This window comes from Neopsephotus bourkii, unplaced genomic scaffold (assembly GCF_033783945.1).
Source record: "Neopsephotus bourkii isolate Nb327-2 ecotype Australia unplaced genomic scaffold, CSIRO-AGI_Nbou_v1 NB_1765, whole genome shotgun sequence".
Taxonomy (NCBI): Eukaryota; Metazoa; Chordata; class Aves; order Psittaciformes; family Psittacidae; genus Neopsephotus; species Neopsephotus bourkii.
This window is the reverse complement of record NW_026902239.1, coordinates 6,228,314-6,281,960: the sequence shown is the minus strand read 5'-3', so window position 1 is coordinate 6,281,960 and position 53,647 is coordinate 6,228,314. Positions and strand designations below refer to the sequence as shown.

The 53,647-nt window shown below is 39.7% G+C and overlaps 2 protein-coding genes across 3 annotated transcripts; both read right to left on the bottom strand.

The window, feature by feature from the left end:
• Positions 1–11,737: 11,737 nt before the first annotated feature.
• STX7 (syntaxin 7) lies at positions 11,738–36,557 on the bottom strand. Of its 2 annotated transcripts, none has more exons than XM_061378388.1 (9): positions 35,482–36,557; positions 22,321–22,390; positions 20,577–20,667; positions 18,768–18,905; positions 18,025–18,077; positions 17,212–17,302; positions 15,841–15,913; positions 14,870–14,952; positions 11,738–13,145 (listed from the first exon to the last, which is right to left on the bottom strand). In XM_061378388.1, exons 1-9 carry the CDS (start codon positions 35,561–35,563, stop codon positions 12,984–12,986), a joined length of 843 nt encoding a protein of 280 aa, XP_061234372.1. In that variant the 5' UTR covers positions 35,564–36,557; the 3' UTR covers positions 11,738–12,983. The 2 variants fall into 2 exon arrangements, with proteins under 2 accessions (XP_061234372.1, XP_061234374.1); XM_061378390.1 differs by having other exon boundaries at positions 11,738–13,150; positions 35,482–36,551.
• A 12,328-nt stretch (positions 36,558–48,885) lies between these two features.
• LOC133225585 (trace amine-associated receptor 5-like) lies at positions 48,886–50,519 on the bottom strand. The gene is given in 3 exon segments (XM_061378107.1): positions 48,886–49,509; positions 49,511–49,637; positions 49,639–50,519. Coding segments are annotated over 3 exon segments (1,023 nt in total). The 5' UTR covers positions 50,367–50,519; the 3' UTR covers positions 48,886–49,341.
• Positions 50,520–53,647: the final 3,128 nt, after the last annotated feature.

The window sequence follows — 53,647 nt, the reverse complement described above, 5'->3', positions numbered from 1 at the left end:
GATTTTATTGGTTACTTAAATATTGTCTGTTGCTGTCTCCACATAATACTAAATTTCTGAGACAGTGAGTATATGCTCATGGGTTAATAATTATTTAATACTAACATCTCTTTTACTAAAACAAATAAATAAATAAATAATGCAGGTTATCAAATAATTGTCAGATTGAAAATAGACCTGGTGGTTGTTGGTTTTGTTTGGTGTTTTCTTTTTCCTTAAAACAGACTGGCTAAAATCAAAATAGAAGTCTTTATCAAAGTAATGCACTTCCCAGGTGAGAATTAACTTCCTGAGACCACCTAAGATAAACCCTGACTCTGAGGCAGGATCACCTTTCACCTGTGTCAGACCTGAGAGGTATCTGTCTACTCCCCCCTTTATGTTGTCCATCAGTGCAGACTTTTCTCTTTTCTCCTCTCTCTGTCTCCCTTTGCATAGATTCAACTCCAGTCCACCTCCATTCCTCATCCGCTAGAAGGATGTCAGGTGGTTAATTTTGGAAACAGCAGTTTAAGCCCATAACCACTGTTCTGCACCTTACAAATTTATTTGACTGTGTGGAAGCCAAATGACAAAATAACAGCGGCTCTTGCAGGGGAGGGACCCCTCACTGCCTTGTTCTCTGTCTTGATACAGTTCAGAAACCAACTGGTGGATATAGGTTTGCAACCTGTATGACTTTTGTAAGAAGCTGAAGATATCCCTCCTGTGCAGCCTTCACAAAGCCTCCAGGTTTCTAAATCTAAACAAATAATCTCTACTTTTATCCTAATTGGACAGATGGATTCAGAGGGCATAGCTTACTTCTGGGTTTAATCTCCCTCTCATAATGCAAAATTAGCAGAACAAATGAAAAACAGACGGAGAGCAGGAGGTGGGACTTGGTGCCTTTGGGGGAGTGTGTTATTCTGCAGAAGTGGAGAGCGTCCCTGTGCCCTACCCTCTGTTCAAACAGCGTGCATAGCCAGTCAAAGATATAAATACACACAAGAAACAAAAACATAGCAGAAAGAGGGTGCCAAATGCACTGCATCCTTTGAACAAGAACAGTAGCATCTGTCTTCCCAACAAATTATGAAGATTAGCTTGCAGTTACTTCATCACATCAAAGTTTCCAGACTTTTCCAACACAGCAAACTATTGAACTCAATCCCTGTTTCACTGAACTCGGTGGTAAATTCCCAACGCAAACAGGAAAAGTAACCTTGCTTTTGAGAAGGAAAACATTCCTTGGTGGAAAAAAAAATACTCATCTTTGAATCTTTCAAGCACTTGGCTGAGGTTTTTTGCTTAGAACTGATGCAAAGCAACACTTTGCTCCTGTATATATAACAGCCCCTTCCCCCCGCCCCCCGCAAACACACAAGATGGTTTGTATTGAGGCCAAGAAGAAAGTTTTATTGGAATGTGGAGTTTATAAATACAGTGTAAGCATATAAAGAGTACAGAGGTTCAAGAATGAAATTCTTGCCTGCGGATCTGAAGGTAGGCTTACTGTAAGATTTGGAAAAGAGGGTGTTCAACATGGTCATCGTTAAAATGTCTGGATTTTCCTCCTGGATTCGCTGAGTTGCTTGTCATGGTCATAAATGCTTTTAACAACTTTCAAACCTAAAATGACAAGCACTGTTAAAGTAAAAGGAATATGACAATAAGTAATGAAAATAAAATCCTTACAATTAACAAATGCTATTACATCCTGACATTAGTGATTAGCCTGGAGCTCTGGTGCAGGAATTTCTGGGTGCAGAAATTTCAGGGCGACATTTGATGGTGATCAGACATCAGAGCCACATCACAGTAGCTGTTCTGGCTTTTACATCAGCAGTAGATAGCAGGATATAGATTTTAACTAAAAATTTTCAAAAAGAAAGAAAAGCTAAAATCTGATGCTTAATTACAAGTTATCTTTGTAAGAGATTTTCATTGATTTAATACACTCTGCAACACATTTGGGCTGCCACACATATCCTGTTCTTACTGCATCTGAGTTGGGTAAAAACATTGCTCTTCAAATCCCAAATATTCGCCAGCAGTGTTGGGGAATCACTCTGGGAACAGAGAAGTCATCCTTCTTCAGGGACCATTCCCAGCAGCTCTGCCTGGGGAACTTGCACTTCTGACACTGCTTTGCCACATCTTCCTTTCCCAGCTGACACACTACTAGCACTTACCAGCATAGCTTACCAACAGCTTTTGCTTTCTGATGGCCCCTTGCCCTGTTAGTGTTTTACACATCCTCTTTAAAATACCAATAGCACTGCTGCCAGCAGATAGTTATTTGTTCTGCCAGCATAATGCTCTGGAGCTCACATATCCCATAATAGTTCTGCTTTTGAAGCAGAGCTCCGAAGGAGGCAATGAATTCAGCGCTCTTCCCCAAACCCTCTGTGCAACCTGGACAAGGCAGTCACAGTACACATCCATCTGTGGTCACAACCTCAGAAGACTCATGTGATACCAATGTTGTTGTTGACTGCTTCTTTCCAACCCAGTCTCACAATGTGTCATTTTCAGTGAGTAGCAGCATTTCATGGACTTTAAGTCATGTCTTTTTTATTTAGCTTCATTCATCTCTCTCTGTTCTTATAAGCCTGATTTTGCAACAGGCAAACTCTCAGTTTTCCATTAAATAGATGGTCTACGAGTAATAAACTTTTGTTGGTTGGTGCTGTACTGTAATTTGGCAGTGCTAAGTGCAGCTTAAATCTGACTTGGAATTTTTCAGGAGAGACTGTATTATAACACCATATTCTTGTTATCCTGTTAGGATAAGAGGTTACGGTCCAAACCCAAACTTCCCTGAAAATTGCTAGTTTACATGCTCACAGCCTCTTGTCAGAGGTTTCTCTTTGAAGTACATCACCAGTAGTTCAAGAGACACCCACAGTCACCTGTTTTTCTTCCAGCAAATATTCACCTGGACTAATGACCTAAGAAACACCCTTTTTTTTCCAGACAGCAGCTGCAGATCTTGGGTTGCTTATCACCAAACTGTGATTTGGTGATAATCAGCTGTGCTCTTTCAGCTGGTGGAAAAATGTCACCAAGAGGTTGACTGGCGTGCAGGTTGTCCAGGTTGCTCTGGTGCTCTTTGAGGGAAAAGACAGACTAAGTAGGAATGGTAAAACCTCTCAGTCTTCTGACTCTGCCACTAGGCTGTTGCCTGAGTTTCAAGCAGATTGTTAGGTTTTGTTGGTTTCTTTTTTTGTTTGGTTGGTTTGTTCTTTTTAATAAACGGTTTCCGTATCACTGCCTCAGAAGCAGCATTGTTCTGAGGTGCAGTTGTCCCCTACGTACCTATTCTCATCCAATATGACATGTAGACACAAGCCCAGAGTAGCCCCAGTCTTGTACCATCCTGTTAAATCTATTTCACCTCCTTCCCACAGCATCTTCAACAAAGTAAACACTCAAGGTACTTTGGAACCCATTAAAAGCGAATCAGTACTGTTAGCACCATAATAACTATTAGTCATTAAGCACCACTCAGCACAGTGGGAAGTATTCTGTAATGCATACCTTGGAAAATTTTACAACCCTGGATAAGTAGAAAAGACACCAAAACAACAAACAGGTCTTAAAAATAGCTTGCATTAGAGGCTGGCTTAAACCAACGTAAATCTGCATTCTCCTTTCTCACTTTGATTTATAAATTCCATTTTTTTTCATTCGTGATCAGGGTTTCCCAATAAAGCATTTGATAATGTTGTATTTTTTGCCTTTCTTAAATGCTTCTGGGCTGATTTTGTTAAGGACCTCATCAAAAGATCCTCTGTATCTACATTGAAAAGCCTAATCAGGAAAGACTGAGGACAGAGATGAGGAAAAAACCTCCCTTCTCCCTTTAGGAAAAACAACTGAAGGCCAGCCCAAATTTAGGGCTCCAAAAAAAGGGTTGATTGCCAGATGAAAATATTTAAGGTGTTCGTGGCACCAAAGAGCAGCATGTCAGATAAACAGAAGGTTTTACTGCATCTTCAGTACATGCCATGGTATTTTGAACACACCTTTCAGCAAATCCGTCTTGATCAGTCTTGCCCTTGCGTTCCTTTGGGGATCAGAGTTGCAACATCCAAGTGGAGAATGCAGCTTGGGGCAGGGTTCTTGCTAGAAACATCCCAATAAAATAGCACAGGAGTGTTGTACATATAATTTTGGTGAAAAGGTATCATGGTGAAAAGCACAAATGTACAAACATGAATCGAGAACAGCCCATTTCCTTCACCAGCACCTTCCAAACAGAGCAGCAGAGACGAGGAGGCACAAAAGTAATTAAGAACCAAAAGTAATTAAAATACCAACACTCTTGAACTCTTTGCAACATTAGGGACGCTGTCAAGACAAATATATTTATGCCTTCCTGAAATTTTTAATATGATTTAATAAAATATTTGACTTGCCAAGTGTCCAAGTTTTTTGAGACTATTATATATTTTGTCTTGTAACAACTCACGCATAGCCAAGCTGAATTATGCCTTGGTATTACTCTGATGCCATTGCTTTGCTTTTAATCCTTTCACAAGCCTTCCTAGCATATCATGTCTCTGCTACAGTCTTCCTTACATTTTCAATCCAAGCACACTTCTCTCAGAAAACAAGAACATAACCGTGAATTCAAGAAAAGCTCAGGGATCTGAGCACTTCCCTAGACTCCTAATAAAAATTAGTTCACCAGACTACTCAGGACACAAATGAAACACAACCTGCAGAAAATCTCCTGCTTTTTTCCTACCAAAGCTGTAAAACAACAACAGCATATATGGATTTTCTGGCTGTAGAGAAGGCCAGCTTTAGGAGACTATTCATAGAAGAGCAATTTCCAAAATTTGAGTCATCCATACTGCGTGACAGTCAGCCACCATTTATTGCCCAGAACAATGTTGCATAGTGTTATGCAGTACAGCCTTCTGCAGTCATGTCCAGTTTCTCAGACCTACAGTTGTTTCTCCCCTTCTCTATAGCACAAGCTACAGAAAGATCCTTTTCTTTCTCCCCCTACCTCATCCTGTCCCTTCAGATGTTTTTCTTAATTTCATTTAGTCTCGTGGTCTTCATGTAATATTTCTGGGTTTTCAGAGCTCTTCTAGTCTATGTGCATGGTTTACAAAATAACCCTTTAGCCTTTTCATGCAGAGCTGTGTTTGCAAATGGATGAATCACAAACTTCATGCTTCTTTTATTATTTTTTTTTCTTTTTAGAAGTAATTTCTACTGGAAGTCCAGAGTTGCAGTTTAGCCACAGAGTTTATGGATATTTTGTGTCTGGGGGAAATGAGAAACTTGAGGTCTAACTTCTACTGTCCTGGCAAATGCTTGGCTCGCAGGGCACTTGCGTGTTTTCAGGTGCCATTCCATCATAAAATTAGAACTGTAGGGGTTAAAAATAAAAATAATCTCACTCCAGTGTCTGCCAGAAGAAACAAACTAGATTTTCCACTTTACTGGGAAGAGCCACACTGAGATCAAGGCTACAACTGGTTGAGAAGTTCATGGAAGTTACTGAATTGATGATGTCAAATTGCTCCATCACAGAATGCCTTTGACACCAAGTGAATAAAACGTTTGTTCCCAGCCTAGAACTACTGACTTGCATAGCAATCATGTAGCCAACCTAAATGACCTTATTTGCAGAATGAAAGCCGACACAATGGGGTAGGCAGAACTTAAAGCAGAGCTGGTTCTGCCTGTACGGACTGCCAGTGAGCGCTGGAGCAGGGGAAAAGGCGCCAGTAGGAAAAGCAAGACCTGAATAAACTGTGCAAAGAGCTGCTTTGAAAAACCCTGCCTCCTCTCTGGGTGAGTTCATGTGGGGAAGGCAGGGAAGATGCGGAAGGGGGCGAGCCTGAGTCCTGGAAAGGGACCTGGGTTTCTTTGCCACTCCGAGGGTAGCAACACCTGAGAGGTGGATTGTGTTGCTGGTTGCCTTCTCTGTGCTGGTTTGTGCACTTCCCACACCTGTGGATCAGATACACACCCCCTTGCAAAAACACTGTTTGCCTCTCCTGTTAACTTTCTGCAAAGAAAAACTGTAAGCAGTGCTTTCCAGACACGGCATCAAAGGGACAGGGATACTATGTGGTTAAACAGAACCACCCAGCAGCAGCTGACAGGGACTCAGTCTTTACAGACAGTCTGCTCCAAACAAAGCTTATGGAAATCCTATTGAAACAGCCGATCTTCCCAGGTACCTGCTCATTTTAGTTTAGCGTAATGAGCATCCATGAAAATATCTTACACATCCTACAGAATCAGAACAATATTTTTCCCGAATAAATCCCAAATAGCATATAATTCACTGCCCTTGGTTCATACAGCACTGAAAGCATATCCATCTATTTCAAAATATATTTTATATTTCAAATATCTTTAATAAAATCTATACTCCCTAAAGCAAGCTAGAAGAAGGTGTTTTCTACCCTTAATTGAAACATCCAGATACCAAAACCGTAGGAGAAGCTTCCACAAAAGGCATGCCAAAGAAATTCTTCACTCATCTCAAGGCATCAAAGAATTTAACAAGAGCCAGTGTAATACTCATCTACAAAACAGCTATGAAGAGATACCCAAATGGCTCTCTCCAATAATCCAGCTGTATTTTCTCAATGTAGTTTCAGATTGTTCAGGTGTTCACACACTTGACTCTATTCCTACTTCCAACCAGATAAGCTTAAACAGCTACCACATCCCACCCCAGGATGCGATAGCTGACCAGGCTGCCAAAGAGCTCTTTCCCTGACTCAAACACAGCCATCAAAGAGAGAGGCATGCAATAGATTGTATTTAAGAGTATAATCTTTTAATGCTTCTGCCATTAAGACTTGAAAGTTAATGATGTCTAATGCTTCTGTCTGCTGAGGTGCAGGGACTGCAGTAGAAGGAGGGCGGCTTATTGCTGCAGACCTCTTCCCTTACAGCTTCGAGGCTTCCAGTTCCCTGCTTGGGAATTTACTAACTAGTTTATAAAGTAACTGAAACAATGCAGATCAGGGACAAATTCTTCATGTTGCTTCCTTATTTGAAGTCCTCTTTTTATTATATTAAATAATGATTAGCTGAAGACATCAAAACTTGGTTTTGTCATCTTACAAAAACAGTTTAAAACTACTTTTTAATAAGCATTTATAATCCTCCAAGCTTCTTCAGCCTAATTCTCCTTGACAACACAGTGGCTAGTCTCCAAGATTATATTTGTTCTTTTGTCTGTTTGAAGAAGAGCTGTCAGGAACAGCATGTCAGACAATGATGCTTCTCCTTATTTCAGTGATACTCTCTGGCAGAGAGGTACTTGAAGAGCATGAGATATGAAGGTCCAACTCCTCCCTTGTGCTGAGCTATGAGAACCCAATTTTGGGTTTTCAGTTCTCTCTACAGAGAGAGCGTCTGGGCGTTATGTGAAGGAGTTGAGGGTGGGTGGGAGGGAGGAAACATGGCAAGGATGGCAGAGAATATTTTTATCTACCCTCCCTGCAAGTTTCTGGCTGATGTTCTCCTTCAGAGCAGAAAAGAACCTCTCCCTGTTCCTGCTTACCTCCTCCAGACGAAGGTCCATCCAGTGGGCAGGGCTCGGGAGCAGCTGAAGCTCAGTCGCTATGGAACTTGTTGTGCATCTTCAGCATAGTTGAGCCCTCCCTCCGAAGCTGCAAGCTTGGCAGTTACTGTCATAGCTTCAGTAGCTATCTCCCTTTTTGAGTAAAGGTGGGAAGGTTTTATTATCATTTATACCATATTTGTCTGGATTATGCAGTGTGCCTGTTCCTTTCACCCTTCCTACCTCCTTACTACCTTTTAATCTAGGTCATGTTTTGTCTTATACCAGAAAATCTATTTTATCAGCTATAGCAAGGAAGTGCTGTGGTCATGGACAGAAATACAATTATTAAAGGGCAGATACTTATTGTGAATATTTCTTCCTTAGAATATTCCTGCACATATAAAATTATAGAATAATTTGGGTTGGAAGGGGCCTCTAAAGTCATCCAGTCCAACCTCCCTGTAATGAGCAGAGGGACATCTTCAACTACACCAGGTTACTGAGAGCCCTATCCAACCTGACCTTGAATGCTTCCAGGGGCATCTACCACCTTTCCAGGCAACATATCCCAGTGTTTCACCACCCTCACCGTACAAAATTTCTTCCTTATATCTGGTATAAATCTATCCTCTTTTAGTTTAAAACTTGCCCCTTGTCCTACCACAACAGGCCCTGCTAAAAAACTTGTCCCCACCTTTCCCATAGGCCCCCTTTAGGTACTAGAAGGCTGCTCTAAGGTCTCACCAGAGCCTTCTCTTCAACAACTCCAACTCTCTCAGCCTGTCGCATCGAAGAGGTGCTCCAGCCCTTTATCATTGTGGCCCTCCTCTGGATGTGCTCCATATCAAGAAGCGTGACACATTCCCTTACCCCAGGTACCTTTTGGAATAGTTTCTGATATTTGGAATAGGAGCAAACCAGATCACTGCAGCTGTGCTCAAGCCTAGACTTTCAAAATAACCAACGGGAAAAGGAAAAAATAAGTAGTATAAATAACAAATTATTACATGTTTGGTGCTTTTGTGATATGCTACTTGAGGGAATATAGCATCCCTTTTGAAAATGAACATTTTGTTATTTTTTCTGGTTATTTATGAGTTCCTTACTGCTGTGCAAAACACTTCGCTTCCCTTATCATTGAGTATGTTCAGGACTTACAAAGAACTAAATAAATGTCTTGTTATCTGCATTGTTAAAGCTACAGAAACATCTGCAGATTCAGGGGCACCACTGAAGACACGTACAAGGACAAAGATGTCTGAAAGCTGATTGCTTTCAGGTATTTATTCTCGCAATTCTTGTTGCAACAGCATACAGGTTGCAAAGCATAACAGCTCTGCAGGTGGGCACCTCATCAGAGAGTAATTACTCCTCACTCCACAACAGCTTTGGGTGAGAGATTTGGACTTAATTGCAAATTGAAAAGGAAAGCTGCATGGTATGTACTTGAGCACCACTTTGATCCGTAGGCATCATAAGAAAGTCATCAACTGTTGATATCCAGCAGCAAAGAGATCCGTGTTGTTTCCTGCATCACTAACCTTCTGCTCCTGAAAGCATCAAATGGGTTCAACCAAAACTAAACAAAAGCAGAGCAAGTAATCTCTTCCAAATGTGATACCCGGCAACACAAACAGTCATCGAAACATCCCAAACCAGTCATCACCTATAGTGGCAACTTGATCTTTCAAACTTTGCTAACAGATTATGACATTATCTCCCTCCCCTCAGCTTTTGACCCCTTACTTCCCAAGATTAGTATTTTTTCAGGGTTTCAAAATGCTTTTGATGGCCCGAATCTAGCCCATACCTCTGACATCAAACGTATTTGCCGACTATATGCACACAATGTGTGTGTATGACTTCAGGCAGCTCTTGGGTATGAGGTTAGTTTGGGGATATTGTACACCCTGCTGATTATCAAGAGCAATTTCCAAAGAGGGGAGATGCAAGGAGGGGGAGGATGAGGGGAGACTTTAAAAAGCTGTCTGCCCCTGTGATTTTCAGCTCTTTGAAAAAGCAGGAAAGAATAGAAAAGCACCCCTGATGTGTGGTTAACTACAAAGGAACTATTCTTACCAGGTTCCTTCAGTAAAATGAAGGGTGCTTTGACTGCATTTTTTGGCCTTGCTAATCTGACAGACATTGATGGATAATTTGGAACAGCCAAAATCTTTGCTCCAAAAGCACTGACTCATACATGTTACATCCAGATGTTTCACTTGGTTCTTAACAGGTATCAAAGCTTTCTTTAAATACTTCAAAATTGTATTTTATATGTTCAAGAATGTATGCATGCAGGGGAGGGAAAAGATAAGAGAGGAACTCCATAAAAGCAGCTTAAAAAGAATTACTTATGCCCTCCAACACGGACACTTTAAATACTCCACCCATCCCCCTACCCCCAAAACAACTTGTTTCTGCCTAATCAAGTTAGAAAATTAATAGCACCATGATTCTTAATAAGCAATTAGGGCATTGAAGTCTACAGGTAGAGGAGCTTGTATGTGTCAACACTGCTATGCTGACTGCCCTCACCCCTGCCTCACAGGAGCAGCCCAACCTGCTGGACCCAGCCAGTCCCCCACTGGTTGCCCAAGAAGGGATCTCCCCAGGAGTTTAACAGCTGGCCCATCATCTCTTCCAGAGGAAAAGGGCTCCAAAAATCCTCCCCTGGGATTCAAGAAAGGAAGAAATCTTTCATCTGAGAGCACACGGGGGAGGCACCCCTATGCCATAAGCAGTAGATCATGAACGAAAGTGAGCAATGCATGCACCATGGCTCTTGGCAGTGCTCTTCTCCCCAGCAGTGCCTAAGCCACTACCATCAGAGAGTAGCTGAACAGGCACATGACTCTGAAAATATAGAGCCAACTCACGTGGGAAGTAAAGACAAGCAGAGAAATCAGACACAGAAGAAGAAGAACAGAAGGCAGCAGGTTTCATCAGGATTTGGGAAATGCAGTGCTGTGCAACTTGCAGAATTTCTGAGTTATTCAAAACAGTTGCCTCAGCCTCATTCTCACCAGCCAGCTCCTGATGGAGGGAGCTTTATGTACTGGCTATTCTGCTTTGCAGTCACTGCAGGATAAACTCAGTAAGGCAGGTATTCATCCCTTTTTAAGGTAAATAAGCAATCAGTAAATACACCATTTCATCCCAAGATGAGCAGTATTCTTCAAATCGGTAAGCCTTCTAGTAGGGAACCCTCCCAGTAGAAAACCAACCAAGCAGACACATTGCAATGCATACAAAATGTGACAAGTATCAAGCCTAGCCAGAATTTCCAATCTGCCAGGAGTCAAAGCTGAAGACCTGCTGTTGAAGTGCTGCTTTTCCTTCTCCAGCAGGTCAGTGTAATCAGTCAGACAGAAGCAGGTATGAGATATTGCAACAGTTAAGTTATCACCTGAGCAAATAGGACCAGGCCATTCCCTTGTGCCTGTTGACAATATTGTGAAGAGCTTGTTAAACATTAAAGCTGGGAAACTTCCAAAGACAGTTTTAGACAGTTCACTGGTGAGAAAGCTACTCAGCCAAAATACTGACTGCTCTTCTAGATTAGACTAGTGTAATCTGGAAACAAAAAAAGGCATTAGCATCAGTAGTGCTAGCCTTACTATGGCTGGCAGTGGCCCAAAGCATATCTGATGGTTATTCATCAACTAAGGGTATAAAGAGTCCCAGCCTCACTCTCAGCACAAAGGCAGACACAGGAACAGCAGTCGCTGGGATCTCAACACACAAGAGTCCATACGGCAACTTCAATTCCCCTTTTAATCTCAGAGACTTTTTCCACATTACATAGAACATGATAATGCAGCTTCACAGGACTTATTTTCTTCCACTGCTTTTGGAATCCAAATACAGCACAAGCCTCCTTCCTGCACCATGGATTCCCACCCCTCAAAAGTTTCATGCTATGCCAAAGAAGAGCTAGAAACAATCTATCCTCAGCACCCATGCAGAGCAGAGCAGTCTTTCCTCCTGACACTGGGCTCAGGTGAGAATGCAAGAACCAGGAGCATTTCCATTAACCATGAGAAGTGCAGCAGAGGGACAGAGGTTCCTCTGGACTGATCAGCCAGCAGAACTGAAGTTCTCTGGAGTTGTCTGGAGAAGTTTCAGTCATTTACATAAAGGCAAAGACAACAGCTGTGCTTGTAAAGACAGATGCCAAAAAAAAGGAACGACTAGAAAACATACTCTTTAAAAGACCTTTATTTTGGCTTCATGGTTACAATTCTGAAGTCCATTTATGCTTACAGTTAGATTGCTCCCAAATAATATTTTATATCTCACCATGTAAACAGTGCATTTGCTATCAGTCTGGTGCACAAGAACTTTATAAAATACAGATTAAGTAACTTTTTCTTCTGTACACTTTTCAGATTAGTTCATCAAGATCACTTAAAAAGGCAAATAGATTAATTGGCAAAAAAGTTTTGTTACATTTTTTAATATATTAGTACAAAATGTCACAAAAGGAAAAAGGTCATTTCAAAGGCTATACACATCAAATGTCTTAAACAGTTTGATTCAGTTCAATTGATTTCAACTTCATTTCAAATACCACTCTTGAACTTGTAATTGAACTTGTAATCTTCTTTTCTTCAGCTGTATGAAAGACCTCACATAGTACTTTGGATCTGTTCACAGAAACCGAATCACAGCAGTTTCAGAACAGTGACATTCAAGTGCAGTTAGGAAGTTGGGAACTTCTGTTCTTCCCAGTAAGCCTAAGAATTCACAGAGCTTATTTTCATGTAGCCAAGCTCATTGATGCACACTTCAGATGCAAAGATACCAAACGTGTGCACATAAAACACAGTATTTCTTAATGCAAGAACTGAAACAAAAAATCCACATAATTACATCATCTACCCTACCTACCTTTGCAGGAGGCTTCCAGGCATAAACATGCTCAATGCCAGGTACAGAGATAAATGAAGCATCTAAAAGATTTCAGGCAAACTGAATGCTTAATTCAAAGGCTTCAGTTATAAAACAAGTATCACACCAACTTCAGCAACCTGTATCTTATTTTTGAATGACCCATATCAAATGGGCAGATGAGTGGGATGAAAAGTGAGCTAGAAAGAAACTTCTAACTTAAAAATAAATTCTGAGATGTGAATTCGTTGCCTCAAGCAACAGTTCTGGAGTTTGTTTTGGCAGCAACATTTAGCAATATCCCAAAAGATAATTGCCTGACCCATCAAAGCAAAGTATCAGGATTTTGATTAGCCCCCTAAACCTTAAGAGGCTTTTACATTTAAGTTAATAGAACAGTTTATGACTTTTTTTTTTCTGGTAAGACAGCACCCACGTCCAAGAGGGCAGGCAGTTATACTGATGGTAGTACTGAGAATGTTACTCCTCCGGTTAAAACAAAAACTCATAAAAAAAGTAAGCATGATGAAGTACAGGACTATTATTTTATTCAGCTTCATGGTGAACAAACCATGACTAGGAATTTCCTTTCATAATTTAAATACCAATTACAACACTTTCTCCAGAAGCTTATCTTGTAGTGAACCACAGGATGATTCCGAGAAGCAATACTCCAACAGCAAGTACAATGATGAGGATGCACATCTTCTTTCGGGATCTTTGCTGCCAATAGAGCAAAAAAACCCAACAGGTCCAAGTTGATTGAAAACTGCACCACCACATCAGAAGACTATTCAAATGCTTTTAAGCTCCTACTGCTCGTGCGACTTAACTAAATTGTGTCCTTACTAACGAGTCATATAAAGCTGCTCAAGAAAAGAAGAGCAAAGTTATCCACAACTTACTTTTATGGCTGTATCATTCAGGAGAATGATTTCAGTGATATTTTCTGGCATATATCATAAACTAATGAAAGAGAATGTAAGTAACATAAGAAATGGATATAACTAGAACACTGATGGAAAGAAAAAAATGAGAGAGCAGGGGACCACATATAGAGGAAAACAGACAATCTGCACAGTAGAGGAGGCAGAAATGGTCTGTTAGAAAAAAAGAAAAGACTATTAATGTATATGCAGAAGGGGACAACAGACTGCAATTTTAGACTTGTGGAAGACTGGCTTTGCATCTACTGACAGGGTTATCTTAAAGTTGGTTTTGTCAAGTTTAAGTATAACATGCTCTTAAAAAAAAGCCAACACACACACACACACACACACACACACAAAAGGAAGAGAGAGAGAGAGAGAGAGAGAGAGAAACCTGACTGGAGACTCAGAATTTTCATATCTTCCATACAGGTCTGTAATTTGAGATATCAGAGCATCCAAGACTTACAGCAGTCTGTCATGATTTATCTAAAGGTTATGGAATCGAAAGGTTTCCTTCACAGCAGGAAAGGAATTACAAGTGGGTTTCACAAGCTTGTGCTGATAGCCAAGTGGTAACAATACTCGGATCTTGGGATTCCAGGCCACAGCTGCAGAAGCAAAGCAAGGCTTTGCTCTACTTGGCCGAGGTTCTTCTGCCTGGGTGTTTTTTCCTGAACTTTGTTAGTATCATGATAGGAGCCAACCACCATACTTAATGTGCCAGTTACTGCCACTTAGAATACAGTTCAAGGATGCATTCACTCCTTTCCCTCTCTCACTTCTGAAATCAGCAGGCAATCCTTCAGACATTTTGTCATTGATTTACTGTGCTGTACTAATATATTAGAGGATTAAACAAAATAAAAAAATAAAAAATTCCCAGGACTAACTCAGACTTAAGAGGGAAGATTTATTACTAATAAGATTATTTCTAACAAGTTTCAAAAATGTTCAACAGAAATGGCATTTAAGGGTATTTAAAAGGCTTTAAAAAAAATTGGAGATTTTGAAATAGGTTTTTAGCATCAGGGTAGCAATTAACAGAAGCTGGATATATACAGCTTTGAGAAGATTTTAGACAGCAAAAATCAGTGCTAATTGGCGGCATCTTCAGGGGAATTCCCTGACTATCTTCCCTAGTCCTCCAGTTATCTTCAGAGGCTTGCTCTCCATGTATAGGAACTTTTTACTTCTTGAACTGTAAAAGGAGAGGTTGGTTTGTTTGGGGGTTCTGTTTGTTTAGGTGGTTTTGATTTGTTTTTTAAACAAAGCTCCAGGTGCTCTGAAACAGCCTGGCTAATTTTAAAGTAAACCCACAGCTTTCAGAGGTCACTGTCTTTTGTTTTACAGTAACCCAGAAGTACCACGGTAGTCTAACATAATACCATGGTAGTCTAACATAAACCTTTAAGGAAGTCTCCAAGCCTTGAGGAAATTTAAACTGCAGAAGAAAGTGGAAGTCAAGACTACTGAGAAAGGACACACAACTGGCAGTCAACAGTGACATTACCTGGTAGTCTGCTGCTCTTGACAGCTGCTGGTTTGCTTGCTGCACATGTACATCTGCATTCTCCACATTGGCTTCTATGCTGTCTTTATTTTAAATGGGAAGAGTTAAAAATTTTGGTCAGTCATAACCTAGCCAAAGGTTTGGAATGCTGTAATACACTTCAGAGCATACATAATAGTTGCCCCCCAACTGCTTTGCCTTCTCTTCATCAGTACAAAGTTTTGTACCTTGATCTATGGAAGTTTGGTCCATGCTATACTGATGAGGTAGAAACTTTCAGTATTCCTACTTTTTCTTTTTAACACCCCCCCCATTTTTACTTGTCCTCCAACTTCCTACTGACTACCCTCTGCTCAGATTAAAAAAGTCCTAATGTGTATGAAATCAGAGGAAACGGACACACAGAACAGCCCAAGAGCCATGACTAATTTGGTATTCTATAATGCTGACGCAGATATTTTATTTTTTATTTTTCCCTGGAAAAATATGAACAGGTTATGGGCTAAAGTGATAGAAAAGATCTGAAAATGTATGCTGGACATAGACAACAAAATGGCTTAGCAGCAGACTCAGAAAATATATTTTCCAATCACATTTCTTTAAAAGAATAAACCTGCCTGCATCCGGGGCAAAGTAGGAACCTTTGCTGAATCTACACACTTCCATCGTTAGTTAATACAGTAAAATTGCCCACATGAACTCCTATTTTAGGTACAAACAGTACAAAAATCCGCTCTTAAGGACATTTTATACAGATGAAAAACTACATAATTATTTAAACAACATTTTAAACACACCTTCTTAGCATATTCCTGCTCACCTCAGTCTACCCATTATTAGGTTGTACCTGATTTGCTTTAGCATTGATATTTTCATTAGACGAAATTTTCCAGCAAAAGGAAGTTTTACACTGCTGCTTTCCAGAAAAACATAATAAAAAAATTTTCAGAGAATGTTTCAGTTGGACTTACCTATCACATCACCTTGCTCATGGATCATCATTCCTAGATCTTTAAAAATTTCATTGATGTCCATAATATCTGCCTGCATAGAAACAATCATTGCAGTAATTGACATAACATATTCTAATATCGCTGTACATTTAGATACAAATACAGCTCCTCCTCCTGAGTATATATCCATGACTTTCTACAGTAAAGGATAAAAAGAAGTTTACTTGGAAGTCTTTTGGTACTACGAGATCAGGTTTACCATAATCACACTACCTGAGGATAAGTATGCGCACAAAGTACACTTCACATCTAAAATGGGACCTCTCATTGCTGACGGCTTGGCTACACTTGTATTAGTTTAACTGAAGGGAAAGGCTCATGACAACTTTGCTTAAAAGCTACTCACTTAAAACTAATAAAGGCATGTGCAGAAAGTATTTTGTGTTAGTTTTAGTGCACCTATTGAACTAAACACAAATTTCATAAGCACCGCAATTCACAGAAATTATATGGCCAGGCTCTTGCACCTTTACTACACTATCCTATTACCATCTGGTTATAATGAATTGATAGATGCCAGGTTACCATCCATATGATCTCTTCTTAACTAATGACTGATAGACATTTAGTTCAATTTACTGCAAATTAACATATGGGTGGCAAGGAAGAGATTACTGAAAAAATTATAGATAGAATGGATTTTGTTACATGCATGAACAAGACTTCCTGACAAACTCTAATTCTAGCATCTTTCTTATTGATGGCAGAGATGTGTTTTTCCAGAATGGCTGGAAAAATTCATTTTGCCTTCAGAGAAGCCTCTTGCTGTCAATATTTCATCACATGTCAGGTTTTTTGTGTAGCTTACGTCTCATTTTTAAATGTTTTTTAACTTTTTCACAAGCCCTAAATAACAGAAGTTTGAATGAAACAGAGTATCTCTATATTTCCAGGAATGTTCCAAAAAGCTGCTTACAAAATTAAGATGTTGAACAATACATTGAGAATGCCTGAGAAGAAAGGTATAATTTTGCTACATTTATATTCACTGTTTAAAAAGGTTGTGTGATAGCACCACTATGGTGAAAAAAAAAATGATGTGGTTTTTTTGGGGTTTGTTTTTTTTTTGCAATCACATAAGCACTCCCTTATTCCACTGAACCACTGAAGTTAAACAGTATTGAAACACAGCTTTCATATAGAAGAGTTCTAATGCACATTTCACATCTAAAGGCAATTATTTGTAGTTTTGAAGGAAAAACACACATCCACAAATAAATACTAACTCCACAAGATTTATGTCTGTAATTAATGTTCATGCCACTTTAAGATGTTTTTTGCTCTGAAAACACTAAAAGCATATTCTGCTGTAAAAGGACTTGTACTTACTTCAAGCTGCCTAATGGAAGATTCCCTCTCCTGAATAAGACGGAGATCATCTTCTGTAATTTCTTCATCTTGCACTTGTGCCTGTGGTTGACTATCAAACAAAAAAATCCCCACCCAGAAGAGAACAGGCATGGTGAAAAACCACTCGGAAGAATAAAATGCCAGGTAAGTACATAGCACCTACTTTACATTATCGGTTAACAAAATGTACATTTTTACCCTTGCCTGTCTAGCTAACAAAGGAAAAAAAGGGTCTAAGTCACCCCTTTGGTACAGGAAGCTGCCGCTGCAGTAATGATGTACATAGCATTCAGCTAGCTATCTGGAAATTCCAAGTATAAATACAAAGGCAAAGTTCACATCCATGTGAGGCAAAAGGAAACTAGCCAACAAAAAAGAATCTGAGATTCAGAAGCAGTTCTCAGAGACTATGAAAGCAATGAGAGTTCCCAGTTAACACTGAACCCTTACCACAACAGTTTTGCTCTGTTTGCAGGGTGGACTCTGCTTACCTAAGCTTGGGTCTCAGAAAGCCCAAATACAGTCTTAGGGCATCTTAAGGAGATGACTAAAGCTGAAACATGGGGAGAAAAGGGGAGATGTGAACCATTCCTTTTCTTCCCACCTGTCCCACAGAAGTCTCTTCTCTACACTTGCCCTATGGAAGAAAGCCTAACTGAACAACCTATCCCAGCTCCCTCAAGAAAAAAGCAATTGATCAGAAGAATTAAAAAAATAAATTGGCAGCTGGCTCCTCTGAAAGCCATTTATTATTCTGAACTAGGTTAAGACTTATTAACAACTTCAGCCTACCTGTCCCAAGAGACAAGTGTTCGTTCCTTGTAGGTATCTTCAGGAGCACCACCCTACATGATCAGTGTTTAAAAGTATAAATAAAACATTATGGTCCTTAAAAAAGCACTGTCAGCATTTCTATAATGAGTCAATATTACAAGGTTTATATTAAGTCAACTTCTTACTGAAACATGATCTAACATGTTCTCATCCTGATTTTGCTATATAGCATATATAGCATTTGCATAAAGCTGAAATACAAGCAAAACCATTCAGCTCAGTAACTGCCTGCTGAAATTTACAAGTACAGCAATGCCTATTTGGCACAGAGTGAAAAGGCAAAATAGATATGCTAACAAGGAAAAGCTCAACATCTCAAGCTCCTCAGCATTTCTCCACTGTTACTGCACAGAAATCTGGCAAGTGATCTTTCCCTGCAGGAAAAACCTATTGATATTAAAAGGTCTAGCAAAAGCATTTTAAAATCTAATAAAACCTGCTTTCTCAAGATTATGGCGTGAACCTGGGGGCAGTTCATGCCTTTGTGTAACAAAGGCAAGGAAAAAATAACAATTATTGGGGAAGCTGGGGGTATTATTACAGCTTATTTCAGCCTTTATTGTAAAGTCACATACAGCACACATTTTGCTGTATTTGGAGTCAGATATGAACTTTTGTAAGCAGTGTTGTGGATGCCAGTTTAATGTAGAACACCAACACCACTGCGAACAGAGAACAATGGCACATTTTTTGATACTTACAGATACCCTTGAGCTGGCTCTTACTCTGGCTACAAAGTCTTTTTCTTTCTCAGCAGCTTGCCTTTGGAGTCTTTGGAAATTTGTTAGTGCTGTGGTGAACTCCCCAACAAGACGGTCTTTCTGTATTTTTCTTTGACGCTATAGGAGAAAAAGTTTTAACAAGTCAAATGAGCTCAGGCTTTTCAAGGCTCTGCATTTAAAGGCTGCTCAATGCTAAGCCATATATTCTTGTTCGTTTGCTTGGTTTTCTAAATAGGTGTAAGGGAAAGCTGTCTACAAAACCATTTGCACCTGCATGGACAAGCCTTTCCTCTGGGATGACAATTCAAGGCATTTAAAGAGGAAACCAATGTTTTTATTTTAACAGCTGGAAATGACCAATAGGCAGGAACAAGAAAGCTTCTACCTTCCTTATTATCTGCTGATTATAAAACCTACTCTTTACGTGTGAAACGTTTTGAACCTTTGGATGCTAAAATGTGCAAAGGTGACTGAATGGGGAGAAGGGTGCAGAAAAGAAAGAACACGGCGCTTCACATGTATTTTGCATAAATACTGGAAATACATATTGAGCTGCATCCAGAAGTGGGTTCATGTGCCCCCAAGGTGCTTAAGAACTGGTACAAAAATACCTGTTCTAATCTTTCGGGCTTTTCTATTATTATTATTATTTTCTAAGAATGTAGGGAAGGAAAGAGAAATACTGGGCACTGAGGAAAGCCTCCGCCATATTTCCCTAAAGACAAACATTACATCAACCCTTCCTTCCACATTTCTGAGAGGCTATAATTTGCCATTCAGCAATCTGTTATTCATGCATTTCATCAGGGGTAGCTTTGATGAAGATGCTCATGATAAAAGAAGTAAAATTAAGCAGTAAACATCTCATCACCAGTTTTCCAGCTCCAAGATAGAAAAACCATAAAACAAAGAAAAAAATTAACCAACCCAAACATGCTTTGCCTGCACTAGAGGTTATACACCAAGACCAAGTTTTAGCACCTCTGTTTGAAGGTTACAGTTTGACAGGATGGGCACACATGGATCATGGCCTGCCATTTGAATTCAGCATTTCAAGACAATTCGTTTTCCTAAAGGCTCCTTGCTAACCAGCCACTGACCAGGCAAGTTGTCTGAATGACAATAACCTGAACACATTTTCAGGGATGCTGTTGCTCTTCCCTTATTTAAGAGACAGATTTTGCAAGGATATGAAACCATACAGTGGCAGACAGGAGTATGATAACGACAACAGCCATGTTAACTCCTGACAAGATTTTACACAGACCTGGGCAAGAAGCCATTTAAAGACTTTACATGTTGTTTCAGCAACAACTCCTGCCCACCCCTCTTAAAAAAAGGAAAAGCCTGTGCACAAGACATAGCACATATGCTGACCAGAGTGACATACGTACTGTGCATAATCACGTTATTTGGACAGTGGGTGAACAGGACTGGCTGCCTGCCCTGATTCCTTGACCCTGGAAGCAGTCAGAGTGGTTGCAGAGCCAGCATCACTACAACAGATTACAAAGTGCCCAATTACCTGAAATCACAGGCACAATGACAGGCACAGGCACAGGCCTTGACTCCTACCATTTCAAGCAGACTACCTCATTCTTGATACACAAAAAAAAAACTTTGGAACAAGTACAGGCTGCAACAGTGTCCCTGTTGTGCAAATATGTCGACTAACTAAGCAGTGCTTTGAAAGCCTGGTGAGAAGCACAAAAACAGGCATGCAAAACTGAAGTCACTCAAATACTCTACATGAGCCAACATGACAGTCAATGCTCTTTGGTTTTATACCTGTTCACTTGTTGCAGGCAAAGATCCAAATTCTTTAATGTGTTTGTCAGTTTCTTTGGCAAGCTGGTTGGTGTATTGCTGCTTCTGTTGCCTAAAACCAAAAGCAAAGTTTCATTAGAGACCATTGGGTTACTCTGAATTTCACTGATTCTCAGAAACGCAGCAGTAACAAACACTTCTCTTAAAGTGCAGGAAGCCATCTTTACTCTGTTCTTCACTGTAAAGGTGTGACATCAGGGATTCCAGTTGGGGCAGATGCTGAAGAAGGTGTGTTCCTCAATGTGACAGCACCATTACTCACTTTTCAAAACAAGCTTTCATGGTTCTTTTGAGGCTATCGATAGTTGGAAACACCTGATCATTTCCAAATTAGACTAATTACAGGAAACACCATGAAAGCTTAACAAGAGAGATCTATATTCTGCCATGATACAATACCTGTGAACTTAGCTGAAAACTTCACTATTTACTAACAGCTTTAACAGTGGTTAAAAAGAAGGCTGTCTTCAACAACATTGCCTTTTTGGGTTTTTTTTGTTCCTGGAGCAACTCAAATTCTTTATCTGCTTTTGCATCCTCCTCCCCAGCGTACATAAAAAGGTTTTATCTGAAAAGCTACTAGCAAACAATCAATATAAATATTAAAATAACCAAGTAACTCTTCAGATAACTGCCAACATGAAAGGCCAAATATTCAGGCAAGTGAAAAATGGACAGATAAAAACATCAAGAAAGCTTACTATAAATGTTACTTCCATAAAAAGACAGGAATATGTCCTTCACAATAGTTTCTGTCCTGTTCAGTTGTGAATTTATGCCTAGATTCTATCTGGTTATTGCATAAACTGTGCATGTTGATATTCACCTATTCACTGTCTTCAGTAGGATACCCATGGTGGATTGTACCTGACTTATGTGCCCTGAACTTAGGCTATTGCAAAGCAATATGGCTGTTCTCACAAAATGAATGGGATGCCTTTGGTTCAATACACACCTCCTCCTACTATTCAATGGCCACAGTTCAGCATTAACCATGCTGAAAACTGCTGACTGTCTCACCCATAGGGTTAGCACAATAAGTCGCTTACGCGCATTTATGATCCTGAGATTAATGTGGTAAAGGAGTTTAATGGAAAAAATTGTACCAGTTCATTAGACCATGAAAGGAAGGGGAGAGCTGTCTCTGTTAGTGGCATACTAATGAAAGTCCACCTTCAGGTGACTGAACTACAGCACAGCATCTGCCTTGGAGCCTTATTTCACTTCTGCTATTTTAGTATTTATGGTACATGTTTATTTTATAGTATTATCCCTTACTGTAGCTTTCATCACTAAAAAGACATTCCCTTTTCTCCCCAGCTCTTAGATCTCACAAAAGGGCCACAATATATTAATTACCTTGCGAAACTTAGACAGATTCGAAGAGTTGACTGGAGTGAAGTGTATGGATGTTTAAACAGCGATGTTGTCCTGCCACTCTCCCTTGGCTGACATACAGAATAGGTTTTACACATGTATTGATACTGCAGGCAATCTACATGGGCAAAACAGCTGACTCTAGTTTACAGACTATTCAAGATTAATTTTAAAAGGCCCATCTCAACATTTAAGTTTCAAGTATTTCTCTATCCTTGCCTTTCTCGGCAAGATCAAGCACTCTGCTTAACAAAAAGCCCACCTCAACACCTACCAGGAGACTGTTTACAATGCAATGAAATTAAACCTTTTCATGTGAAGTACTCACAGCTGTTGCCTCAACTCAGGCGAGTCTTGTGGTGTTCCAAGCTGATGTAGTATTCTTTGTATTTCAGCAGCTGTTTATGAAGAGGAAGAGAAATCTTAATGGGGCATGGACAATTCCCCACTTAATTTTATGCATTTTTGCTTGACAAGTCTAAAGACAAAAAAGTTGACAGAAACTGATACTCGAGAGTTTTTCAACCTACTACAAAGACTCCACTCAAGAAATCCCAGAAAAACTAATGAATGGTTTTTGACCAATCAAAAGCCCAGAGCTTCTTAGAAAGGATAGGAATGTATTCAAGTGTCTAGGCAGAAACAGACAATTTAAAAATCGGTTAAAAATGTTATTATAATAAGTATAAATCCAGCCTTTTAATATTAATTGTTAAAATAAGCAGAACAATTCTGATGCTGGTTTAATCATGTTTTGCACATGTAATTTTGAAAAGCCACATTAAAGACCGCCATGAGATTATCATATGCAAATTTTTCAGAACCAGTGCACTGATGAAGAGACAACGACAAAGAATTTAGGGGCTTACAGGACACTAAAAAATATAAATAAATAATTGGGTGCCAAGGTTTAAACTGTAATTTTGAAACCCTTAGTTTTAAATGTGCAATACAAATCACCAATGATTTTTCAGTGTATTTCATAAAATATATTACTTTTTAACTGCAAGAAGTAGCACATCATCTGAGTCTTATTTCCAGCTTAATATATATAACTGACATACGAGAAAGCAAGGAAAAAAGCCAAGATGCTTCAAGAATATGCAGTTTATCACACTGCAAAACTAGCATCCTCTATGCGCTTTTATTTAACACCTTCACATGTTCTAAAACAAAATAATACATATGCAAAACAACTTTGCTTGACCTCAGCTAGGAGTAGACTTGTCTTCCCTGTATTTCTGTGGCCCTCTCCAGGTAGACTGGTATACCACAGTCAGTAGAAAATATGGTATTATGTGGGATCCTCAGTTGATATATCTTTTTCCTAAATACAGTTAAATTTCAGTAAAAGGCATCTCTAAGCAATGAAGAAAACCTTAAAACAATCAAACAAAAAACCCCAGACAAAATAACTAAGTAGTTTTCCATTCACTGTGGAAGAGATCTGTAACAGACAATTTCAATTATAAGGAAGTTATCTGTCACCTGTGTTAATTAGATAATATTGGCTTTTCTACACTGTTTTACACAACATCCCAATGTTGACAACTGTTACAGCAAATTCCTTCTGAACACACCCAGGTCATGAAGATATCAAAAAAAGGGAAAAGTTTGTACCGAAGCTTTTCATGAGATAAAAATCAAATACTACAAATTTCTTTGGGGGAATTGAGTGGACACAAGCTAATAAAAGAATTACTGAAGGGAACAGCACTGTCAGATGGGTTTCACACAGAGTGTATTTTAATTAAGTTGAAAAGCAGCAAATCATCAGTGAAAACTTTGGAATTTTGCCTACAGTTGCCCCTTTCCACAAGCACCAGCCCTTTCCTGAGTGGTGGAGGCCTCCTGCCTGCTGGGACCTGGGAACTGTCCAGCCCAGCACACTTCTTGGCACCTGGTGCTGGTTACAAGTACTGATAAACACAGACACTGGGCAATTCAGCCTTCTTTTTATGTTCAGTGTAATGCATTGTTTTTAAAAAACAAAAAAACAAAAAACAAAACAACTGGCTGGCATTACTTTTGGCAGAGATAGCTGGGTTTATTCAGCCTAGAGAAGTCTCAGGCTTCTTATCACCATGTTCCAGTATTTAAAGGGTGGCTAAAAAGAAGATAGAGACTCTCTTTTTTACAAGGAGTCACACAGAAAAAGATGAGGGGTGGTGGGCACAAGTTAGTCCCAAGAAGATTCCAACTGGACAAAAGAGGAAAGTTTTTCACCATGAGAACAATCCACCACTGGAATAATCTCCCCGGGGAAGTGCTGGATTCCCCAACACTAGACACTTTTAAGATTCAGCTGGACAGGGTGATGGGACATCTAGTCTAGGTCATGCTTTGCTTAGAAAGATTGGGCCAGATGATCCTTGAAGTCCCTTCCAACCTGGTGTTCTATGAATCTAATATCTGTAAAACTGAACATAAAATATCCTTTGTTTGTTCCAAAGCACTGTCCCCTCCAATTCAAGAGCCAAAGAGCTGTGATTCTGTATGTACTTTTACAGGAAGAATTCAAAAGAACCAACCAAACAACACCCCAAAACCAGCAACGACATCAACAACCAAAAAACAACCCCCCCCCAAAAAAAACCACAAAAAACCCAACGCAAAACAAACTGCAAGCAGTCTGTTAAACAGCCGCTTTTCAAAGTATCAGTGTGTCCTATCGCCACCTAGAGCTGTATTAATTAAGTGCAAATAAAGAAAATGCAGGGTTTTGTTTTAAACAAAGGCTCTCACTCGAATAAGTCTCTGAAACAAAGCTTATACTTACAATATTTGCATTACCAGTTAGGTACACATCCCTCATCTAAAACTGAACACAAGCAGATAATTGAGGGAAAATTAAAAGCCAGCAGCACATAGCTGTTCAGCAACACAATTCCAGGCAGACAGAAGTTCATCCCAGCTCAGGTCAGGATTCAAGAATGCAGGGCAAAATTCAAATACATTTTACGAAGAAGTCTATTAAGTCTGTGTCAACACCACAAAATATTAACAGGTAAAAAAAAAAACCTAAACAAGGCACCAATTTTTCTGGGCTTCCTGTAAAGTTAGCATTTTCCACCTTAACCTTTCACAATAAGGATATTATTCAGAAAAAAATAGCATTTCTCTCCTTATTTTGTTTTGTTCATACGAAGTACACTGCACTGACAAGTGAAATACTGCTTATTCAAGTAAGCAAATGAAAAAAAGGTGGAGCAGTGTAAGTAAATTTGGGCCAACAACCTTCAGCAGCACTCCTGAGGCTGTCTTCATAAAAAGACAAAAGCAAGCTGAAAGGACGAGTATGACACAGAAGAATTAAGAGAAGCTGAGCTTCCCAAAATCTTGATTTATGGTACACACCTGCAGATTGACGAGTTAAAGAAATCCATCCTTTGTACTCCTTCATATTAATATAAACATGATGGAGTGTATACAGGATAGAAAAAAGTATACCTTTATAGTTTTCCAGGTTTTTTTTGTTTGGCTTGTTTTTTTTTTTTTTTGTTTGTTTTAACAGATTTCTTACTATAGCTACTACTTTTTCAGACATTTTATGCAACACTATACATATGATGAGAAAACCACCTAAACCACAGATATTTGCTCAGACTCATGAACTCATGTATCTTTGCTGATAAAAACAAAACTAGAGATAGTCAATAAGACACTATCACCTGGATCACAGATGTAAGGTGTTTTGTTCCCTCATATGTATGCACAGCCATCTTGCAGAATTTGATTCAAAGTTTTGAAACTTCTTAGATAAAAGCGAATATCGATTCCTTTCCTCAAGGGAAAAGCAGAGTAGCTTTAGCCTCTTCTCCTGAAGGTTAAACTGCAGGAGCACCTCTGCTGGCTCCCTCTACAGACCCATCTGGGAAACAAGCAGGGAGAGAATCTTGGCAGTGAAGGAGAAGAGCAAAACTGCTGGAAACCTGGGATTTTTTTTCATTAAGCAAAGACTCCTTATTTACCAGCTTCACTGCTGATGGTGGCATTTATAAGGGTACTGCCTCCCTCGTTTAACCAGCTTTTTGCCCCTGCACAAGGAATTTGTATTGGCATGTCAAGGCACCTGGCACTGCTTTGGTGCCTCTCAATCCATCAGTAATGTTCAAGTTTCCCAGAGAGCCAAAGGCTTAGGCCCAACTCAAAATCCTAGTTCTACGCTATAAACATACTGGTAACAATAAGGGACCTAAGATCAGAGCAGTTTTGATGGTTTCCTAGGTTACCTCACTCTTTAGGTATTCAACTTTCCCAATTCTTCTAACTTCCCAAGTAGCTTTAAAAGACAGGAGTAATATGACTACCAAAGGTCCCTCCTGGGCATTACCAATCCTGTAACAGTGTCTGACTAGATCTTGTGCATGATTTCAATCCATTTCAGTGCAAAGTCTGACAGGTTCCTTGGGGTATGTACAGGTAGCTAGCTGCTGGACTTTGCTCAGGAGCTGCGGAAGGGCACATACCGTGTGCGTGCAGGCGTTCTGCATCAGTCACCAGGATATTGAAACAGCCTCCATCAGAGGCACGCATGTTCCTACAGCCACTTCTACACTGAAGATCATGGTTGATGTTTGCATATAATGAAGATCCACAGCTCTTTCAGAGCTCATGCTGAAAGCTGCAGTAGCTGTACCTTCCCAGCTTGGCCTGGCTATGAGCCACCACAGAAGAGAAGTCCCCACTAGGAACTGGGCAGTGCAGGGACCAGGGTACATGGTACCATGCAAGTAAAGTGCATTTTCTCCAAGCAACTGTTATCTCACATGCAAAAGAAAATATTCTTGCTTTTTCCACCTGAAATTTAGTCTTACATTATAAAGAACCAATACATTAGTAAAAAGATTTTTCACTTATCTTTGTGGCATTCCTGGTCTAGATGTCATAATACATAACTATTAGCTGATGAAAGCTATTCAGCTACACTCAGGTCTGTCACATGCTCAGGAACAGGTCAGACACGGTTAATGATGAGCCAGAGAAACAATTGAAGCCTAACCCGAATTCCTACAGAGAAAACTATTTAAGACTCAGCTCATATTTGCTTTTACTTAGCCAAACAGTTGTTCCATTTCTAATCAGTGCTCCCTCTAGTCAGAGAGAAAAAAAAGGGGGGGGGGGGATAGGGGGGCACAGGAAAAAACCTCATATATAAGGCTGCTTTTCTCAAAATGACTTATAGGAGTAGCAAAATTGACAGTGGAAATATTCACATTTTTTAACAGGTAGGAGTATTTGAAAAACATGTTCATCCAGATCTGCAATATATACTGCTTTTTCCTTAGATAAAAATGTATTTCATATACTGGATCACATACTGGCCTTGCTTAACAACTGGCTTTTAGCTGGGTAGGAAGAAGAAAGTTTCATCTCCTTTCTCCTCATCTTTTTGTGTTTTTCAGCTGGCTCTGCAAGGCTGTTCCATTACCAGAAGTAAACCCATGTTCATGTAACTGCTCCTCGGATATGAAAGTGTTTAAGATCACACAGGAAGTTTCAAACTTAAAATAAAGAAACAAGTAAATTAATACAATGAAGATCAAAACATATAAAACTTCTTGCCTCTAAGAACATAGGAACAGTCTTATCCCGAACTGAGAATCAATAATCACTGTACAGGCTGTCACACTACAGTACTGTTGCAGAATTAAAGCTGAAAAGGCCCCTTCAGTAAAATCCTGTGTTTGAATGTTTGAAAGGTAAAGAACTAAAAGGAGGCAAATGAAGAAGAGACTGTAAGTCACCCACCTTCTCTGGCAGGACTGAGAAGGTCCAAGCACCACATTCACCCCTAGCATGAGACAAGGGAAACTGAGGATGGTCTTTGAATGTTTATAAATAACTCCAGCAACAGGAAAGAAGCTTTCCTAGGTTACCTACAATCAGCTATCTTCCTATCTCGACCTCAATTCTATTTAACATTCGGAAAACCAAACTTTAAACCCCCCAGTGGCCATGACCAAGTTTGCTGCAGCTTCACAGCTGGAGAGTGACATAACACATAATCCACAGGGTTCTAAAAAGAAGGACACAACACAGAAGCATGAAACTGGGCAGAAAAGTATGTTTAATAAATGCTACTTGTTATTCTGCAGCCTGGAAACTCACTTCTTACTGGGATCATCAAGACTCTTGTTATAGCCATCCACCTACAGTTTCCTTCAGTGCTACAGTCCACGCCAGACCCACTACCTTGCACAGTTTCAGGAAGCTAGTCTAATGCTTTCACAGAAAATGTGGCACCCATTGGGTGTGTATGGAAAAAACACAGGCATCAACACCAGTAACTAACACCAAGGCATTGTACTGAAAAGGACAAGAACCAGACAAGGAGGCAGGGCAAGTACAATGAAACCTGCCCTTCAGAACAGCAAGATTTGGGACCTGTCACAGGAAGGAGTAGCAAAGCAGTGCTCGAACCAGCAGCTACAGCTGTTCCTGAATATTAACTGTAATGGTGAAGGTACCCTCCATGTCTTTTCTTAAATACGGTCAGATAGCTTTAGTCACTGCCTAAGGTTACAGAACTAAAACAAACAATGGGGATTTAAAGTCATTGATTTCTAGTCATATTCCTAGTTCTTGAACACAAACAGAATAAACAGAATCAGCAAAGCATTCCTTTGTGGCACCAAATGCAAAGTCTGCTCCACATGAGGCTCAAGCTCAGCTATTGGTTCATGAGGCAAATAAGCAGTGAATACACTACCAGCACAGTCACCAGAAATGCTCCGTCAAAGACCTTACACACACTGCCACCAGTTGGGTAACTATGAAGAAACTTACTAGTTGTTTCCAGCTAACAAGTGAGTCAACTGCGCATCTAGTTGCAGATTAAGTTGTGTGGAATCTAATAAACTTCAGAGTCACTTCAGAGCAGGTTACTGGAATAGAAGAATCATTTGTAAAAATTACACCACATCAAACTGCTCTTGCCTGGGGACAGCAGACTTCCTCAATTTATTCAAATTCATTTCAATCTGTTTTCCATCCACACATCAGTAGAGGGCACTTGACTAAAGATGGACAAAGACTGCAGAAAATATTCCTGGATCAATCTTTTATAAAAACTGTTGCACCTAGCAACCTAAGGTAGCTGCAATAGATTCAGCAGATTTACACTTCATGTATATCAGTTCCTCTTCAAAGCTACTAAGTGTAGTTCACAGTACAATTTTAAATAAATCACAATGCTGTGCTAACCCTACTTTAACCAGGAGTAACAGTTTACTAGAGGAATCTAATCTAGGACACCAGCTTATTAAAAAGCTCACCTAATTGGAATCAAGTATCTAAAAACATCAATAATTTGGTTTTAAGTTATTTGCTTTATTCTGTCTTAACTCAGTGTATAATACTAATTATTCTAGAACAGGATAACACATTGGCACAGAGAAACAGAGTAACTGAAGTATGTGTGGGAAGGAGAAAATAAAATGAAGATGGAGATGAAAAATGTCATCAGAGCTCTAAGGATTAAAGACTCATTAAGCATGGAAAAGTGGGAAAACACGAAGTCTTTTACCCTCTCCTGTTGGATTTTATTAGAGCTTCTAGCATTTCTGAATAGAATCATGCCCCCAGGTGACCAGGAAAATCACTGACAATGTTCAGGACCTGCCTTCAGTTTTTCAGTGCTGTTGTAATTATTCCATGATAGTGTTCTACCACCTGCAATGGTCTTTCAAGGACGCTGTGAAGTGGGAATGAAGTAGTGCCTGTTCTTCTAATGTGGGTGTACAGCACACTAAATACACATTGCGTAAGTGCACAATAACTAATCATGTGATCAATTGCTACTGCTCAGCCAAGGGGAAGTCATTAAATCAAGTTACAATCACTTTTTATTTAATCTCTTAAATTGTTTATGGTAACTCAGTGTAGCACTGAAGTCTGAACTTTTCTCTAAAGAATACCAGTAGCTTATTAAATTATGAAAACGACACATGATTCTGCAGTAAACAGTAACTGCAGAAACATCATAAACCCAACCCACCTACATGAAGAAAGACTTTTTTTTCTTAAGAGGTCAGATCCCTAATATAGGAAGCTAACTCAGGAGCTCTTTAGTACCCACCTTGTCCAGACTAGTTAACTAAGGCAATGCAAAACTGTAGGATAAGGAAAAAAATCTGCCCACACTGACGTGAGGTGTCCATAAAAGATGCACTTTTCACTCTATTCTGCTGCTAGCATCAATAAACCCCTGTCCCCCTTGTGCAGGGTCACCCACATAAGACATTGTTTCATGTCAATTTCCATAGAAACAAAATATTTTTAACAAACAAGAAAAAAAAACCCCAAAATATTAACAGCATTCTCTAAATTAATTAAAAAAATAAAAAATCTGTGAGGCATACTACCTTAAGAATATATGCCACTTTATGCAGTACAAAGTCCTTAGGAACAGCATGCAAATAATTTTCAGAGATAGTTTATTTCTAAAAGAACTGTAGGCTTCATGACCTCACCTCATTTAGAAAGACCTGAAATACCTGTATTTCTCCTCCTATTATACTCCATATATAAATTATGACTTGTGCATGTAGCAGATTCAAGTTGAATTCTTCAGCCTTAAAAACCTAGAAAATGGAATATGGAGGACCATAAGCAGGTGCTTAAAACACCTAATTAACCAGCCTTTTCCAGGTCTTACTGAAGTTGTATCCTAAATCCAAGAAACCCTCCTGACAACAGCTACAATAATAACAAAAGATTTGTTCCAACCAGTGTGTTCCCACAGTTAAATTCTAGTTAACTGCAGCTGGCAATATCATCATTAAAAGTCTCAAACTCTACTTTAAGCCTATTTGCTTTAAAACCACACTTGTACAAAACCACGCTTTAAATATAGACAAAACAGAATTTTGCTTTCATACGGGTTCAGATTTCAACACCTCAGTGATTCAATTTACTTTTCACTCTCCCATTTGTATCCTTCTCTAGTTCAAGAATTATCGTGTGAATCTGTTGGTGTTACAAACACAGTGGCAGACACAGTTTTTCATCAATGTTTCAGCCTGTTGTAGCTTAATGTTTTAGCTACCTATCAGGCTTAAACCACAATAAAAAAGCACATGTCAGAACTCTAATACTCTTTAGAGCTTCCTCTATGCTTACAATTTTCTACAGTTGCATAAAATGAAAGGGAAAGTTGTACAATTAATGTAATTCAACTCCCATTTTAACAACATCCAGTGAAAAGACTGGCTTATAGAAAACTTGGGATGCAACAGAAATTGGACTAACTCACTGTTACATGGCACAGTGATCTCTGCTGGTTGAAGCTGACCTTCTGGGAATGTGCTCTATATTAATCGGTGTTTGTGCTACCTCAGTGAACAGAAAGCAGAAAGCATGAGTCCTTAGGAGAAAGAATCTTTCAAAGCCAGGCAGATTCCCCAAAGTCATATGTGGACTGTGGCTACTGAGTTATATATAGTTATTTATTTAATCTTGCAGTATGCAAAGCATATGTTTCTCCATCTGGGCTGATTTTCAGTGTGCTTGAACAAGACAAATCTATCACTGACCTTGCCAATAGTGAGCAAGGGTAGATTATGCCATCCTTACTGACTTCACTACTATCACTGCACAAAATCCTGCCACAACCTTTATAAACTGGAGGAGCCGGGAAGGAAGAGTTAGGAAGGGAATATGGATGCCTCACTTCAGTTAGCATAGTTTCTGTAACTCTGAGTACAATTAGAAAAGCAGAAATCTCTAAAACGTAAAAACTGGGTGTACTTTATCCAAGTCAGACTTTGTTCTGTGTTTCCAAGTGAAAAACAGCATTCTAAATTGTTTCTAAACCAAAGCTCCCAAAGCTTGGCTTAAGATGTCAGTGGAGGTATGATAGTTACCTTAGTCACCTATCAAGGTTGTAGTGTTCTTACTTTCTTCAGGGACTGCGCTGAATGATATATGCAGTAGCTACAAAGAAATATGAGCAAAGCAAAATGAAGGTATAGAAGTCTGCTTCCTCAATGACCCATGCATGGGAGAAAGACTAGAGAAGTAATATGTGGCGGGAGGAAAAACTACGGCTGGTTACTTCTTCTTGCACTTTCTGTCAGAGGCACAAATTAAATCTTTCCAGCTAAGCAGGAAGCCCCTACTCCTCTAACCATATCTTACAACTGTGGAGTTGTCCCTGCAGATGAATGCAATTACCATTTTGCTGCCTTTTCAGAACATCTTTTTAAACAAAATGCTTTCCCTTGTTTTGCTTCACACAGAGAATCTATTCTACAAAATACAGAAAACTGTCAGATTTCAAAGAACTGCTCCCCTTCATCTTCATAGTTGTAAGAAGTCTGAAATTAGCATTTTAAAGCTTTTCAATTGGGCTTTTTGTTTGCTTTACTTATTCTACTTTCATCTTTTCCATTTGTTGAAAGATCAGATATCCTATTGTACAATTTGTTACATGTGCTTCAAGAAGAGGAGGAGGAAAACACCATAGGAAAAAGAAATGGACTCATACTCTTATCCTACTAGACATATCCCTAGTATGACTAACATGCCTGGTAGAAATACAGGTTTGTAAGCAGGCAGGATTTGTTTTGCTAAATTAAAAATATTAAAAATTATTTTTATATATATTGCTAGCTAATCTTGTTTCTGTGCATCATACTCATTCCCTGTCTATTCAGTTCCTGTAAACAAGTGACCAACAGGCAATATTTCAAGGAAATACTGAAGCAAGGCTTTGAGACTTCTCTCAAGTTAACTGCAACTGCCATTAAGCTGCCACATAAGTGAAAGCGCAACATATGAAACCCAGTTCTGGAACTACTGCTCCTTCAGTAAATATTGATTAAAACACCTTCATAATAAGTTCTCCATCTGAAAGCCCACGCAGGTTGAAGTGCTCCACCCTGCATCATTCTCTATATTTCTGTCCTTCATATTCAGAAAGTTAGGGACAAACCTCAGCCATCTTTAAATTCGTATTTCAAAAGTGCAACACTATGCGTGTGATCTTGTTTTATAATCAGATAAAAGATAAGCCTGGAATGAGAATTAAACTTACTTTGGATCAGATTTCATACAGACTTTCAAACCTTAATCATAAGTTTTGTCCTAGTAAGACAGAAATTTAGCAGCTGCCTAAGTCTAAGAGGTGCCAAAGCTCATTATACACTTCTTTGGTTTTATTATTTAAATCTGAAGTTTCCCTAGCTGTTTGCAGATCTGCTTCTCATCACTGTTAACCCAGACCCGAAACCAAATCAGTGAGACATGGCTTGCAGGCAACACTGACCTCACCAAGCTTCAGCACACAACACTGCAACTCATTCAAGCACATGGGATTCAGGCTCTCCAGGTTTTACAACACTGCTCAAAGACAGTCACATGGATTCTCTAAAAATGCTAGCAGTGAGTCTGGGAGTCTAACTGTCCTTCTCCTTCCTGAGGCCTGCTGCTCTACACTGGATGTTAAGAATTGCCTTAAGTTTTGCAATTTCAGGTGCTCAGTGGAACACTTTCAACAAAAGTCATGGAAAAATGGTCCACAGGCTAGTTCCCTAAATCTCAGCGCAGAGCTGTTGCTGATAAAACATGAGTTTCAGGCTGAGGAAAGTAGACTCCATTCCCTAGATGTTGCTAAGTGATGTTATAAGCACTTACTTGCGAAGAAATGCTGAAAACCCAAGGGAGATCACTGATGCCTGTTTAAAGAACAGCTGAAAGAACCTTCTTTTCATAGAATGCTCTGGTGTTTGGGATGCCAAACATACACAGGTGCCCTCCTGGCTTAAATTTCCAACAGAACTCAAAGTACAGACAGTAGTGTATGCTGCTTCCCATTAGCTAGCAGTTATATTGTCAAAGTCCTAAGAATGCCCCACCAACAGCTTCTCCTCCAAAGAAATTCTTAACAGCCCACTACAGCTAGCACTGTTATAGTCCACCAGCACTTCAGGCAAGGCAGAAGCAATTTACAACTCTTAACATATCTTCAACGTAATAATCAACTGCATGATTGGATCAACAAACATACCAAAAAAATCTGCTCAAGAAAGTTCAAAGTGCTAAGCTACCCCAGCTGCTACAAGATACACATATATAGGTCCAGTCCATTAACACAGAACCACCCAAAACAAAAACACTATCTTGCAACTGATTTAATTCTGGAAATGGAGTGCTAAACCAGCACAGAGATGAGATTTGCTTGTCAAGCAGTTACAGTGGGTACATAAACTAGGAAATAAAAGTATTAATACAACAGCGGTGTCACAGTATTAAATGTGAGATATTTAATACATACATTTAATCTTCTATGTGTCTGGCTTATTAAAAACAGAATCAGAAAAAAAAACCCAGATCAAATGTATTACTTGGAGGGTGTATGTGTATTAATTCAACCTTGAAGAAATGCTACGGTAAAGATTGTTGTTCCGACCAGTGCTACTTCCTATAAAACTCTGGTGTATTATGAAAAACCTCAGCAGCACAGTGTTGTCCAATATAAGAAGTTGTTCTTTATTTCTCCCAAAAGTTAAAGGGCCAGCTTCTAGCTGGAAAAGCCAGCTTTCAACTAATCTGTATTTCACCTGTATCTCTGTAGTGGTGGTATTCACAGTTTTCTTGCATTTAGAAGTGTGAATCAGATTTGAGGCCCTCCCTGAAATGGTTTGGTGATTTGAAATGAAACTTTCTCACTCTATTCATCTCACTCTGAAAACAAGTGTATCTACACAATGCCAGACTGACCAAGAAAATTTCAAATGTGTTGAGGCATCTCACAGATCCTAAGCATTTCTGGACAGAAGTGCAAAATCAAATCAAATGCTTAAAAAGAAAAACATGGACTTTGGGTCAAGACTCCTGTTTCTTTCCCTATTCCTTCCTAATCAAGATCATAAATTGCAGTCTAAGAGACACCTGCTCAGCAGCTGATGAGAACTATAGGTCCCCTAAGCTTGTAGGTTTGTCTTTTATACACACATAAGAAAAACATAACGGAAAATGGAAGGAAAAGAAAAAGGACTGAAAACCCTAGCAGCCTAATTTAACTCTAACTTGAGAACCCCTATAAAGTATTAAAATTTACACAATCTTATTTACATATCTAATATGTACTTCCAAGGGTAAGCTGCAAGGTCACAGTTTCTATTCCTGCTAAACAGTTGAACCTACAGCAAATATTTGATGCAATCCTTGCTCAGCAAACATCTTAACCTACCATCTTAAGGTGCCACTTAACTGGCCAGAACAAGACTGGCTTATTACCAGCAGCCATCTTACTACTTATTTATTCATTTAGTAAATACAGAGAGATCTTATACTTCACTAGGATAGATCACACTTAACCATACAGACAAAAGACTGGACCTGCTGCATGGGGTGACACAAAAGTATCAAATGAGCAAGTGAGGTCAAAGAGTGAATTCCATGAATGAATCTTAGAAACTAACCTTGAACAGGGCACACCACCATTATTAACTTTCATATAAAACATGCATAAAATGCAACTTACAGCATTGTGTGATCTTCTGGATGTTAGAAGTTATGCGTTGGGCTAGTTGATTAGGATCCCCAAAACCCGCACCGTACGACATGGCTGAGTAGATTTGCTCTCAAGATCATTCACGACAGGAACAAACTCAGACAGTCTCCACCTATTAAGGACACCTAAACCCCCCAGAAAACAGAATTATGTATTGGTCATTGGTTAACAAATGTCTCCATCATCATAAGGAAGAATGCGTAGGAAAAGATTACAGAAAACCCCAGATACTAAGGTTTACCCTCTCAAAAAACACAGTACGTCAAAGGCAGAATTTAAGGGGAAACCTTCTTACAGTATTAAATAAGAATATGATGTACTTTTTGAATTTCATCTGCTGCCATTCCTGAAAAAGATGAATGTTTAACCTCTCAATGCCAAACCCTCTGATTAATTACGTCCCAAACCAATTATATGGTTATTTCCATACCATGTATCACTTATCCCATCAATATAACCTAGCATATATAAACTGCCGGGGGGGGGGGGGGGAGGAAACAAATAACAAAAATCAGCAAACCAGCAGGTATCGAACAAGGTGTCAGAATGAAGGAGACACCCAATTCCCTCTAAACACCAACTATTTGTATCAACTTCGGTTTTAGTCATAATCTGGTTTCATCTGAATTCTATGAACTACCACTTTATCCTGTTTCAGCTGCCATGTTTCTCAATATGAATTAATTTTTCAACAACCTGAGTATATAAATTCATTTTTAGGGCTGTTTTTTGCACCCATAACTATCACACCTTATCCAAAAAGATCAAAATCTGACCACACAAATACTCACAAATACACTTACACTAAAAGCACATGTATAAAATCAAGCAGCACATAACTACTAAAGATGTCCTAGCCCGGTTTTCATTCATGGAGATCAAACTTCAGCATAAACTAGATACTGCAAAGATACTGTAAATCCAAATTAACAAAACAGCTTAGGATGCACTTGTAAGTCAAAAGTAGCAATTTACCTGTTCGGCAGTAAGAATGCAGACTAATTAAGCACATGTGTATGCAACAGAAACCCAAAATTTCATCCAGGCTGTGATTACTCTTAAATTTCCACCCCACTGCACATCACCTTCATGGGCTTAACGTTTTAACTTCACAGGTTCTCCACAGTTGTACTGTACAACCTGAACCACCTGCCTTTCAAGCAATGTCCTCTTCTGGCCTGTCAGCTTTTGGTTAACAGACACTGCTACAACTCCAGTTACAGGGAGAGAAAGTGCATCTAAATGTTTAAACAGAAAAGAAGGAAATGAAAAGGCCAACTGATTTGTCAAGTGTGATACCAGCATACCAGCTGTGCTACAGTTTGCAAACTCAAGCCCTTATGATTTCTTTAAAAAAAAGAAACAGCAACCCAAAAAGCACCACAATTAACAGTTGTTGCCAAACAATTTTTTTTTCACCTTAAGAAATGCCTGTATTAATACAGTACAGCAACATCTTGGTTATTTAAAACATGACTGTTTTCATCTCTCCATGATATGAAATGATCTCCAGTGGAGGTGCCAAGACATTGCACTAGCTGGACACATCCCATCAGAACTTCACGAGGGGTGTCACTGCAGAGGTCAGGCTCATCCCTGCTGCCCTGCAGGTTCTGTGGTGGATGAACAAGTTGCTGCTACCATAAAGACAAACCCTGAAAGACTTTGACATGGCTGCTCCCAAACCCTGCCTAGAGCCTTCAGGTGCTGAAGTGTGCTCCCTAAAAATGAAAAACCTGACTGCAGATGATTGTTTAAATATATATATATAATATATTTATATATATTTATATATATATAAAGGGAGTGTATTTGTATTCTTACACATACTTGCTGCACAACTGTCTGTGAGTCATGCTATCTTTCTGCAGTATCGCTTCCTGTCTTTGTACCACATGCACATTCAAGTTATTTTGCATTACAGACTAAAGTCTGAAGTCAGTCAGCCAGCCAGCCAGGCAGCCAGCCTAAATCCCATTTATCTGGCCCAAGGCTGGCATTACAACCCTTAATCTTTATGGAGACTATAGGTAATACTGAGTTGAGTTTGTATTGGAAGATCAAACCCATGCAAACTTTAACAGCAAATAAAATTGCCTTATGCCTTAACTGAGTACGGAAATTCTATCGACTTAGCAGAAAACACATTGATAGGCATAAAATAAAAATAAGAACAAACCTAAAAGAAATTGGTTTGAAAAAGATTTCTCAGAACTGTTGACATCATTTCTTTTAAAAGGTATGACTATCTCTTAACACCTTGGTATCATGCTATCTACAAAGCCAGCACTGGCTAAAAATACTTCTTAGCTTAATATAATATTTAATGTTAAAAGTTAAACATTAAAATTCACCTGCTGGGAGAAAAAACAGCAAAAGACCAAATTACTTTGTGTAGAATGGCTACAGAACTAACTGAAATGTTCCTTCACAATTGTCTTTACCCCCTTCATGTTTGCATTCACTGTTCTCAGCAACAGCATTACAATTAAGAGAATATTTCATCCAAGTATTGATAAAAAAAGTGATTAACTTTTTGTTTTTCAAATTTCTACAGCTAACCATAAGAACCTTTAAGCAAGTTATACTGCACTATACTGACAAATGTACAGTTTGTACAATACCCGAGACTAAGCATTTCAACTTTCTAGCTACAGTTGGGCAGCCAAACACAACACATAAGGACAGGATGGTCACATAATAGATTGCAAAGTCCATGGGGTTATAATTTAGCTTTTTGTCTGCACATGTAGATCCCTCTAATTGTTGACACAATTATTTGTATCAACACACATATTTCAGTTGAGGTTTACAGTAAATTTGTAGGATAGCAGTGTAAATTCACAGCTGTTCTACTCTATACAAATTCTTCCACTAGTAATGCCATTTCCAAGTATGTTAATAATGCAGGCTGCTGACAGGCTAAGCTACTGGTCTGGAGAACAGACAGAAGGAGAGGTAAGGGGTCAGCTATCTGCTCTCATCACTTCCCCATCTTTACTACAAACTCCCCAAGTCAAGAAAAAACAAACTGAACAGTTCAAAGAGAAGGAAAGTTTTGCATCTTTAAAAAAAAATTATTTATTTTTTAAACAGGAAGTGTGAACTTCTTCATTCTAGTTCTGAGAGCAACATGTGCGTCTGGAACAAACACCCTACGTCCACTCACACACCCTTTGCTAGTTAGTGCTGAATTACTCAAACACCAACATGTTTTCTAGAGAGTTTGTCAGACTTGGAAAAAAAATAATCCACTCTTCCCTTGGCTACATCCAGTCAGATCATTGCTGAATGCAGAGACAAGAAAATGGGAACTCCACAACTGAGGAGCTCCCCCATACATTTCTTGAAAACTCCATCAGGACAAAGGGATGCAACATGGCAAGTGCAGCATGTTAGACCTCAGCTGCAGTCACCTAAGTGTCTTGCAGACTGGAGTCAGATACCATTAGTAACCATGCAATCTATTTCGTATTTTCTTATTTAGATATTCTAAGAGTTTTCCTTCTACAGATCTAGCCTATATACATTACGGTAAAAGCCCTTAAACTTACCGCTTAAGCAGTGTTTTAGCATCAGGACTTAGAAACACTTACATGGATCCTTAACTTCACAGAAAGCAAGAAGTACAAGCTGCATTCCACAGAAATGCCTGAAAATTTAAATCTGACCTGAATTAGGATCTTATGCCTTTAAATATCCATAGACAAGTCATGGGGCTTTCTTGTACGCCATTAATATTTTTTTTTTTCTAAATAAAGGTCACAGAAACAAAGCTTCTCCCAAACAACTCCTGAATGCAACTTCCTTTGCAAACTACTGCCAAAACCCAAGAAAAGTGCAAGATGTTTCAGGCAGGGTGAAACACAGATAAAAATGATAAACTGCTGAAAAGTACTGGGGAAAAAAAAAATTGCAGCCAGTCACAATGTTAGCTACACAAAATTTGTATCATGGTAACAGCCATGATTAGTAAGATTTCTGCAATGCAACACTGATCAATCTGTTTCATCTCAGTGGGTTTTACCACCCAAATACTGAGATGAGACAAGGTGCATCTACAGGGTGACCTATGGCACCTACCTAAGGCAACCCAAACACATTATCATCTTCAGACAGCAGCATCTGCTCTTGATTTTAGCAGTAACTTTGCAGCAGGTAAAATTAATCTTAGAAAGAAAATTAAAACAAACAAAAAAGTCTTGTAATAAAGGGTAGACTGTATGCAGGAAGTACTCTCTGCTCCAGCACTTGAGGGATACTTGGAACCAACTCACAGAAACTGACTTAGTAATACAGAGGTATTAAATCTGTCATTATTTTCTCTAATGGGGAGGAGGGAGGTTAAGTTTCTTTTCTGAATTTGTCTACTTCCCCCCCCTTTTATTAGGCTAAAATATTTAGACACAGAGATTGTATTTTCCACTTTGTGCTTTTACAGCTTCTAACGTGCTAGAATCCTGGTCCACTGCCCCAGAGCAGGCTGGGGCTTCCATAATACAAAACCAATTGTGGAGCATAATAGACATGCAAACAAAATAGCAGTTAAACTAAATCCTTCCTGTCTTCTTAAAAAAAGGCTCCAGATTTTCTTTTAGCATCTAGTTTCAGGTAGAAGACAAACTTAAATCCATACAGGGTAGAGAAAAGCAAGCGAAGTTGATTTAAAACTGTGTTTGCTCTACTGCAGCAACACTAACATAAAAGATGTCAAAGGTATTTTTCTATTACACTCTGCCCAATTCCCTCAGCCTTGCCACACTAGTAATGCTGAAAAAACCAAGCTATGCTATGTAATAACTAGAAGTACTTTTTTCTTAGAAGATAAACAACAAAAAATTTGACAGTGCCACTGGTCAGTTTTTAGTAATTTTCCCCAGAAACAACTCTGTTTAAAGCAGTGGCATTCAAGACTGACTAGTGTGTCAAACTAAAATATAGAAGCCTGAAATATATTAGGCCTAAAACATCACCACTGCATAGCATATCTGGCTAAAAGAAGAATACACTCATCATTCTCTGATTTGCCCGAACTGATACTTATAATGAACTAGGTGAAGGAAGCACATAGCTTTCACAAGCCTAACAGAACATACTAGTTCTCGGGGAAGTACCTTATGTAAGGAAATTATACTTCCTAGGAGTCCACAAAGCATTTAGAGGCCTAACAGTGAAGCAGGAATAGGAAAATGAACACTGGAACTACTGGGGAGAGGAGAAACTGAAGGGCTAAAAATTGGACCCAAAATGAGTGTTTTGAGATGCCAAGTTTCTTTTATAGAATCATAGAATGGTCTGGGTTGGAAGGGACTTCAAAGATCATCTAGCTCCAACCCCCCTTGCTATGGGCAGAGACACTCTCCACTAGATCAGGTTGCTCAACGCAAGCTTTTGCAGCTGGTAGACAAACAGCATCTCCTTGTAGGATTAGAACTCCAGGGCATCTAGCATGCTATGTGTTCACACCGAAATCTCCCTAACAGCAGCTTGTTCACTTTCAACCAAATGTTCAGATCAAGTACACAGAGGGGGAAGTTCTTTGCACAAAATCTGACTGCACTGGATGCTTAGTCTCTCTGAGGCCTGTCAGGATACTAATAACTACATATAGTTCATGGTCACTTCCCCACCCTGCCTTCCTCCTCCTAAGAGTTTCACTTCAATATAAGCCACCAAGAAGAGTGCTACTTAATATTCTGATACAAAACTACAAGAGATACCTTCATGAATGGCACACAATTACAGTTTATAACAATTCCACCATTTAGCATCACTTTCTTCTAACTTTAACATATTCTAACTTTTTTTCCCTCCTGTTTCTTTCCTTTCTATTAACAGCACTCACACAAACTCCCAGAAGGGCTGCACTGCTAGCAATGCGCACACCTTGATGATGATGGGTAAGGAGGGCTCTGTTCACCCTGTCAGCACGGCTCTCTGCCTTTGCACGGCTTGATCATCAGTGGAGGGGGTCACAACGCAGAAGCATATAGTTTCCAGCAAAGTATCTTGGGGCGCTATCACTGAGCTGCAATTAAGGTGCAAAGCAGAGTGAAACCTTTCACTTCCTTCTACAGTCTGAAGAAGTGGCCGGTCCTGATGCAGCAGCCTTTCACCAGCAAAGTAGTGACAAGGCTGGGCCAGTGGACTGACACACCAGACCCAGGCTCGCTCTTTACACTGGTGATTTTTACAATCTCCCTTCCTCCTGCTGACATGCTTTTCTCACCTCGGATCTGGAATAGCAAAGGAGGGTGTTTCAACATGGCGAAGGTGACCATCCTACTCTACAATTCCATAGAAAATGCCGTAAAAGACCGGCCGCAGGCCCCGAGCCTCTCCTCGGAGCATCACGGGCAGCGGGAAGCCTAAACCCGTGCTACCAGGGGCATGTCACCGGTCGGGTGCGGAGGAACCCGGGCGGCGGTGACACAAGCGGCCGCCCTCCAAAGCCACGCCCGCCCCGCTCTCCCCAGGCCGGACGGCAGCACCAGGCCGGGAGTAAGGAGGGTGGCGGCCCCGTGCCTAGCGAGGTCCTACGGGGCGCTTCGGCTCCGTCCACCGCTCTCCCAGAGGTTCCCCCCTGCTGGCAGCCCCTCCCAGGTGGCCAGACACCGCCCCGACCCCCCCCTTCCCCTCCTTCCTCCCTCCCTTCCTTCCTTCGGGAAGGCAGCAAGCACCCCCCGTCGCCGCAGCACAGCTCTCGCTGCTCTTACCCAGCCACGGCGAACCCGGATCCAGAGAGCACTGCTGACGGCGACAGGGCGGGAAGAGGCCCCCACCCCTGCCAGCCGCGACGGCGGAGGCCTGGGGAGGCAGGGCCGTTCCGCTGCCCGCCCACCGGCTTGAACGGCGGGCGGGGTTTGACCACGGCAGGCAGTCCGGCGCTTCTGGTGCGGCCCCTGGTAAGCCGGCTCCTCCCCGGCCTGCGGGGCGTGGCTCGCAGCTGACAGGGAGAGCGGGGCAGCCGTGAGCTGTCAGCAGCCCTGTGGGAGTGGAAAAACTGGGGAATGAGGGGGAAGTGTAGTTTAAAGAAAAGGTGCTGTCGCATCAGAAATGAAGGGGAAAACATGAGTACAGAAACAATATTACAGAGAAAATTCCAGTGTTACTACGTTAACAGCCTGCGCTGAAACACTGCCTTCAGTTTTGATCATATCTAAATGGGAACAGACACTTGGAATAAAGTGAGTGGGAAATTACCGATATATTTAAAGGTGTCTTTAAATGTAGAGGTTTAGAATATTTAGCTGGGCGAAGGGGCAAGCCATGCCAGGAACAAGGAAAAGTGTAGGGTGTATTCCCATGGCTGCCAGTCCTGGGCTGGGTGTACAGGGGGTGCAGGCCAAGCGTGGCTGTGAGGGCAGCAGTACCACCAGGAAGCTATGGGAGGCAGAGACATAGGAATCCCAGTCTCCTTACCCAGGTACCTGAGAAGAAGGGGCAGGGGTGAGCCTCGAGGCCATCTGCATAGCAGCTGGGGTGCTTCTGCATCCTTCCTGGCTCTCCGAAAGGAAAATTACAGCACCTGGGCTCCACAGTGCCCTAGGTTGGGCTGCTTCATGTGCAGGATGCCCCATGTGCATTAAATCCCACAGAGTAAACAGCATGCAGGACCTAATTGCTGGGAACACTGTCTCCTCCACAAAGACCAGCTGCTCTAGAGAAGAGCTGGAAAACTTGGGAAGTGCAGGTTTATTTCGCTACAGCATAGGCCTTGGTCACCACTAATATTTAAAAATAAATAGACCAGTGGAAACCTTAATAACAACCTGACCAAATAACACTAATAGTAAAGCGCATTAAACTGACCACACAATAGAGTGAAGCTGAAGGCCTGCGGTAGATAAGACTACCCTTTACATAGGTGGCTCCTCCTGTGTCTCAAAGCTTGCTGAGAGGCAACATAAACTTGGAGACTTGTATGGCTTCTTATGTTAATTGATGCTTGGAAATCTCACTTTCATAAATTAAAGTTACTAAGGAAAAAATACATCTCATATGTACATTTGCTTCAGGAATTTTGTATACATTAGCAATGATTTTACTTTCTACATGTGCAGGTGTTTCATCCATGCTGTTGGCATACTGAAGCTGATCCAAGTTGATCCCACTACATGGTGTGCTAATGAGAGTATAATGCATGTCCTTTCTGAATTAGGGCCTTGCCTTGATTTTTGTCTCCAAACATTTGTCATGTAAATTTTATTGATTGAGCCCAGTCACTCCTGATTCACAAAGCTTTAGCTGAGCTCGCTGTTTTTCTCCAGAAAACAATACATCTTTTGCTATCTGATTTTAAATATGTACTTTCCATTAGTCATTAATAATTCCCTTCATCAGTGAGAATACTTTATCATGCAGATAACTGCTCTTGGTACTTTTTTTGGAGGTAATGCACAGACATTGCTAATCAATGTTCATTCGAAAGAGGTATCCAAATGCTTTCACAGTATCACAGTATGTTAGAGATTGGAAGGGACCTCAAAAGATCATCTAGTCCAATCCCCCTGCCGGAGCAGGAACACCTAGATAAGGTTACACAAGAATGCGTCCAGGCGGGTTTTGAATGTCTCCAGAGAAGGAGACTCCACAAGCTCCCTGGGCAGCCTGTTCCAGTGTTCTGTCACCAGTGTTCCTAGTGATACTGGGTGTTTTATGAACAAAATGCTGGTGTTCACCCACTGTCAGCTCACTTATCTTCAGCATTCACCTTTTATTGTTAAATAACTAAAGATCTTTGTGATACAATTCTTAAAAGTAACTGGTTGCAGCAAACATATTACAGCTTAGAAGGAAAAGCTGGATTATAAAACAAAATTTTCTTTAAAATCTTGTCTATACTATGAAAATATAATATTATATTTTTTCTATACTATGAAAATATATAATATTTTCATATTCTTCAATACAATGATATAAAATAATTATGAAGATACAGTTAATAGACCAGCCACAATGTCATACTTATTGATCAGATACTGCTACGAGTACAGTACATCCTTAAAAAAATTTTTGTTAACACCTATAGAAATGCCATTGACTGTGAGAATGTGCTCTGTTTTACCCTTTAAATGAAACAGGGAGATTCCTTCTATTTTCTGCATGCTTTCCTCTGCTAGCAGTGGTGTATGGACAGGAGCTGTAAAGAAGCGGCCTTTAATTGTTATTGTCAGAGATGCTGAAACGGAGTGCTGCGAAACAATTCTGTCTCTAAACTCATTGGCTTCCTTCTAGAGGGTTACTTGGGGACTGGGGACAGACTTCTGTATTTGCTTATCTTTCCTGTTGCTTTTGGAGCATGATTAGATTTCAGTTGATTAAATGAAATGGGGAAAGCTCTGGGGAAAGAAAGGGGAAAATGTTTAAACCTGCTATGCTGTTCATAGGCTCAGCATACCACAGAGGATGCTCTGAATATTCACTGACTGGAGATCAGAATATTTGCCAATTATATTCTGATAATGTGTTTAAAACTTAAGTGAAAGAAATGTCATTTCAAACACATACTGTTTGAAGATCCATACTCAGTATTGTACCTGATGTTTGAAAGAATTGGAAGTTAAACAACACCAACATAGTGTGATTTTGAATGAGCATGCCTTCCTCCTAGCCCAGAATCTGAATCCACTCCACCTTTCTGAATGTGTTTCTGTCTGCCATCTCCTGCTCTTGCCCTGGCACTGAACTGACAGGCACATCAGCCCAGCAGCATGGGTGGCAGAAGCATCAGGGGCTACTGGTGACACAGAAATGAGGCACTCATTTCCGTCCAGCTCCCTGTGCCTGTGCAATGCATGATGAAATGAAGGGGAAGCAGCCCAACCCTGCCCTTGTATTCCTGCTGAGTGTCCTCTTTCCAAGTTGTGAGTGATGCCTAAGTGTTTCTGTAATTTACCTTGTGGATGAGTTTCACTGTCTGCTATCACATTACTGTCTGCTATCACATTTTACTTCCATGCCTTTAACTTTTGATAGGAAAAGATATGCCGTCAGTATTTGGTAATAATGGCAAACTGTCTGGCAAAGTTTCCAAGGTGGTTGTTACTTATGCACTCCATCATCAGGAACAATTCCCATTACTGTTGTTATCATCTCCTTTTGCTGATTAAATTAAAATATCTGCTTCAGAACCTGAAATGATATTAGGTTTCTGTAACACCCCATGCTGTACAAAATTATGATGGATGATGGTTTCCAGCCTGGACAAGCTAATGGATTAATTATTTTGCAGAATGGCCTATAAAACCTATTTGTTTGTGGTTTTGTTTGTTGGGGATTTTTTTAAATGCATTGGCCATTTGCATGTTATTTAGTCTGGTACTTTCTCTCTAGCAGCAGTAATTAACATGGCAGAATGTTTTAAATAAACAGAAAATATTTGTTCTCAATACTGATAATGTTTCAAAAACCAAAAAAAACAAACAAACAAACAAACAAAAAAAAAACAAACAAAAAAAAGAAAACACCAAACCAACCAACCCAGGAAACTTCCTTTAAGTTTCAAAGATGGTATTATACTTTCATAATGAAATGAGATGACATTATTGTTTCAAAGCCCAGTCTTTAATAGTAGTGCCTACTAATACACAGTCTTTCTAACTTCAGCCAGACCATTTTGAAATTATAAAGAGTTATAGAGGACATACAGTTAAATGGTGAAATATTATTCAGATGAAGAAATACAGATCTGCAGAAGGAAATACATCAAAAGTAAGAAAATCCATGGACTTTGAGGTCAGCAGCTAGCTCTGATGTAATCTGATAGGTTTTCATTTGGAAAATGAGGTCATTGTTGAACAATTAATCTTCATCATCTTACAGCACCTCCTTGTTTTCATTTTATAATTCATAATTACCTTCATTGCTTTTTGAAACCATGGAGAAGAAAAAAACAAACATGCAAAGGGATCATAACAGAAATTGGATAGATAAACCAAATAGACATCAAAAGCAAGGGCAGATCGGGAGTTATAAGGATGCTGAATATATTGTTTAGTGATAGTTGTGAAATGTGGTGTCAGAAAATGGGGAAAGCAATCCTGGCTATTTCCAGAGTTTTAGCAGCTTTTCCTTCTCACTTGTTTGCTCTGCCACTGTTACTGTGCAAATCAGTCCTCTGGGCTCTGTTTTTCCCTCTCTCCATAATTCCTGCCTGCTGTTTAGCCAAAAAGGAAATGTAGCAACAATCACATGGTGTTATGGCATAGTCCTTGTACAGCGGCATAGGTGGTTGTAACCCATCAGGAGAATAAGGCTCATCCACTTCAACAGAAGAAAACTGTAAAGACATATTATCTGGTGAGGCTCAAAAAGAAGTGGCCAGTTAAGTGTGTTCATGGCAAATACCCTCTGTGATCTGTTGAAGACCAGTAGAAAAGATATCAAAAACCAACTAGAAACTCAGTGGAAGTTCACCTTCTCTATTGCTTTGCCTGCAGTGAGTTCAGAGCAAAAGGCATCATTGAAAGATGTTATTAAGGTGCACCTACAGCCTGACCGAGTTTGAGACTTGCAGATTTCTATATAGCTAAATGTCTAAACTTCTATTACATGCCTTGTTTAAGCTCAGTGCTCCACAGCTGAATATCTAGTGCAATTTTAGATGCCCAGCTGTGTCCTGTCTAAATGCTGCTTCATTGGTGCTGGACGCTATCCCATGTAGATGTAGCAGGTTGCCTAAGGCATTTTAGGTGGCACTAGACAAATGATTCATATCCTGTTAGTATTCACTAACTACAGCCTGAGCTTAGAAAGACATTCTGGCTATGCTATCATCAGTGCATACCATAATTATGAACACCTACCCATACACATTAAATTTAAGAGTCTTAATCTAAAAACTCGTCTCACAGTCCAGGTCTTTCAAGATGTACCACAGCTTCCCTATATATTTCTATGGTAATTTAACACCTGAATGTTTCTAAGAATCCAATTCTGCCTTTCACTCTTTAGCCTGGTTGCTTGGGTTTGGTACCCTTGTTGTCAAAAATCTACAGCTATATGCAGTAGGGGTCAGATTTTTGCCTTCTGCTACAGCATGAGTGAACAGAGGAACAGCAGAAGTAGCCATGGCTTCTGTCCTAAGAAACAGTGAAGATTAATACAGCAAACTGGGGGGATATCAGATACTGAGAGAGTAAAGTGGGACTGAATGATGCTCCAACTCCAGACATAAGGCTTCATAAAGGTCCCAGTTTAAAAACACCAACATTTTACAGTCACTTTCTGTTCAGAACATCCCTGAAAATGACACAAGCCCTCTTTCTCATCTCCTTCCTCCAGACATATGCTTTAGTGTTAAATATTTTAAATACTGATATTTTTTCTGATTTTGGTCTTAAGATTATGGTTAAAACTAAAGAGTTTGAGATAAACAGGTATCAGAGCAGATTACAACATCTCGAAGCTATAGCTCGTTTGTACTAGTAGAGGAAACTTTCTTGCCATGCAAAAAGCATAACAATAAGATAAAAAAAAAGGGGGGAAAGTTTTACCATTTAGTTTATTGCATACATTAAAACAGTCAGCTGCTATGAGAATCACAGTATTGCGTTGATTTCCCACAGAGTATCTGCTGCACAATTCCTCTCTTTTGTTCTTACACATGTGGGGCCTGATTCAACTGCCTGCAGCACCCAGTGAAAAACTGTCCACTTCTTTCAGTAGGCTGTGGGGCATCTGCTGGTCTCTTGCTGTTAGTTGCATGCTTTCTGTTGTCTGTTCTGTTTGTGTTTGTCACTCAGAAAATATGCAGCTGACTGGAATGACCTGTTTTAGAAGGCACTAAATATTTGAACAACCTTCAAACCTAGAATAGTTTTATATACCATTAACAGAAAGAAAATTATTAGAGCTGCTATTTGGCTGCTTGTTAATTTTGTATAGAAGAGTTACTGCTGCTTAGTACAACTTTTTTTTCTGATAAAATATTAATAATAATGAGGTAGAAAATAACTTGCTTATGAATAGTACAGAACTTCACCAAGCAGCTTGCTGTTAAACAGAGGTCTCAACTTACCAGCATCTACAGATTTAAAATTGGCCTTGTGAAAGCATATAAACATAGCTGATGTAAACTGAGAACCTATGCTGGCATTTTTTTGCACAACCCAAGTATGTAGGCATATGTTGTGTCTGTAAGCAGACATTTCTTTGGAAGCAAGCAAACAAAAGAGCATGTGCAGTCTCAGGATTATCATGGAAAAGAAAACAAAAGAACAAAACATAAAACATCATGACACCTACTGGTATCTGGAGTTGGGGTATGCTGTGCATTCCGTGTCCTCTTCCCATTTCTTCTCCCTGCCTTTATGCAGTAGGAGTAGAAAAGATACAGAGTAAGGCAAAAAGGGTGTTCATAGTTAGAGGGTGTTCATAGTTAGGGAGTGACCTCCTTGCACACACAGATCAAGCAAGCACATATTCTATGGGTTTCAATAAACACTAATTCAGAATAGTATCTCCCATATGTAGCCTTTGACACAGGGGCACATCCCTTGGGCTAGAAAAATAGTGCAAAAAATAGTGGTGTAACTGAGGAATAGTATGGACATGGTCTTCTTTGGAGTTGGCTACAGCTAATTTTCAAATGTGTGTTGGAATCACATAGTGCAAGACCTTAATAAGGTGAGCCTGCAATGTGTTGTGGAAGGTGAGTCGCAGAATGGCATGTATATTTAAATTGCGGATGTGCCCAAGCCAACTGTTAAAAAAAAGTTATAAATAAGAAAAGAAATACTAGCTAAATGAATGTTGAAGAATATTCGTGAGAATATATATGTATGAAATAGCCTACAATATTTTCTACAGTGCACATGAAAGCTTTGGTCATTCCTGGTACAAGTCTACTGTAGATGTTCTGGAGCAAAAGATCCCATGAGTTAAGACTAGTTTTACAGCTTTCCTGAACCAGCGGTAGGAAAATACATAGATCAAGGGATTGCAGGCAGAATTGAAGTAAGCAAACCAAATTAGGATGTCAAACAGAACTGGGGGGGGTAATGAAATCCAGAAGACTGTCTACCATAGTGTCAATAGTAAAGGGAAACTAACACAGGAGGTAGACTCCTACAGCTACCACAAGAGCCTTTGCTGCCTTTCTTTCACTCTTAAGTGCTCCCACGTGTAGCTGAGAGCCTGGCTTGTTTGTTAGCCACAGTAAATATTTTCACATACAAAACTATCATTACAATGCAAGGGAAGAAAAATACTGGGAAGTTCAACCACCCCCAGAGCTTGTTGAACAGCAGCTGACAACTACCAATACAGGGCATGTCTTTCAAGAAATGGTCCAGTCCTTCTACGATCACTTTAGTATAGAGGAGGATAGAGGTATAAGTCATAGGCACTGCCCACCCCACCCCAATGTAAATGAAGGCCACTTTGATGGTGAACTTGGTGGGGTAGAGCAGAGGTTCACAGATAGCACAGTACCGATCAATGGAAATGAAACAGAGATGAAATATGGAGGTCAAGCAAAAGACTGTGTCCAGAAATGTGTGCAGCCTACAGAAGTCATCTCCAAAATACCAGCAGCTCTCTACAGACCTAATGCTGCTGAAGGGAAGCACAGTCAGTCCCAGGAGGAGGTCAGCAAGGGCAAGGGAGAGAATCAGGAGGTTGGTGGGCTTGTGCAGGACTTTGAAATAGAAAGCAATGATGACAACAAGGAGGTTCCCCAGCACCGTGAAAAGCGTGCCCAAGGCACAGGCCACATAAATGGCCAGCTGGACTCCAAAGGGGTATAAGGTCCTGTAGCAGGAGCCATTCACCTCATAGCAGAAGGTGACGAGCATCTCCTTCTTAGAACTGGGGCTCTGGGGTGAACTCATGCCAGCTTGCCCACGTCCCATTGCCTCCCCCAGCTCTGCCACAAACCTGGAAAAGGATTCACCTCTCAGCAGAGGTGCCAAATGACTAACCTGAAAAAAGGTGATAAAAAAGCAGATTAGAAGGAGAGATGTCTTTTAATCTAATACTTTTATTGAAGCCATCAGGCGGTTTCTGTATTTCAAGTGAAAAAATGAGCCTGATTCCTCTGCTTTATATCTCGCAGCTCTAGATCTATGTATTCAATTCTTGTGGCAACATTTTTATATTACATTTTGGTTTTCTTTCAGCGAATACCATTGGTAGTGCAGGAAATGCAGCAAATACAGAGGTGTGTGAACAAGCAGTCAATAAAGAGAAGGCCTGCCTTAGAAAGAAAACCACTGCTGAGTAACAGGCATTGCAAGCCAAAGCTCCTTAAGGGATTTGAAAGCTTATTCTAGTATAATGGTACACTAGTTCTTTTGAATTTCCCTGAAAAAGAAGTTCAAATTTAATTATGGATCTTTTTATTAAGTAGAAACTGTGAAGTGATTATTCTAAACCAAGTAGTATCTGATTGCAAAGGGAAACTCTTCAGGCCAAGTGGCTTATTTTATAGTGTTCTGGCTATGGGGATGTATGTCGATATTCACTGTGCTGATTACATGAATAGGCAAGGCAAACAGAAATATTGTTATATGCCCTAAAGATTGCCCCTGCTTTTTACTTATGAAACTGCTATTTCAGTTTTAAGGTATACAATTTTTTATTTGAACTGCAAGAAACATACAGTATTAATGTATTATAATGGATTATTAGAGTAGTCTTTTAAACAAATCAGATAACTGAATTATGATTTTTGACAGTAAGACAACTACAGTTAAACACATATTTGTCTATACGTACTATATGTATCTCTGTTCTTGAAATGATTGATATAATAGCTGGAAATTATTCCCACTTCTCCCATCCTTCCCAGCAGCAGCAAAACATAATAGCAAACTTCTCAACTGTATTTCCATAAACTTTGAAATCAGGAATACTTACAGTAAAATTTCTCTTTTCATAGAATGAAAGCTGTACTGCAGTGGACAGAAATCCTTTTCTATGTACATGTCTACTGCCTGAGTGGAAAGCATGAGATTACATAAACCAGATAGAGTCCCTATAGGTGACTAATACGCCTTAGGGGCACAGCGATACTGTTGTGTATTTGGCAAAAAAAAATGCCATTTTCTAAGAAGAACTTTAAATGCACATGTGCTAAGCTGCTGTTGAAACTGCATAAAGATTTACATCGGTGTTTGCTGTGAATTTTCTTTCTTTGTGTGTTCTTGCAAGAAAATGCAGTTAATGCTAGCTCATCCTGGGGGGCATCAGTGACTCTCACCCTGTGGGGGAGTTCCTTGCCTGTTCCTGAGCCTCAGTCTCCCTAAAACCATGCCTTTCACTCCAGAAGGAGGTACATCAGGTACCTCTGGATTTTCCTTGCTTCCCCATAGCAGTCCCCATTTCTGTTCTGCAATACAAGCTGGCAGAAGAGGTGGATCAGCAGCTTTCACTCCTGGATGATTTTATGACATTTCTTTGACACAATGGTCCATTTTAACATTGACATTACAGAGACAAATATCACTCAGGAAAGTCCTAAGTTTTTTATCTTAGGCAAGATATGGGGTTTCAAAACAAGCTTCCCATTTCTCAGTGAGTGTTTTCCTCATGCTCAGATCCTCCACTCTCATCTCCTGCTCAGTCAGGGCAATCTCATACAAGCTCCTTAAGGAACTCTGATGGTACATCTCTCAGAACTTGTCCTCCTCTTCCCTGCTTTGCAGTTAGTTATTTTACAAGGTCTCCAATATGACCGTCATCCTTCATCTTCGCTACTTTGAGTTTCTTAGGTTAAGAAGTTGCCTGCTGCCCAGCTACTCTCATATCTCTCTTGATGCTTTTCAGACACTCTATGCCAAAGGCTGCTGATGCCCAGCAGAGAGACTGTTAGAATAACACTGAGGCAATTGTCTAGACTGAATTTTTAATATGAGAAAGAGCAAAAGTCAGCTTTGATTTCCTTGTCATTCTGTTTTATATCAGGACATGCACAGCAGCTATTAGAATAGGAATTGAAAAACTCCTACAAGAGCAAGAGCAAGATTTATTTTTTTTTTCAGTTTTGCTTCAACAACAATTTAAGGCAGCATTTCCACAGTGTTAAAAAAAACAGTGCAAAAAGGTATTGACTGGGCATAGTTCTGTGAAACACTGTGCTTAGCTGGAGACTTGCTGTAAAACTTCAGAGTTTGGTTGGGTTTTTTTTGCCTTTTCCTGTTTCCACATTTTAATAAGTGATCATTTATATTAAGATTGTCAGAGGCTTTTAAATAGCTCTTGATATTAACAATAGCTTTTGTTCTTGGTGCTCTGACATTTTCATTAGTTTTAATTCTTCCTGTATTTTGTATGCAATAAGGTATTATTCTATACAAGTACTTTGTCACTGAAATTCCAGGTACAAGCATGTCTTGTCGAAATACTTAACCTGTCTAGCTAGATAGCTGTCATGATGCTTCGGAAGTGATTATCACCACCCCTAAAAGGAACAACATGAAACAAAACGATCTCAGCTTGCCCTTCCTGTACACATTACTTCTTGGAATTCCTTTGCATTTTTTCCCCTGCCTTCTCATCTGGTCATGGGAAAAAAGATCAGTTCACAATTAAGAGAAGGCTCAAATATTGACAATGTAGGTCTTTATTCTTTGGAACAAGAAGAGCATTTAACGTGTACCAGTTTCAAATGTAAGGATGCTATCATAAAATAGAAAATGCAATGATACTCAAGATGTTTGTTCTATTTACCCTTCATTCTTCAGACAAAGCTGCTGGATAGTCTCAAACTCAACTTCTGTTGAATGTACTATGCAGCCTAGTGTACCACAGGAAAACACACACAAAAAAAATAGAAGTATGCTATCTGATATGGTTTGATCTGCAGTGAAGAAGACATGAATAGCCACTATCTTCTTATATTAAAACTCCTGGAAATAATCTCTAAGATCTAAATTCATCTAAGCAACCTTTAAGTCTGACTTCTTTATAGAAGAAGACAATTTCCAGGGATTATGGACTTTGTAAGAGGGCCATCATTAGTGCCCCTTTGCTGTGAAATTTTTCCTCACAGCTTCTGAAAGAGTTAGTCTGGGATCCCTAAATAGAATAGAGTAGCATGAGAAGGCTATGGGCTTACTAAATTGACCTACATTGAGCTAGCAAACATAAATCTTCAATCTTGCATCAAGTCTATTACAGCCATATATTGCTT

Bases quoted from the DNA above. Each gene is read 5' to 3' on its own strand.
- STX7 (XM_061378388.1), bottom strand. From the start codon at position 35,563: ATGTCGTACGGTGCGGGTTTTGGGGATCCTAATCAACTAGCCCAACGC. The intron at 22,391-35,481 runs GTAAGTTGCATT...CTTCATAAACAG, and splicing joins CCAGAAGATCACACAATGCT to CTGCTGAAATACAAAGAATA. The intron at 14,953-15,840 runs GTAAGTCCAACT...TTTAAAATAAAG, and splicing joins TGAGCAAGGTGATGTGATAG to ACAGCATAGAAGCCAATGTG.